Source organism: Rousettus aegyptiacus, unplaced genomic scaffold (assembly GCF_014176215.1).
Source record: "Rousettus aegyptiacus isolate mRouAeg1 unplaced genomic scaffold, mRouAeg1.p scaffold_m13_p_1, whole genome shotgun sequence".
Classification (NCBI taxonomy): domain Eukaryota; kingdom Metazoa; phylum Chordata; class Mammalia; order Chiroptera; family Pteropodidae; genus Rousettus; species Rousettus aegyptiacus.
The window spans coordinates 11,854,414-11,913,391 of NW_023416284.1; the positions used below are offsets into that span (position 1 = coordinate 11,854,414).

Sequence of the window (58,978 nt, forward strand, 5' to 3'; positions counted from 1 at the left end):
CAGCACATTTCTGGCCACTGGTCCCCACTCTGAAAACTCGCTTCCAAGAGTACGTTTGTTTCCCTGATGGCTCTAATACCTCTCTCTTTCTCCCCACCTGTTTTTCTGGGCATCCCATCCCCAGGATCTGTATTCATGCTCCTGCCTCAGCCAAGACTGAGGACCCCAGGTACTTACATAGTCAAGTTTCTTAGCAAGTTGTCAGATCCTTAAGAAACTTCTGAGCTCAGGGCCAAGGTGGGGGTGATTTACTCCCAGCTGAGGGGATTAGCAAAGGCCCTGTGAAGCCGGATAAGGCTGTGACCTGGATAACTCAGGACTCAAATCCACCTCCTACTGGAATTTTCCGGGTGGCTGCCCAGGCCCCTTTGGCAGGAGAGCCGGCCCCGGTCCCTGGGATTTTGCTGGACTTCCTGCGTTTGTGAAGGCAGCTGGGGCCTGAGCAGAGGAATGCCCGTCTGGGTGCGGGCGGCGGTTTCTTCTCACCACCTCCGGGCCTGTCTTCGCCGCTCTCTCCCATTCAAGGCCTTAAGATTCTGGAGCCCAAGAGTCTGTTGGGATCTGCAGCCCCTGGATCTCAGTGTTGGGGCTGGAGGCGGGGAGCCCGCAGAGCCAGGGGCTGCAGGCTCTGCCTGACAAGGCTGCTCACGGGAGCAGGCCGCAGGAGCAGGAGCAGGAGCTGAGGCCAAGCCAAAGAGGTCAGTGACAGGCATGGGGGCTGCATAAACTGGGGACAAACCAGCTGGAGCAGGAGAGACTGGAGAAGGTGGGGTCCGAGAGCACAGAGGGGTCCCTGGGAGGGGCAGGCAAGGCGTGGACCCCGATAAAGGAGCTATCTCGGGCTGCTGGGGTCCTTCACCCATAAGGTGGCAAACCTTGTGGGCCGTGTTGTTCTTAAGGAGGCAAGGCCACACCTGATGGGAAGATGGAGGTTACCCAGAAGATCACCTATAAAATTAGTGGCAAAGCTGGGCAGGGTTATGACTAGGATTAGAGTCAGAACTTGCATTTATGTTAATCCGAGGCCTTGCTGAAATTGCTTTTAAACTCGAACCACACAAAAACATCCATCTTTGGAAACAGGAATAGTCGATGTCTATTTAACATTCCCTGACCTTTTCCGAGTACCCACAGTGCGCCTGACACCTTGGTCTGCATGGAAAGAAACACGCGGATGGGGAGACGCCATCCCCAGTCCTTACGGGGAGACCTTCCTCCCCGCGTCCTCCATCCCCCTCTAGCCCTCCTCTCTCTCCACTCCCAGTCCCCCAACTCTGGAAGGCAGAGAGGCTTTGGGCGTAGCAAATATGGCCTTGGGAGTCAGACTGATCAGGTTAGACTCAGAGCTTTGGCACTTGCTGGCTGCATGACGTGGACGGGCCCTTTCTTCTCTGAGCCTCGGTGTCCTAATCTGCAAACAGCATATGGTAGCGGTACCTACTAGCTCATAGGAGTCCTCAAAGGATAAGCAACATAAAGCATGATGTCTGTGCTCAATCAGCACAAACTGTATCTATTAGCCATTCGACAAACATTGTTTTTTCCAAGACCCAGTCTGTGCCCTACAGTGTACCAGGTGCTGCCAGGGGTAGAGGTGAAGGAGACATTCTCAAGGATTCATAGCCTGGTTTGTTCATTTATTGATTCTGTTAGGCAGTCAATAAATATATATTAAGCCCTACACTGGGCACTGGAAAAGTCAAAATAAAAGACACAGCTCCTGTTCCCAAGTTGCTCACGGTCTGGCAGGGGAGACACTGCAGTGTAGTATGGTCGATGTTACGATAAGGGAGATCATAGAGAAGCGGAATGCATCCGGTTTGGGGCAGGCCAATGGGGTCAGAGGGCTTTTGGCAAAGGCAGACCTGACTTCCTAGTTTCCCTGACTCGCAGGTGTGCTGCTGCTCCAGGCCATTCCACTTGTTCTTCCCTCTTTCGTCTGCCTGGAACATTCTTCCTCAGGATATTCCTTCATAGCTTTGCTCAGATGTCACCTCCATAGTGAGATCTTTTCTAGTCACTCTATTTAAACTGACTGCTCCCACCATCACCCCCCAACACACACACACACGCACATGCGCACACACACATGCACACACGCATGCGTACATACACACATGCACACACATGCATGTACCCACATGCATACACACACGCACACACACGCACACGCATGCACACACATGAATACAGACACACACGCGCGCACACATGCATGTACACACATGCACACACATGCATGCACACATGCATGCACACACATGCATGCACACACATGCATGTGCACACATGCATGCGCACACATGCATGCACACACATGCACGCACATGCATGCACACCCATGCACACACACATGCATGCACACACATGCACATGCATGCACGCACGCACACACACACACACACACTCCCATCACTCTGCCCCACTTTATTTTTCTCCACAGCATTTATTACCACCTGCCAAACTGTGCATTTCGTTTACTTACTTGTCTATTTCTGTCTCTTTCCGCCAGAGCACAGGGTCCATGGGGACCAGGAGGATGGAGTTCTCATCTGTTTTGTTCATTGCTGCTCCCCCAGAACAGAGCCCAACACATAGTAGGTGCTCACTAAATAGTTGTCAAATGATGAATGTGTTGAGAAATGTGAGTAGGAGTGGATAAGAGAAAAAAGGGAATTACCGGTGAAAAGGGACTGAGGGGTGGCAGGGTTTGAGATAAAAGAGGGGGTGAGAAAGGGAAGGAGGGAAAAAGAGGGAGGGGAAGAACAGAGAGAGAGAGACAGACAGACAGACAGACACGTAGATAGATACAGACGTTGGTGTGTGTGGGAAACTGAAAAGGTTTGCATCAGGCTTTTTCCAGGAATGCCCTGGGGAGTGGGGTGGCATATGAAGCAAGGCTGGAGCGGGTGGCAGTGGGGCTGGATCATGAGGGGCCACGAGGCTTGTAGGCAGCATGTGGCATGTGCTGTCCTAGGGGTTAGGAAGATTGACCCAGAAGCAGAGGAGGAAGCCATGAATTCTGCCTGGCAGATATCGGAGAAGGCATCTCGAGAAAGGCGGCACCTCCTTCTTAGGCCTAGGGAAGGAGCTCAAATGTTATTCTCGGTGTCACAGACTTCCTCAAGGCCCGTTCTCATTTCCCCCATCGAACTCAAACATAGACTAGCCACGTATTTTACCAGCAAGGTGTGTTTATTCGGGGAGAGCAGAGAATTGCAATTCGGAACGAGCAAGCTACGGCAAAACCGTAGGCGAGTCTGGAGAACAAAGAAGAGGGCCTTGTTTTCATTAGGTTTTAGGAGGAAACTGGGGAGGGTTGTTTAGAAAGAAAGTTCGTTGGGGAAGAACAAGAATGTTGTTGCTGAGGCAGGGAGGGGTCTTCCTCCTGTTTTCTTAGATCAGAAGATGAAATTCCCATGGGATTAACGTCCTCTCTTGTCAAAACGATTCTTATCTTTCTTCCTCCTGCCGGTTACATACGCTGCACCGAGTGGTACCTGCCCGAGGTGTTACCCCTTCAGCCTCATCCGACTCCATTTATTTTCACACCCCCCAATCCTAACAGACGGTCGCTGGGTTATAAACTCTTGAGTGCAGCGGCTGATGGATTTAGCTTTGCATTTGTCATTTTGGTGCCTCACCGGAGCTCTGCCCACGGAAATCACTTGGGAAGTGTTTGCTGGGTTGGGTCGGAACTGGAGACAAGTGGGATGGCCTGGAATTGTGTCGGGATCATGAGCCTGGAACCTTGGGCACCATCTTGGATCTGGCCAGTTAAAACAATAGCTGGTTGCCTGTTCTAGGGTTTCTCCCTCAAAAAAAAAAAAAAAAAGTGACATCACAGCACAGGAAAAACAAGTAGGATTTTGCTGGATAAAAAAAGAGAGCGAAGAACATTCCAGGTGGTGGGAACGACAGAAGCAGAGACAGAGAGGCTAGGTCAGCGTATGTTTCTAGAGAGTGAACACTTTAATTAGTTTTTCAAAGATATGAAACAGGCACTGACTATCAGGTAAGTGTTTGAATCTGCACTTTTTCGTAAAAGTTTTGGCAAAAGTTGGACTCGAGCCTGCTATTGAACAATAGCCGTCACATCTGTCACAAACAGATGGAGGCCAAGATAGGACTAGCTGTGTATGTCCTTAGAGCAAGCTGTCGACAGGCTCTGGGGGTGCTGCTCCCTCTCGACTGCTTGGTTCATTCATCTAATCGTTCTTTTATTCCAAAAACAAGTATTGACCACTAAATACGTTATCAGGTTCTGTGCTAGCTGCTGGTAATACGAAGGGCAAGACTGACAAGTTTCTTGTCCTCTAGTGCAAGGAGACGTAGTCATAAACAAGTAAAGAAATAAATCAAAGAGAGTTAAAGATGATGGTAAGTACTATGAAGGGAAAAAAACAGAGCGATATGAGATTAACTAAAAAAGGAGGAGCTACCCTGGGTGGAGAATCAGGGGAGGCTTCCTGGAAGAGGTGGCATATAAGATGAGACCTGGAGCTAATACTAATGCTAAATATTAGTATTCTGGGCAGGAGTGGCAGCAAATGCCAATAGCCCTCAGTGGAAAAGTGTAGAATGTTCAGGCACAGATTAACATGACAGCACACGCCGTCACCGAATGTCAGAGCCGGGGGCACCCTGGGGCTCATCCAGTCCATATTCCACTCAATTAATGTCGCTCTTCGCAACATGCCTGAACTTGACTCCATGTGAATCAATGCTGGCGGGCTGCGAGCCAGAGGCCGGGAGCGCAGAATGCGCTAGCTCTCTCCATGCCCCCGAGCAACCAAAGGGCTCCTGATTTTTTTGTTTTTTTTGTATTCTTGGCAAAATGTACTTTTTAAAGCACTCTTACAGGCTAAAGCCTGCGCTTCGTACATAACTGCCATAGCTGACGTCATGTGTTTTGACATGTCTCTCATGCTCCCAGTCCTTTTCCTGTCCTGAGAAGTCGAGTGGGATGATGTCCCACCGCCTCGGTCCCTACCTCCCACATTACATTTCTGTTCCAAAAAGTAGTGCATAAAAAGTGCCTCCGGGGACAGGAAACTCACCGCCCCCAAGACAGCTTACTCTTTACCCAAGACACTTGGTAGCTGGCAAACAGTTTCTAGGCTTGAGCCAAAATCTGACTGCAGAGAGTGTCAGCTCCTGGTGCTAGCTTTGGGGCCACATGGGACGGCTGTGATGTCTTTTACCCTGACAGCTCTTCAGAAATTTGCGGACAGAGGCTGGGTGTCCTGAGACCCCTTCCGAACACCAGTCAGACCCCATTCCTTCCATCTGATAGGCATCCTGTGACGCACACACTCGCCCCCTTGCTCTGATTTCCAGAAACCATCTTAGTGTGGGGGCTCAGGCCCCCGGGGCACATCTCCAGATAAGGTGTTCTAGGAACTCTTGTTTTGAGCACTTCACTTGTGTGATCACCAGCAAGATGGGCACTGCTTTTGCGATGTGACTGTTTCCTGGCTTGGGGAACTCACGTTTGATTGCCAAGCTGAGTCACTCTGCCATGTGCTTGTGCATTTCAGTTGTGGGGACTTTGGGATGAGACCTCTCCGGTCTCTTCTTATTAAACTCACACCATCAGGAGAAAAGTCTAAGGTCCTTAGCCTGACACCCAAGGTTCTTCGTGACCTACACAGCTGCATCTCTTTGGCTAGCTCCTCCCACCATTGCTAATTTCTACTAAACATGTAGAGGGAGTTCACTTTTCTGAGAAATCAAGTGAGAGCATGTTCTGCCGTCCTAGTACAAAGTAGCAAACATTTATTGAGCCCTTACTACGTGCCAGCACAAGTCTAAACGCCTGCCATGTGTTGACTCAGAGCATAGGGATGAGGTGGGTAAACTGATTAACTCCATTATTCAGGTTGGTAAACCAGGGCACAGAGCAGTTAAGAAACTTGCCGAAGGTCACACAGCTAACAAGCGAGTGGTTCCAGAACCTGGGCTCAGTCGGTGGGATGCCTAGCACATCTCCTCCCAACTCTGCACTCAGTCACACTATGTTAGTGGCACGAACCTGCCCATGGTGCGAGTATTAACCCTACAGAAACTGGCGTGTGTTAAAAACCAGGGCTTCTCCACCCAGAGAGCCAATTATTAAATATTTACTAGAGTGCCACTACCGAACACCCCCAGCTACCTCTTCAATTTGTACTTCCCTGAATGAGCCATGTGCAGTTCACTAGTCTGGAGCACATTCACATGGGTGTAGTAAACACTCTCCAGAACTCTTTTCTTCCTGTAAAACTCTGTACCCTTTAAACAGTAACTCTCTATCCTCCTCTCTCCCCAGCCCTGGTTGACCACCATTCTCTTCTCTGTCTCTATAATTTTGACTACTCCAAGCATCTCATATAAGTGGAGTTTTATGAGTTATATAGTGTTTGTCTTTGTGACTGGCTTATTTTACTTAGCATATATGTCCTCAAGTTTCATCCATGTTGTAGTATATTGCAGAATTTCCTTCCTTTTTAAGGATGAATAATATTCCATTGTATGGATATGCCACATTTTGCTTATCCATTTACCCATCGATGAACACTTGGGTTGCTTCTAAGTTTTAGCTATTGTGAACAACACCACTATCAACATAGGTGTATAAATACCTCTTTGAGACTCTTCTTCCTATTTCTTGGGCGCATACCCAGAGGCAGACTTGCTGAGTCATATGATAATTTTACTTTTAATTGTTTAAGGATCCACCATACTGTTGTCCACAGCGACTCGACCATTTACATTCCCATCGACAGGGCACAAGGGCTCCAATTTCTCCAGCCCACTTAAAGATTCAGTACAGGTGCCTCCTTTTCCAGAAAGCCCTCAGTGACCTCCTCCCTGGGACGGGTGCTCCTAACATGCTTACACAGTATTTACTGAGCAACTACTCTGTACTAGACTCCGAGCTCAGCCCTTGAAACATGGGTTTGCATACGAGATGATTTCTGCTCTCAGGCACTCACTGTCCCATGACTGATGAATATGCGGAGAGGATAGGACTCAAGATTAAGTTCTATGGCAGGCTGCTAGAGAGCCCTTCAGGCAGAGAGCAACAGTGAGGCTGGTTGGGCATAAGACTAGAAAGAATGGTGAAGACTAGGACGAAGCTAAACACATATCCAGTCTGTGGGTGCAGCTACTTCTCAGCTCTGGCCAGTTGCTACTGTGTAGAAATGCAGAGCCAGGATTGCCACATCTTTTAAAAAGAAGCAGAAATTTGGATTTCCGCCTGAGATCTCCTAATGTTTATACATTAGCAACTGATTCCATTTTTTTTTTTTTAAGACACATGTGCAGGGCAAGCAAAGCATTTCCTTGGGCTGCATGTAGCCCTGGCCCAAGAGTTTATACCAAAGATCCAGTTCTGCTCATCAAGCAATTAATTATTGGGAATTATGGTAAATGACCGTAACTCAGCTTTCACTTCTTCATTTTGTATCTAAAGAAATCACGTGACACTTCTCTCAGATGTCTTGTGAAAATCCCAGTTGTTTTGCCTTGGGTCTGAACACATTTCTGTAGTGAAGTTGGGAGACAGATAGATCCGGCTTAAGATTCTGGGTCCATTTTTTACCAGCCATGTGGCCACAGAAAGTGCCAGAGTAGACAGTACATGTGATAAGTTCTGTAACATTCCAGAGACAGGCAAGCTTCTTGTGGAATGAGGAATCAGGGAAAACTTCCTGGAGGAGGAGAACTCAATGTAGACTTTCCGCCAATGAGCCCAGGCATTCCTGTTCTATGTTCCAGCTTCTTGGAGGGGGTGGGACAGGGGAAGCATCAAACCATTTGACGGCGTCTGGAGTGTTTCAGCAGCTCGGGTCTCTGGGCTAGAGAGCGTCCAGGTGTCTATGGCTGCCCGCGATGGGGCATCGGCCCTGGAATGAGCCTACCCACGGTGGACACAGCAAGGATCAGAGAACGACATGCTTATGGGACGTTTTGTCCATTCCACAGATATTTCTTGAAGACCTACCATGGGTTGTTCTAGATGCTGGGGTCAGAAATGAATCGGAGAAGAATCCTTCCCTCAGGAATCTTCCATTTTTATTAGGGGCGGGAGCGGTTGGGGTGTTCGAATTGATGATGTGTGAGTGACTGGATCCGTCACCGAAGATCAGGGAGCTGGGAGCGGCTGGTCGTAGGGAAGACAGTGAGCTTAGCTCTGGGGTAGGACACTGAGCTAGACGGTCAGGCAGGTATGCGAATGTTAATTATAGTGTTTACTTAAATATATAATTAATACAATATTAATTATAATGTGATAATTAAAATTCAAATACCTGCCCGATATTTAAATTTGATAATCATTCAAATTACATTTGAAGCATGGGCTGAAGCAGTGAGATGAGTATGAAGCTAGAGCTGGAAGGGTCATGCATTCACTCAGCAAACCTAATTGAGCACCTACTATGTGGACATAACAGCAATAATATGCATGATCCTTATGAGTCACTGAGCAAACTGTGCTGAGTTCCTCTGCCTACCTTATCTCGCTAAATTATCAAAGTTATGAAATGAAGCAGATTCTATTATGGTCCTGATTTACAAATGATAAAATTGAGAGCTGAAAAGGTAGGGCTTTCTACATGAGTAGCTGGCAGGCAGAGATGTGGGAGGCGGGCAGGGAGGCCCTTAAAACCAGGCAGGCCCAGCCCCTGCCCCTTCTCCGGGTCTGAGACAACAATACAGAGAAGGTCCCGCTGGTGAGGAAACCTGCCTTCTGGACAGTGGGTGCTGTTAGCTGTCTCGAGCCAGGAGACATAACTGGAAAGGTGGGTAGGGGATGTCCTGGGAGCCCAGGGGGCTCCTGTGCATGTGAGCTTGGAGGATCTGTCCGTCCAGTGACTCAGCCACTCCCCGGCCCCCATATTTTCATGCCTCTGTCGGGCTGTCTCCACTCTCTCTACCGCTCATTACTGCGGCCACTGTTCCACTCCAAAATTATCTCGTAGCTACTTTCATTTTCCTGTGTGGCTGCTTGATAAAAATAGCCAATCCCACATCCTTCTTCTGGGGATCTGCTTCGGGTTCCATGGATGGTCCCTTTTCTTTGCTCCTAGGGCAGCTGTTTCAACGCCTCTGCCACCTCCTCTGTGAAACTCCTTTTGTTCTCTTTCGACTCCTTCGTATGGGACCTCCTGCCACTCCCCCAAACCCACGACCCATGTCCCAAGGTGTTCTAAACTGCACAGGAAGTTTGGTCTTATTCAGGTATGATGAGGCCGACAGATCAGGAAACATGCTATTTAAAAGAGAGTTTGTTTCTCACAGTTTCCGAGAGGAGGGGCCACACCGTACCGTGCAGGGATGCACGGGATGCACCAGCGATGCTCGGGACGCAGAAGAAATGAGCGAAAGCGTAGCCCAGAGCCTTTATTGTGTTTTCCCACCAGGAAAGGCAAGGCAGGGCGGGGTCAACAGTTTGGAATTGGTTAGTATCAATAATTTCAGGCGACTCCGGGCTATAGGGGTGGCCCCTAGCTGTTTGGTCCTGGCCCCGGGGTGATTTAGGGCAGAGGAAATATTGGAGAGTTAGATTAAAAAGGTGGTTAAGTGAAGTAGTTTAGGATTGACTGGTCTATATATGAAAGGCATACTCCCAAGGGAGTCTTTTGCCGTATCTAAGAATTAGCTAGTCCTGGGAGGGGCTGTCTCTTCCTAGTTCAGCAAGGACCCCAAGATGTTCAAGCATCATAGAAAAGAAACGACATGATTAATACGCAGGGGCTGCTCAGAGTCCATTCAATCAAAGGAGTAGAGTCACCGCCTGGGCCAAATCCTTGGGCAACTCACTTCCCCTTCCTGAGCCTCGATTTCTTCCTCTGTAAAATCAACACCTGCTATTCTCTCAGTCAACAAATGACTGTCGAAGGGAGAGACACCGTGCCAGCGGGTTTAACAATACTTACCTGCCAGGATCGTTGGAGGGTTTATAGAGGCGGCGGACAGTGCCTGGCACGTTGCAGGAGCCCAGTCTGTGGTAGTTGGTGTCTTCCTCCTGTCGCCGCTCCAGGAAGCAGCTGAGAAATATTGGTGTGGACGGGGAGGGTCTAGGGCCCTTTCCCTTGACTATTTAGCGCCCTCAGAGTAGAGACTGTGGGTGGACAGAACCCTCGGGAAAGTCCTTGGAACTCAGAGGAGCTGAGATGGCACGGAGAAGCTATCCCAGGTTCCAGGAGCCCTGGGGAGTCAGTTTGTGTGTTTGGAGCCAGGCTTTGGGGAGGGGTCAGGGGCTTAGGGCAGAACACTGTCAGAAGTGACCACTGAACTTAGAGATCGGAGATGGCAGGGCACCGAAGGGGACATTCTGGCAGACCAGAGGCCAGTTGAGCCACTGTGTATGAACAAGGACTTTGGGATCCAGAGAGAAAGGGATACTGGTAATGGAGCCTCTAAGAGGCCGTCTTAAACTCAGGCACTGGCCTAAGACACAGGGAGTCTCCTCTGCCTTCTGGCTGTGTTTTTGTTTTTTGTTTTTTGGAGGAAGGAGCCTTTGAAGGCAAAGGGCTTGGGACCCACGAAAGCCATAATGAGGCCCTGAAAGCCACAGCACATAGGGTGTGCTCATGGTTCATCCCTGAGCACCTCCTCCCGGCCGGGCACTCTCCTCACTGCTGGGGGAGAGGGGCGAATCCACTGGCTTCTTCCCTTAGAACACCAGCAGAGAAGACAGCTTTGAGCAGGCCCTCGGCACCATAAGATAAAAGAAACCTGGGACTTGAAACCTTCGGTTTCCCTTCTGCCCTCCCGACCCGCACCAGGCTCTCCCCTTGTCCAGGATTCTGTTCTCCCTGACATGTCCAGGTTGTATCGACTTCTGCCCCTCAGTTGTGCCATTTAAAAAATCCGTCTATTTCTCCGGTTTCTTTTAGCCATTGTGTCAGAGGCATTTGTGGTCAGGTGCCCTTGTGGTGGGATAGTTCTCTCTCGTCTCTACTGGGAACAATACCTCTCTGCCCCCAGGGACCCTTTGGATAAACTCCTTGTTTGGCCGGGGTTGCCCGATTACTGCCCAACATGACAGGGTAGGGACTGGTGAGAAGCCAGGGGTGGGGTCTGAATGGGCCAAGGGGGCATCTCCTGATAGGGATGTCATGCGATGTGTTTTCTTTTCCAGAATCCCAGAGATGAAAGGCCTCCTGATACTGGCGTGGTTCCTGGCTTGCGGTAAGTGCTGGCCCCATGACCATGAACTTCCATGAACTTCCATGAACTTCCACCCCCTGGGAGCCAAAGGGTAGTGAAAAGGAGTTAATTTTGAATCTCGGCTCTGCACTTACTGTGTTGACATCAGCAAGAGCTTTTGTGTCTCCCAGGCTCTGCGCCCTCATTTGCGACCTAGGATAATATTTCGCTAACTGGCAGGGCTGTGGCGGGATTCTTGGAGGTGATGTATAAACTTTGTTATGTGGAGAACATACCGCTTGTATGCAGGAGGTAGATTTTTTGGTTGACGTAAAACAAAATAAAATAAAGTCAAAACAAAAACGGAATTAAAAAAACAATCCCCTTAGATAAACGTTTCATTCCATGACTCCTGGTCATGCTCCCATCCAGCCTGTCCTGGTTTTCTACACACCCTACCTGCTGCCGCCTTCCAGCTGGAGGTAACTGCACAGCATAGGGGATGGGGGAGCTCAGGTTTAGGCTCCTGAAAGGCTGTCCTGCTCTTCATGTCTCTCTCAGATCCCTGGAGATTCCAGGAGGAGCTGGAGGCAGGGAGAGAGCCGCTGTCTCACTGTGAGCCCCTGGACGAGGCACTTTTTCCAAGCCTCAGTTTCCCCATCTGTAAGATGAGGGAGCTGACTTCGATGATCTCTAAGGGAAGAGGGGATGCGTCGTCAGGAGAGACAGAAGGAGTCTGTCTGTCTGTTTCCTAGAGATGCCGTGCTAATTATACCGAATGTTTCTTGGTCAGTTACTCTGTGTCTGCCACTGTGCTCGACATTTACATTCTTTATCCTAACCCTCGCGACAACTCCAAGAGGTAGTTATTCATTTTAGGCCCCCATTTCCAGGTGAGGAAACCAAAGCTCTGAGAGATAAGTGACCTATTCAACATCATACAATGAATTAGCGGCAGAGTCAGGATTTGAACCCAGGCTTGCTCATTCTCCAAGTCCAAACTCTTAACTGCTTCTCTGTATTGCTTGCCCTCACCTTCCTTGTCCCTTTCTCACTAATGAGGAGGATAAAAAAGGGACCCTAGGGTTCCTCCAAGCCCTAGGGTGGGAGAAAGGGCAGAAGCATGCTGAGAAATTGGGCCTGTAGAAGGCACGCCTTGGTTTCACCTGGGGCTGTGGGCTGTCTTTCAGGTGTGCATACTGTGCCAGGGAGCTTACTAAACCTGATGTGGATGATCGAAGAGGTGACAGGAAAGAATGCCCTGATAAACTACGCCTTCTATGGCTGTTACTGTGGTTGGGGAGGTCACGGGACCCCCAAAGACGCTACAGATTGGTGAGTCGGTTATCATGATGGCCCTTTGTGCTCCAGGCTCTGCACCCACATTATCTCGTTTAACTCCATGTCAATTCTGGAAGATGAGTAAATGAGAAAATGAGAAAAAGAGAAAATGGAAGCACCATTTTCCAGATAAGAAAACTGAGTCTCAGAGTTTAACCGACTTGCCCAAGATACACCCAGTTACCCCTCAAATCTCAGTAGCTTAATATATCAGATGGTCTATTGCTACATGACACATCATCCCAAAATGTAGTGGTTTAAAGTAATGATGACCATTTGTTTTGCTAAGAATCTGCCATTTGAGCAGGGCTTGGTGGTTTGCCTTATTTCTACTCCACCTGGCTTGGGTGTTTTGACTGAGGCTGGATGATCTAATATCCAGATGGCTCACTCCAATAGCTGGCGAGTTGTCACCGTCTGCTGGCTGGGAGCTCAGATGAGGCTGGGGACCTCATCCCTCTCACTCAGGCCTCTCCACGTTTGCTTGCACTTCCTCACAGCACGGTGACTTGGGTTCCAAGAGCGAGTGTCCCAAGACTGCAAGGCATTTTTATGATGTAGCCTCAGAAATTTCACGGTGGTCCTGCCAGCATGCTTTTGGTAAGGCAATCGCAAAAGCTTTAAAAGGAAGATATTTTCCTTATCTTGATTGGAAAATAACAAAGCTCCAGAATATGTGAGATGGAAGAGATCTTTCTTTGGAAAATACGAACTGCTGAGTTAACAATTCTGATACTGCTAGACGTGTGTGATGGGACAAGGCGATCAATCAAGCAAGCGAACGGATGGCAGATGGTCGGAGCCGAGTTTCTCACTGCTGGAGCGGAAGTGTACCGACTGGCAGGGAAAGGACGCAAGAATGATCTATCCTCGCAGCCTTTCCTTGCCGGTCTTGGATTAGAGTTGGAGACTTCAGTATGAACTCCCGTTCAGCTTAACAGAGATACGGATGGTTACATAGAGAAATACGTATGCGCATGTGTATACACAGGGCTTCATACGGACACACGTTTCGCTTTGTCAGCCGAGAGGACTTAAAAGAAACCACGCCTCTAACAATAAGCAACACCTAGTGTGCGAATCTGGTTTCTCATACCATTCTCTAATAAAAGGAAGCAAGACTTCTTGGGGGAAGTGCCCGATGCTAGCACTAGGGCGGGAAATATGCAAGAGGAGCCTGGAGGTCCCTGTAATGCCAAAAAGTAAGAAAGCGCTCAACGAGAACCTAAATAAATAAATAAATAATAAAACAGACCCCACACTGATAGGGATATATTAAAGAGGATGGGCCCAATGACCAAAGCTGCAACAATTTGACCAAAAAAAGTAAATGTATAACCCCAGTCTTGTTATGAGAAGAAAAACAAGAGAATCCCAATAGTAAGCCATCCTACAAAATACTTACCAATACCTCTTAAAACTGTCAACGTCATCAAACACAAGGGAAGTGCCACAGAAAAGAAGAGCCTAAAGAAATATGACAATTGAATATAACGTAGTGTCCTGGACAGAATGCTGGAGTAGAAAGAGCGTGTTAGGTAAAAACTAAGGAAATCTGAATAAGCTATAAACTTTTTACAGTTAATGAATCGATAATGACATATTACTTCTTATTTTTAAAACTTTTAGTTACTATATCAGTATTGGTTTGTGAGTTATAGAATGAGGAAGGGAAGGTATGCTCTCCTGTTAATGTATCCTATTAATGATATAAGAAGTTAATAATAAGGGAAACTGGATGTGAATGAGAACATGATGTACACTCTTCTACATTTTTCTGTAAATCAAAAAAAAGATTTGAAATGTCATCTGCCACATTAACACACTGGAAGTTTAGTTTTTGCTCATTTAACAGTTCAATCAAATATGTTGACTCTGGGGCCCAGGTTCCTTGCATCTTGTGGCTCTGCCATTCCTAGGGCCTCAGAGTCCTCAGCTGGATCATCTTCATCCAGATGAGAAATGGAGAAAGTGGAGGATAATGTATAAGGTTTTTGTGGGTAGGTATGGAAGGGTTGTACATCACTTTGCCCATGCCCTGCCGGCTGGAACTTAGTCATGCGTCCATGCATACCTACAAGGGAGGCTGGGAAATGTAGTTTCATCGTGGGCCCAGGAGGAAAAAGGTCAGTGAACTGCTAGTCAGTGGCAGACAGCCCTAGTGAGAGAGCAGGGAAGTAAGTATTCAGCCATATTATTAGATTCTTTCTCTACCAGACCACACCTATGGTGTGGCCTCTGCTTAAGCGACATGTCCCTTCCCCTCAGTATCTAAGTGTCTTGCATTGACAGGTGCTGCTGGGAACATGACCGCTGCTATGGGCGGATGGAGGATAATGGCTGCAAATACTGGACTATATACAAACACAGAGTCACACGGGGCCTGGTCACCTGTGGTAAGGCTGGGGCTTCCCATGCAGGTCACTGGAAGAACCTGGGTCTCTCTGCTGGCTCAGTTCAGCTGCCCTTAGAGGTCCGCCAGCCTGTATCTTCAGGGAGGAAGAGCTGGGGGCAGGAGGGGCAGGAATATCGCAACTGTATCCAACTCCTGGGGAGCGGCTGCTACATCTTAGACGGAGTATTCACTAGGCACCAAATGCTTTGCATACTTCCTTTTACTTGCTCCCTGAAAATACCCAGTGAGTAGGTTTAGTCTTCTCATTTTACAGATGAGAAAACTGAAACTCAAAGGCTTGCCCATTACATAGCTAGCGTTGGGATTCAAGTTTGCATCCACCTGGGTCGAAAGCTGAGTGTGGGTATGGTGTCTCCTCTCCTGGAAGTGGAGTTCCCCCAGAGCAGGGCCTGTCTGTTCTCCATCAGACTGGGAACTCCCTGCGGGGAGGAGCTGTGTCTCCCTGGGCAGCCTCTTCCATCAGATTATGCATTCCGCCGGTGTAGGTGTAGACAGTGTAGATGTTGTGCCTCCCTCATCAGACTGAGAGCAGGAAGCAGGTTGGGACAGTGCTCAGCCTAGCGGCGAGTCTGATGGAGGCATGCCTTAGAGCGTACCTTCCCTTCCTCATTCTGCATTTGGCATCCTGTTTGCAGAGCGCGGGTCCCGCTGCCAGATGGGGCTCTGCAACTGTGACCGGAAGCTGGTCTACTGCCTTAAGAAAAACCTAAGGAGCTACAACAACCGCTACCGACACTTTCCCAGCTTCTGCTGCACCTAGTCACCCTTGGTGGGCTCTCCCAGACCACGACTTTACTCCATTCTCTTACAACATGGAGCTCGCCGATGCTGCTGGGCTCCCGAGAGGGGCTCCCAGGTCTCAGACCTTGTTCTTTCTCGATGGTCCAATGGGCTTGGAGGAGCCCCACGGCCACACTTCTCCCTCCAGAGAATCCCAAGAGAGTGACCCTGGTCATAGGACTTGGCAAGGTCAGGGTCCCTGGCCTCTAATTGTGAGGTCAGTTCTTCTGGTGCCCAGAGCTCACACCTGACCCCTGGCCAGCTGTCCTCGCCTCTGAAGAACTGAAGCCTTCTCCAGGAAGAAGACTTTGCTGGATGCATTTACTTTTTAGTTTCTGCAGTGAGATTATCATGACCACCCTCTAGAGAGTTTTACTCAAGGAAAAACAAAATTGACTCCATAAATCTGACACGTATAAAATAAAATTCCTTCTCACGACTAATAAAAACCAAGCAGGCATTTTCCTCTGCCATGGGGGATTTGCCTGTGCCTTTCTGCGCCCCTGGGGCACTAAACCCAAAGTTAACCATGTTCTCTCAGATAGAAGGTGCACGTTAGGAAATAGAAGGTTTTCAGGGATAAGTTTCAGGCCTTCTTTGAGGGCTCATTTCCTTAAACCTTGGGGGTCCTCCGGAGCCAAGCACTGGGTCTCTTCCTTGAGGGTCTGGGGAGAAGATGATTGACAATTATGCCAATTTGGGCCAGAGAGGGCTGCATGCAAACCCAAGCTTGGCTTCTTCAGCTGGAGGGGCCCAACCCATTTCTGAATCCCTCCAACTTTCAGTCTTTTAAAAAAAGAAACTGTAATGTTTCTTGCAATATAAATCTGGAAACCCAAAGCCACCTAGATGCTGGCACAGGAATGCTGGGATTCTGGGGTTTTACAGAACAGGACATTTCTTTTAATCGGGTTCAGGTATGGCATTTATTTTTACCAGATAACAACATTATAAACTCATCTAGCAGTTCATAAAAAAAAAAAAAAAAGGGTGTTCTAATACCAAGAGTTCAGGAAGAAAGGACATATTTCAAAACAAAGGAGAGTCCTGTCCAAGAAAAGACCTTTGGCTTCCTTACTGTGACAAGCCCCAAAATAACCACATGATAAATGGGATCTATATTTAAAAACCTCCAATGTTGAACATTTTCAAAATAAAATTTAGTTTTATGAGATTGCCTTGAATGCACTGATAGTTTAGAAAAGTCTCGTGGCTATATTTGACGGTATAACACAGAATGGGGCTCAAATGTCCAATTTGCTCATGAAACATTTTTAATCAAAGCCATTGTCCAAATCCATTTTTAAACAGATACATAGAGGAAATGGGGCGTTTCACTCCTAATGCCATTTCTCTTCAATTTTGATATTCTGGATGATGGAGAAGAGACCCAGTCCAGGCTTCTCCCTTCCCTTCTGGATCAGGTGGCAGGCGGGGTGGCATCTTGCTGGTAAGTTCTGCAGGAGGAGCTGTGGGCAGGCCCTGCTTACTGGCGTACCTCAGCTCAGAGACCCAGTTTTCAGAAGGTACAGACAGGCATTCGTGGATGAGGGGTGCTGTGATATTATGATCTGACATGGTTTTGAGCTAGAAGGGTCATTTACGTACCAGGACATTGAAGTTCAGAGAAGTTAGGAGACTTTCCCAAAGTCACACAGCACATCAACAGCAGAAGTAGGATTAGAAGTCAGATGCTGGTTCTAAATCCTGGTCTCTGGCCACTTTCCACTATCTTCAACTCCAGCCCATGGAGAGAGAAAACAAGACCTGAAGCGATTCAGGGGCTCACCCACATCAGGGTTCTCAGGAGGGTCCCCTGGATTCCAGCTCCATTTCTTCTCTTCTCTAACTGCCTCCTGGGATTCCAGAGTCTGTTCTTGGGTGCTTAGTCTGGCTGGAGTCCTGGGCTTCATCCTCAGTGGAGCGGACGCCACTGAGATCCTCCATATCTGGTGCCCTGGAGCCACCCTCACTGCCGATATCTAGCTATAATTCTCCAAATTAAAGTTTCCAATTATTCCCCCACCTTCCTCACTTGGCATCACTAAGAATTCAAACTGCCCCTTTCCGGAAGCCCAGCAAACAGACGTTGGATGATTTGATACAAACTTCAGAGAAAAATCACAAAAGGTCGCGTATGGGCGGCTTTCCTGCCTGTCGCTGTGTGGGCCACTCAGACGTCAGTTCACTGGAACACTCGATGCTGTCACCAAGGACACTCACACTGCAAACCAGGAAACGCGTTAGACTGCCCCTGCCGTCCTCATCCATCAACCCGAGATGCTCGCAGCCCGTCACCTAGAGGTCTTCTCGACTGGTCGCCCTCTGGACTCAGAAACTGGAGTCCAACCACTCATCTCTGTTTTTCTTTTATTTTTATAGAAATCCCCCATCAAATGACTGACTGCTCCCATCATTCAGCAAATATCCTCGACAACCCAACTCAGCAGGTGGTTTCGCTGATCTTTAATGAACAAAGGTGACCAAAAAGAAATGAACTCTTACCATTCAGGGGAAAGAATGTTCGCTTCTTTCCTTGAACACGAGAGCAGACCGACCGACTCTTTCCTTGACTAAACTTTAGTCAGGCTCCTCTGAGACCTTTTTTGGTTAGGTCTCGTCTTCCAGACCAAGAATCCTGTCAAGTAGGTTTAGCCAGAACCACCACCCCGGATGTCTGGTCACCCTCAATATCTCATCAAATTCTTCATCCTCCTCTCTCCCCAGGTGCTGTCTGCTCACCTGGCCTGCCTTCGGCAGGAATCCTGTTGAGTCCGTTCAGCCAGCCAGAATCCCCTCTGATCCCTGACGATTCCTCTCAGTACTTGTCCATCCACCGACCCTGGCCTTGGCTATAAACTCCCACTTTGTCCCTGCTGTGTTCAGAATTGAGCCCAGTTTTATACGAGGTCTCTTTTCTTCTATTACAATCGTTCCTATTTAGAACCTGCTTCTACTGCTTTAAGTACTGTCCAGCTCTAGTATTCCTTTGACTTCGCCCTTTTCTGGGAGATTCCTGGTCATTGTGTTAATTCTTCTGCGTCGACCATCCCAGTACACTTCAGCCGTCCCATTCCCGGTCCAGCAAGGAGCTGGGGAGAAAGCGAGATGAATAGTGTAGAAAGAAAAAAAAAAGTCTCATCTCAAAACTCACCAATCCGTCAATTCCAAAATGATAGATTCTAAGAATTGGCGAACACCTCATTTATCAAGTCTGAGAACCCCTGATTCAGAGAATCTAAAGTCGTTTTGATGGCATGTCTGAAACTCTGAGTCATCAATTCTAAACAGCTGACTTAATAAATCTGGATTGTTGCATAATCGCTTGTCCAAAAATCAAAGTGAGCCAGCTGCCAAACGCTGAGATTACCCTGGTTTCAAATAAACTTGCTGGTTGTAAACATTAAACATGTTATTATCCTCTCTAAGGATCTCCTTATCTAGAGACAGTTGTGCTATCATATTGAACATTCAGTCACAGTTCTAACGTGCTTCGGCCTGCAGACTTTTTTTCTAAGTTGAACGCCCCACACCTTTTTAATATTTTATGCTTTTCAAAGTGTTTTCAAATCCATAATCCAATATAGCCTCAAAACATCCTGTTTTACAAAGCGGGAAACTGAGAGACAGCAAAGTGTCTTGCTTAAGGTCACGTCCCAGTCAGTGGTGCCAGGATTTGAATCAGGTTCGCAGACCCTGAAGCTTGAGGCAGTCTCCCCAGCCTGAGCTGGTGCCCTGTAGCTGCATTAGAGCCCCTCATGGGAACGGGGACAATGTGAAGACTGTGACTGGAATTCCTTGAGGACCCCCACTGCCTTGCCTGGTGCCTGACACAGTGGGACAGATCCCAGTGTGGACAGCGTCCTAAGTGTGCTTCACATAATTCCACTGAATCCCCATATTAACCGATGAGGGAGGTACTATGAACTCCCCATCCCATGTGTGAAGAGACTGAGGCACAGCAAGGTAAAGGATGTCACCGTGGGAATCACAACTGGTAAGCAACACAAAACTGAGCCCACCCTCTTTGCCCAGGAAAAGTGTGTTGAATCAATGTGATTGTCCCCCTGCTTGAGATGACACCCAGGAAAGGTTTCAGTTCAGACCTTGGCCAGCCTGCCTGCTATCTCAGGAGGGGAGAGTCACCAGTCAGTGGCATCCACAGGCTGCCCCTGGCCCTCCAAGACACAGTGATAGGCATAATTGAGGTGGCTGAGGGGGCCACTTCCGCCTGGGCTGCTGGATCATGCCACAGAGCTCTGAGCATCTGGCGTGGGTGAAGACCAGCCCCGTGGAGAAGGACGATAACATCAGCCAAACGAAAGTGTTGCCTCTGCTGACACCCACTCGACAACCACAGCAATCCCAACGACAGCTGCTCTGCGCTCCGCGGGCTGCTCTCTGCCGGCCGACAGGGTGTGCGGTGCTTTCCAGAGGTCCGTTCTGCATCCCTCACAACACCTTGTGAAGACAGTATTATAACCCCCATTTTATAGGTAGAGAAACTGAGGCTCAGAGAGGTTCGATAACTTGTTCTCTCGCCAGTCTTCCACGTGGCACATTTTCTCCGTAGAGTCAAGACAAACGCGCTCTTATGCGCCTCGTTTTGCTTATTATACCATGAGCTTTTTCGCCTGGTCACGTCGGTGTCAACAGGGGAGTACAGGCCAGGGTTAGTGAGGAAACACCTTTCTTCTACCCTCTTCCATTTAGTGGATGGGGGCCTGCAAATTAAGCTAACGAAAGACAGACTCACGAGAGAAAGGACACACGATACTTGTTCATATTTGTGTGAAACTCAGAGATGTGGTTCGACTCAGGGGCTTATCTATCTCTTTAGCAAAGGAAAGAAGGTTTGGGAGTCAAGGAACAACAAATTGTGGGGAAACGACTAGGAAATATATGGGGAAACTCATGGGAGATAAGGGCTATTTTAGTAAAGTCTGTTTATGCAAACTCACCTTGGTATTGCTGCCCCATCTTTGATAGAAGAGCTGCTCTTCTCTTCCTGGTACAAGGATATCTTCCTCGAAGGGAAATTTATGTCCTACTTTTAGGCAGATAAGAGGAAGGCAGAGAACTCTTTGTATATCTGTCAATTCTCAACTGCCTTCGGCTCAAAATAATTCTTATGCCAAAGTGGCATAGTTTAGGGTCTCCTGGCTCCCAGCCTCCAACTCCTTGACCACCCTCGTCCCCAGCTGTGTTTGCATTCCCCAAGAGTGGACCCCATGCTCCTCGTCCTTGTTTTCACTGTCTCAGGACTTCCCAGAGGAGTTTGCATGGCACTGACTCACAGGGTGCCTGAGTCATTCACATCTGTTTTGCAAGCCTGCAGACTACATCATGGCGAAGGTGGTCTCCGGGTGGAGCTTGGCTGTCCTCGGCACCTCTCGAGTGCTTGCTAGTTCACCCAACTACCAATCATGTACCTCCTCTGTCTAATAGTTTTATTTTCATTGCATTTATTTTTATGGGCACCTTCTGTTTATGACACTGGTTTTTTTTTTTTTTTTTTTTGCTAGAGTGATATGTTTCCTTCTTCAATAAATTTATTTAGATTAAGAAAAGTTAAAAAAAAAAAAAAAAGTAAAGCAAAATATTAAACCAGTATCAGGAAGGTGATGTGTGAGAGGCCAGAGTTTGAGAAGCATCATCCTCACCACCTCCTGTTTGACAGATGAAGCAGTGAAGGCTGTTAGAACTGGGCTTGCATAGTGTCTGATCTAGAATGCGAGTCACCAATCTTTCAGCCCAGGGAGCTGGGCTGGCACAGAATAAACAAACCTCGGTATTAAAAGGCTGATCGGCCCTGGGATTGGCCACAGGAACAGGTTCCGCCTGCACTAGATGCCGGCATAGGGGAAGAGTGGCAACAGGGGCCAGATGACAGAGGAGGGGGGCCCTGCTCCCTTTTTGGAGCATGATCCTCCACCAGATGCATTAGAATCTGCAGCAGAGCTTGTTTAAAAGGCAGGTTTCTGGGCCTCACCCCAGACTTACAGAGTCAGACCTTCTGGGTGTGGGGCCCTAGAACATGCATTTTAAACAAGCTCCCCCAGGGGAAGTCTCAGAACCACTGCCTGAGGGGACGCCTCCTCTGGGCTGGAGAGGGTGACACCATTCGCAGGGCTCAGCATGGCTTCGCTTCCTTCCCGCGCCAGGCCTCTGCCGCTTCTCTTCTTGCTGAGTGGGTTACCTCGGGCGAGACATTTCTTTTCAGAGCCTATTTCCTCTTCTGTAAAAGAAGGTCGAAATACCCACCTGGCAGGGCCGTGAGCAATGAGGTATACATAAGAAAATGTTTGTAAGTTTCTTAGGACAGGAAAATCCAGAAAGTGGCATTTTCCCATCTCCCTCTTAGGAAGCCAAAAGCTACCCCTCCACTTCCCCCAACCCTGGCTGAATTTCTTCTTTCAGCTTGTGGGTTCCCAGAAGGGCACTTACCATGGGCTGGTGGCAGAGGGCAGGGACACTTTCTTGAGGGAGGGATTACCAGCTGAGCTTTGTATGACAGAGGCCAGTCTTGCAAAGAGCCAGGGGAAGAACTTTCCAGAAGAAGTCCCAAGGTGGGCAAGGCATGAACAGAACTTAAAGCAGAAAGAGAACAGGGGCACATCCCTGGGCTGATGTTCCCGGCTTCAAGTTTTCACAAACTGTGAACAAATTTCTTCTTTATTTTAAGTGATACAAATGAAAAACAACAGGAAACCCAGAGGATCTCGAGCTAGAGACAGCCAGTCAGGTCCTGACTCGGGGTTGTCCAGGCTGCCCCAAGGTCAGGTCAGCTCTCAGCTGATGTCACTGGCTAACAAGGGACCCCAAGTGTGCATTTTCTCTCACGGGGCACTGAGACTGGGTGAGGGGGACAGTCCCACCTGCATCTCGCAGTGCCGGGGAGGATGTGTGAAGGGAACCTGGGTATTGGGAGCAGGATCCAGCTGGAAGAACAGGCAGAACTGAGGCGCAGGTTTTGGCCTAAGAGGTCTCTGGGCTGGGCACCCACACCCTGGAAGGCAGAGTCCTAGATCCAGGTGACCTAAGGATGGGGCCAGCCAATGGTGGTGTTGCAGAAAAATCAGACCGGCGAGAAACCAAACACCACTCCGAGAGTTGGAGAATTCAGGTTTATTACACCAGTGGTCCCTGAAGAGCTGATGCTCTGAAAATCTGGGACCTGAGCTCAGGGGCAAACTTACCTTTTATGGGGCTCCTCCACGCAGTTACAGTTGGCCAGTTGGCATGGGCCAATTGGTTGATTTGTCCTCAGGCAGTTACAAAGTGTGTCAGTTGCTATGGGTTACAAGTAGTTACAAAGAGTTACAAAGCACGGGAGTTTCAGACAGGAATTTAAGCAATACATCTATTATCTAGACAGAGCAAGTCAAAGGGAGGATGCGTTTTTACTTAATTTCGAGGTCACCCTGCCCTTTGGCCTATGTGGCAAGCATATCTACAGAAGCAGAACAAAGCACCCATTATAAGGTTAGCCTTTTGAATAAGAATTCCTCTTCAGTGGGAAGGGGCTCCGTGCTGGGGGAAGTGTTCCAAGTGTGAGGGCTCTGTCTGAGCAATGTTATCGTTGTCCGTATGATTAATTTATTCACTACCCCTTTCCCACTGTCTTCCAGCCTTGTGGTACCCAACCTCACCTCCTCAACCCTGGGCATGGCTACTCCCCCCATAAGGGGCACCCAAGGTTGAGTCACCAACCATCCCAGTAAAGAGAACACCAACCCTATCACTTGTCAACAAGTGACTCATTCTCGAGTTTCAGTTTCTGCACCTGGAAGATGTGGGTGACAATATCAGTGTCTCTAGGGAGTGGGTGGGAGTCGGGGGAGTGGGCACGGCAGGTGTTTGGTACCTATTCTGCCCCTCCTCCACTTGGCCCACAAGGAGAGCTCACCGGGTTGGAGGGTCTTGCCTTACTTTGGAGACTCAGTCTTGGCTGCCCTGAGATCCCCCACTTGCCCATCCCTCCTCTTGGTACAAAGTCTCATGACTTTGCCAAACTGGGATTCATTCATTTTTTCATTCATTCATTCATACCTACTCTGTGATCTCTAGGCCCTGCACTGGGTGCCCAGCAAACAGAGGGAAGCGTTGCAGGCAGAGTCTTGCTCCTGCCCCTGCCCTTGCTTGCCCACCCAACACCAATCCTATCAACAACCCCAAGGGATGCCATTCTAACAGCCACTCACCCTCTGAGACATTGACCCTGCCCCTCTTAGGAGTAAATAAATCCTGAGGAATCTAAACTGGCCAGGCTAATCCCATTGGAGGCCACCACGTTTAAAGGCAGCCAGTCGAGAGGGGGAGACCTGCTGAGTAGTGGTGGGAGGGCTTAATAAAAGGAGATACAAAAGAGGCAGCATTTTCTCTGTTGGATGTTATCACCTTTTGGCTTGAGATCTGGGTCATGGCTGCCATGTTGGAGCCAAGAGGAGCCACCTAAAAGGCAAAGTGAGGGTGGCCAGCAAAGATCAGGAGAAAAACTGGGGGGCTGATGACATCATCAAGCCACTAAAGAGCCACCTTCTCCTTGGACTTCTTGTCACATGAGGTCATAAATGCCCTCATGACTGCAGCCCGTCGAGTTAGAATTTTCGGCTGGAAGTTTCCTGACCTATACAAATGGGATGGGGTGCCAGGGAGCAGAGTGAGATGAGTCTGGAGAGTGAGCCGAAAATGACTCTTTGGCTTTCGCTGGTTGTGGGAACTCAGAAGGCTCCTGTCCCCGTTCTGAGCCTCAGGTTGCTCAGAACTTTAAAATGAGAATAAATGCTCCTACCTGCCAACACTGATATTATCAATGGCACAGAGCCAGGAACATGGGAGCTTTGATGGACAAGCAGGGTTGCCAGCTCTTGCCTGTGTGTCTTGAATAAATGGACATCACGCATCAGGACGTAACTAAAAAAGCTTGCACAGCCATATAGAAGGGAGAGAGGAATTGGGTGGAGGGGGGAACATTGATGAACTATTTTCTCTTGATTTATCTTGGAGGCAACCAGATCTAGTCACTACATAACAATAGCAGCATAATACAGTTAACATTTAATTTAAGGAGGAATTACCACATGCTAGACACTGCGAAAAGAGCCTAATATGCATTAATCTTGTTTAATAAACTGACCTCATCTTATCTTCCTCTTGATTTCAATTGTTTGTCCCACTTAAGGAAATCAAGATTCCTCCCTCAGCTAGGGTCACATGGCTATTCAGTGGTCTAACTGGAATTTGAACTCAGCATCCATAGTTCTTAAATTCTTATTACACTGCCTCGAATGAGCCTCTGAGCTCAGGAAAACTGGTAAGCTGTTTCACATATGTGTGTCACAGGCTGGATAGTGTGGGTGACTCCAAGTGCCCCATCCCTGCTGCTAGAGACATGGCTAATTACATATGAATGACAGATTGTGGATCCTTATATGAAAAAGTTACCCATCTGTCATCCACCCATCCATCCACCCATCCATCCATCCACGCATCCATCCACCCATCCATCCATCCATCTACCCATCCACCCATCCATTCACCCATCCATCCACCCATCCATCCATCCATCCATCCATCCATCCATCCATCCATTCATCCATGGCTTTTCTCTAGAAGCCAAGCCTGAGACGAGGATTCTTGTGCAAGTGAAGGATTTATTGAGGGAGTGTTCTCAGGAGAAACCTGTAAGGGAACAAGGAAAACAGGATAGGCCAGGGGACGAAGCAAGCAGAAGGGTGGTTCCAGACGTCTACCCTCAGCCCGATCCCAGGAGGAGCTCTAGGGCATGCACTGTACCACCAAGATGGTCCTGCATAGAGGCAGGGGGTTGGCAATTATACCCTTTGTGGTATTATACTTCCTAGTCATTAGTTAGAGGTGGGTAGGGTAGGGGCTGGGAGGATAGGATCTATGGCTCCCAGCAGATGAAGGCAGAGAATGAGACAGATGTGAGCACTTGGCAGTCAGCACATGGCTTAGTTGGCAGTTAGGGGGTCTGGGTGGGGCACCAACAACATCTGCCACGACGTCCATCTACCCACTATGGGCTCGTTGGATTCATGTGTATTAGTTGAGTGCTTACTATGTGGGGGAGCAGAGGAAAGGAAGATGAGTCAGACATGGCCCCCGTCCTCCGGGAGCTCCAGTCTAGTAGGAGATCAGAGAAGACCAGGCGATGATATAACATACCTCTCAAGATAAAGCTTGGTAAATGGTAGCCCCATAAAGTGTTAGGAAGGATTTGGAGCTCAGAGGAGGGAGCGAGACCTCAGAGCCAGGGAGGAATCGGCCAAGGGAGACTTCTGCAGGAAGGAGCCCTTGGACCCTGAAGAGCCCTGGGGGAGGCTTAGCCACCTGGATCGTCCAGGCGAAACGGTTCTGCAGAAAGCCCGCCCTGAGCAAAGGCTCGGAAGCAGGAAAACAGAGGTGCCTGGAGGACACGTGGCATGGGCTTGTGGGCCTAGAGCAAGAGAAGCAGGGCCTGTCCGTGAGAGGAAATTACCGAGACCCTTCCTGGCACTGTTTTGGGCACTGGGCATGCAAATGAGTCCGAGGCAGGCATGGGCCCTGTCTGCCAGAACCTGCAAGCCAAGTGGAGACAGGGGTCTATCACCAGACAACGCAGACCCCAAACTCCTGTGAGAGGCCCTCACCTAGAGTGGTAGAGGGCCACAGGGTTTGAAGAAGAGTCATATGGACAGAAAGATCAGCCTCTCCGCCCCATAGAGAGGCTGCTCCGGCTGCGGCGTGGACCATGTATTGGAGAGACGCCGCTGGGCAGGGGAGCCCTGCGGAGTGAATGGCAGCGGCAGGGAGAACCTGCCACACCTGCTGCTTTGGCTCAAGCACCATCTCGGGGGCTCCTTCTCCTTGGCTTTTCCTAAACTCTCAATCCACTCTCAGAGAACATAGCTGCTGCCTCGGGAAGATTTAGAAGGCCCAAGGTGAGATGGGTGTTTGGGGAGAGGCTGAGACTCTCCCTCCTCCTGGGAGTGTGTTCGAGGAGTCAGGCTGGTTCAGGGGTTAGCTACTACTGGGGCAGGCGTGTCAGCAAGTATGTGGGACTTCCAATGGCCAGGGCAGGGGGTGTGGGACTTCAGGCTTCTCCTAGCACATAGGCGTCTTGCCCTTGCAGCGGGATGGCCGGAATTGACGGGTGAAACGCAGCTCCTTCTTGTAGCTGCCCAGGTGACGCTGCAGGCAGAAGGCCACCTCCTTGTCACAGGCGCACAGCTCCTGCTCACACCAGGTTCCCTTGTCAGCTGTGGGATGGAAGAGTGGGGAGCTCAGTGTCTTTCCTTTCCTGAGACAGAGTCAAGGGTGGACCTAGGGTCCCTGGAGGGAGCTTCTGAAAGCAGTGCCATTCTCGCTCAGCTTCAGAGTACCCTTCCCAGCTACTTTGATTCTAGCTGTGTGACCTTGGGCACATACCATGACCTCCCCGTGTGGCCTTGCACATTTATTTATTCATCCATCCATTCAACGAACAGTCGAGCACTATCTTGTGGCAGGCCCTGGGGAGATAAGACTGGACACAGCGGACCTCTGAGGTTCACACTCCTTGGGGATGGCGGATTTATGAGAAGCACCGAAATGAATATATTACAAACTGTGCTATATGGAAGTAAGGAACGACGCCAGGGCTACAAGATAGTGAAACGGCGAAACGAGAGCCGTTCGAGCTGAGACCGGAAGTGTTTGCTCTCCCTTTGGAAAGCCAGGGTGGAGGAGGGGGAGTATTCTAGGCGGATGGAATAGCATTCGCAAAGACTCTGAGGCAGGAGGGACCGCAGTGCTTCAGCTGCATTATCTGTAATCAAAGGGAATGATTATAAAGTGCTGCCTCAGGGGGCTGTCGTGGGAATTAAAGTAAGAAGGCGAAGCACTCAGCACATAGTAAGTGCGCAATAAGTTTTGGCTATTATTGTTGTTATTATTAGTATTAAGCTGTGATGTGACCATCTAATTCCCAGCCCTTGGACCTGCCACCTTCCTCTGTGCATGGACTCAGGGGCCAGGTGACCTGGGATCTGACCCAGGCTCTGTCATTTTCAGCTGAAACTTCTTCACTCTACTCTCGGTTTCCTGTCCATAAAATGGAGGTTATCGGGGTAGGGCTGCCTCCTGGCTGGGTTGCTATGAGAATACAAAATGATAAAGGTAGCAACAATAATATCGGTAGCCCATGTCATTTATCAAACGTGCACTCTGCAACAAGTGGCATCTGTGAGGCTCATTCTGTCTGTTCTCATTTTAGTTCTTGAATCAACTTTATGGGGTAGGATACTGTTGGCACCCTCAGTTTACAGATGAGGATACTGAGGTTCAGAGAGTTTGAGCAAATGTGTTCAAAGTTACACAGCTGGGCAGTGTTGGGTCTGGGATCTAAGCTGAGGTCCACCAGGCTTGCAGATCCTGCAGGGGCCAAAGCCCCCATTGGACCTCTCCATACTTCCACCGCCATTCCTGCCCTTGCTCCATAGCCCAGCTGTTGCCACTGGACGTATGAGAAAAACAGAGGTTGGGTAGCTCGTGCCTCATCGCACAGCATATGAAGGCAGTGAGCGCCAGAGCCCCTTTCCCCCACCCCTCACTCCAGTCCCGCGGCCCAGGCACTCACAGCACTGGATGTCCCCGTGGGAGAAGTTATAGCTGTAAAGGTCCGTGTGTATACGGCAACGGTGATGCCTCAGGTGAGCATAGCAGCAGTCATGGGCATGGCAGCACCTGGAGGGAGATGGGAGGTGGGGCAGGCAGCAGAGCGCCCGGGTCCTTAGCCGACTCGGCTCTTTGGCAGCCCCCTGCGCCAGGGGAGAACTTGAGAGCCCACCTTGGAAGAGTCAAGGCCTGCAGGGGTCTAGCCTTCTTGACTGCCTCGCTTGCGAACACTTACTGAGTGTTTCCTAGGTACCAGGTGCCAGCTTTTTAAAATGAATTTTCTCTTAACAGTCACTACCGCCCTATGACAAAGGTACTAATATTCTCCCCATATCGCAGATGAAGAAACTGAGACCCAGGGAGGTCAAGCCACTTGCCCAAGGTCACCCAGCCTGTACGTGGTGGATTAGGACAGGGACCTGGCTGGCTCTTATCTCTCCTCTGGCCGATGCTCAGGGCCGTGGTGAAGATCAGACGAGATAATGACCAGAAAAGGTGGGACTTTTTAAAAACACTGTGCACTGGCAGCAGAGAGTGTGTGTGGGTATTCTGACTAGATTAGGGATTAGGAGTGGAAGAGGGGCCTTCAGAGACTTTGGGGAACTCTCTAGAAGGGAAGCGGCAGGAAGGCTGGGGCTGTATCGGAGCTCAGCAGAGTTCCTAGCACACAATACAAAACAAATTCCCAAAATGAATGAGTGGATGGAGAGGAAAGGGGAGAGTCCGGGAGCGAAGGCAGGACCAGGCTGGCACTCATGGCCTGCCTGGGAGGGGTTACCGGTCTGTGGCATCTAGGGGTGGGCCTCTGCCCCCGAGGCCACAGTGACAGCCGTAGAACCAATAGGAGATGATGGGTGTCTTCTCAGTCATGTGTCTGACCATCTTGTTCAAGTTCTGAATCCCGCCTTGGGTTGGACACACACCTGCCAAGATGCCCAGCAACAAGGAGAGGACATGAGTCTCAGGGGAGGTCAGGTGGACCCCCAAGCCTGGCGCCTCTGCTCCACCTGAACCAAACCAGTGACCTTGGACCATGAAATGACCACAATTACCACAGCTATTAAAAATATAATAATAGTGAATGAGAGCTTACTATGGGGTCTTTTCACATAGTCATTTATTGACTCCATCCATCCCATGAGATAAGTACTATTTTTTTTTTTTTGATAAATAAACTCTTATTTTGGTGTATCCCAGGTGTCCAGAAAAGCTGCAGAGGTTGTACAGACCTCGTAGAACTTTCCTTTGCTGTCACTACCATCTTGTATAATTCCAGTATATTTATGAAAACGAAGAAACCAACATTAGTGTGTATATATATATATATATATATATATATATATATATATATATTTTTTTTTTTTTTTTTAGGAGAGGCAGCCTTTGGTTTACCTCACAGATTGCAAGGACCTTGTCAGCTTACAATCCCTTATCTTTTATTTTTTTATGCCTATGGCACCGGGTCTTCCTAGGTGGCCTCCCATCCAAGTACTAACCAGGCCCAACCCTGCTTAGCTTCCGAGATCAGATGGAATAGAGCTTGTTCAGAGTGGCATGGCTGTAGACTCAATATTAGTATAATAAATATTACTTTTACTCCCCGTTTCAGGGATGAGCAGACTGAGGCTCCAGTAACTTGCTCCAGGTCATAGTGGCTGGTAAATGGAGGAGCCAAGGTCGAAGCCCACGGCGATTTGGTTCTATTCTCGGTCCCTGGGCATCGAGGTCCCATTCTATAACAGAAAGATGCGCCCTGCCTCTCACACCCTCCCACCCCCACACCAGACTCGTGTTAAAGAGCGCGCCTGGTTCTTCTGGGAGGCGGTGCAAGTTAGAAATCGATAATTTTCATGGCTATTTTTCATGTCAGTCATAATAGTTTCTGGTTAGAATTGATCATAAGGGGAATTTATTTTATTGGGAGAGAGGAATGCGTGCGTTCCGATGAGTTAGGAGAAATGAGATTATATTAAGTCAGTGAATTCAGGAGAGTTTGGGGGGAGCAGACAAAATAAGAAGAGGACTGAAATGCACCTGTGTGCAACCTCAACAGGTGGTTCAAGGGCACAGAGGGAGCCCATAATCTCAGGGAGACGGGGCTGGGTAGGTCCCTTTGGCGATCCTAGCTATAGAGCTCCCTAACACTCAGGTAAATGACGTTATGATGAAAGCTCCTCGTGCAAACGAATTAAATAGTAAACCAGGGGCGAGCCGCACACTAGAAGGGGTTGGGTTGGGAACAGTGGGACTGCGAGGGACTCGTGCCGTGGACCAAGGGCGAGATCACCCTCGGTGGCCTTCGGCTGCGGCTGAAAGTGACAGGTGGCATGCATTACTTGAAAGCCTGTTGTGTCCCCAGTGTGTCCTCTCAGTCTGTGAGAATCCACGTTGCCATGTCTGCAGGTGGCTCTAGTTATACTGATGTTAAAGGGAAAATTTGTAAGCTTTGACTGTGCTGATGAATGATCTCAGGCCCTCTGGAATCCCGGATTCGGTGATGAGAACCCTGAAGGTAAATCTCTGCAGAGAGAGTGACATCCACCTCTTGGGCCAAGCAGGGATCTGAATTCAGAATCTTGCCTTTTCTGGAGTACCTCCATCCCTTGTTCTGCCCTAAATCTAGCCTTTTCAATTTCAGCTTAGAAATAGACACACAAACCAACTCACGCCTGAACGATGCAGCTCTCCCTTGCCAGGCAAGCCATACAAACGGCTTTGATTCGGGATGCCTTTGGGTGGTCTTATGTATTACAGTTTTATAGGGAGGTGAACCCAGCCCTGAGAAATTGAGGAGTTCAAGCTGTGGCTACGAGGGCTTTTGTGAACTGGCTTAGCTTGTCGGCAATTCCCGTCTCGGTAGCTTTCTCCATCCTTACCTGCTACCGAGGGGGGTGGAGCCCCTCCTTCCAAAGGTTCCCCACAGTGGTGAGAGGCAATGCTGCTACCACCTGGTGCGCATGTTGTATGCTAAGCTATTGCTTGCTTACTGTTACTTACACTTGCTAAGCATTGTATATGTTTTCTCATTAGAGTCCTTCTAAAAACCCTATGAAGAGGGTGCTATTGTACCCACTTTACAGATGAGGATAGAGAGAGAGGGTGGCTTGGCCAAGGTCTTACTGCCAGGAGACGGCGGGGCCAGAGTTTGAATCAGGTTCATCTGTGTATTTTCTCTCTACGCTGTATTGCCTCTTCACGTCTGAGAGATGAATTTCTGTAGCTCGATTGCAATTTTCCTAATGATTTTCACTGTAACTCTGGAGATACGTTCCTCTCAAGAACTTGGGAGTCCCAAGGTAACATACAACCCCATCTAAAAATGCATTCTTTCTAAGATCACTTATTTTGAGACGGTCAAGAAACAAAAATACCAGTTTGCAAGCAGCTGCATTTTTATATTTGACTTACTAAAGACCAAAGAGAAATTGCCCATCTCCCACCAATGGTGAACAGAACCCTCATCCCAGGTTCTGTGGAGATGATGAGCATGAATGGGTTCTAAAAATATAGAGTGCTATCCCTGTGTGAATGATCGTTATTATTCGGTCAAAGGGACAGGTGGGAGCAGGGGGAGGTGAGGAGGTCCCTTTTTGTAATTTCTGTTCCAAGTACCATAGGTATCAGCTTAGCAGTCCCCTGGATTCTGAATCTTTAGTTTCTGACCTTCACAGCAGTCCAGAAGCATGCCACACAGCTTGACCACCCAGAGATTTCTGACCAAAGCCACTGTTCTAGGGGACTGGAAGCCACTGATGGTTCCTCACCAGAGGCAGAAGGGTTGAGGGGCCTGAGGGACCAGGGCAGTGGGGATCGGAGCAGCAGCTCGGTCTAAGAAAGAGATATCGGGCCTACGCGCATCCCTCCTCCCCTTCCCAGCCGTGGGTCCTGTCCGCACTCACCAGCAAACACCACCAGCAGGTACAAGTGGAGAAGCTCCATGATCCCAGCCCAGAGCAGCAGAAGCAGCTGCTGGAAGTCCCCTTGATGCAGGCGACCCCTCATATAAGATGCACCCAACCCGGCCAAGCCTGCCCCTGCCCCTCTCAACTCCAGGTCTCGTGGAGGCCACCCATACTACTTACGTTTCCTCTTTTCTAACATGAGGGAATTTTATTTTATTTTTATTATCTTTTTAAAAAAAACTTCTTGAATGCAAAAGAAACACACTTTCAGTGCAGAAAATTTGGAAAGTATAAGCAATAAGAAGAGATTTAACATCCCCTGTTGAATGTATGAAGCACCATTAAGTGTTTGGTGTGTGTCTTTCTGGTTCTGTTGGCCTTTATATCTTCATGCTTTTTCCTATCTAAATTAGGGAAATGTTATAGATGATGCTTTGCAGTACTCTCTGAAGCCTGTCTTTTCACTTACCAATATAACTCGAACATCTTTCTGTGTCGTTAAATATTTTTCTGCAGTAACATTTTGAAAGGCAGCCTTTCATTTAATGAATCCCCTATTGATGGACATACAGGTTGTTTCCAATTTTTTACTAGTCTAGACAGTCCAGTGGTACAGTGAAAAACAAACTTGAAGACTAAGTCTCAGTTCATGTCCAGAATCGTCGCTGTGGAATCTAGTCCTAGAGTGGACTTGCTGAGTCAAAGCACATGATTTCAAAGCAACTGACATGTGTTGACGACTTACTGTGCAGAAGGTTGGCCCCAGGTCACATATGAGAATCCTAATGAGGCAAATGGTGTGGATCCAGGCTACTAGGGCTGGGGTGCTCATGGGAGGACCCCTAAAGGCACCACATAGAGATGATCTGCCACAAAGCCACCATCCATTGATCCTGGCCTTGGCTATAAACTCCCACTTTGCCACCATCAATAGTCTTTCCAGGTTTAATGGAGTGTCCATAGATGGCAGAAACTGGTTTTCTTGGATGCCCCTTAGACAGCTGTTTAAAGGCATAGTGCCCAGGCTGACCTCTTTGCTGCCAAATAATCAGTTCACCCAAAAAGTGTGCTAGCAAGCGTCACTGCTGGAAATTGTTCTCTCTCTCTCTCTCTCTCTCTCTCTCTCTCTCTCTCTCTCTCTCTCTCTCTCAACTCTCCTCCTCCTCTCTCTCTGAAATCTATTTTTCCCTTTGTTCCTAGACTCCATCACCAACTGATCACCTCATATGTGAGAAAACAATATGTACACAAAATAACCAAGCAGAAAGCAAAGTAAATGCCTCTGGCATGTTCTGTGACATGCCTCCCCCGAGTGCGCTCAATAGTTACTCTCTTATACTCTCACCAAGGTAGGGCCTTATCCTCCAAACACTCTTCTAGATTTGGGCTCTTGATGGGGCCTGTGGTTCTACTTGCCAGAGTCCCAGCTCCTCCCGATCTGGTATCTTTTAGGCAGAAGCAAAAATAGCCAGGACCATAAGCTTTTTGTTGATTCCAGAATGCTTTTCCCTAGTAGAGGAGAAGACGTGATATTGATGCTGTAAGAGAGAGCCTCAAAAACAGTTGTCCTGGGTTTCTCCAGAGGCCCCAGGGCACCTCTGGAGGGCTGGGCTTGGGATCAGAGGGACCTGGTTCAAACTCTGGCTCCTTCTCTTACCAGCTGTGGGACTCTGGGCAAATCGCTTCGCCTCCATGAGCCTTGGTTTCTGTACGTGCGGAATAGGGACAAGATAGGGACAAAAGCCCCTCTCGCCTCTGATTGCTGTGGGGTTTAGACGTCACATGTGCACAGCACACTGCACTAAGCCTCGCTCATGCAGAGAATGCCGTTACGGCGACCACAAGGCGGGCTGCATAGCATCACGTGGAGGTGAAGGGGACGAGGCGGGGAAGTCAAACCCAGCCTGCTTGGATTGGGGCTGGCATCCCCAATGCTCCAGCTGCTTCACCTGCAGCAAGGGGCTTAGCAACGTGTCTTCTGTTTTCTCACGTGTATAATGGGGCGATGACAGTACCTGTTTCGCAGGCTTCTTGTGGGGATTAAATGAGATAAGAAATTAACAGGGCTTGGTCCATAGCTAGAGATCAGTAAGTGTTGGTAGTAGTCACGCCCATCATCATCCTCACCATCTTCTTCCACACCATCATTGCTTCTCATAATTAGAATGACCAATTGTTTCTTCTGCATTGTCTAATCTGCTGTTAATCCTATCTACAGTATCTTTAATCTCAGACAGTATATTGTTTCTCTCCAGAAATTTGGTGTGGTTCTTTTTTAATATCTTCAATGTTTCTATTTAATAGGCTCAAACTTTCCACTATCTTCTTATACATGTAGAATATAGTTATAATAACTGTTTTGATGTCTGTATCTACTAATTCTATCATTTGGGCCATTTCTGGGTCTGTTTCTATTGACTGACTTTTTTCTTATTATGACTTTAAGATCACCATTGCTCATTGTTATAGAGAACACTATGATGATAAAGCTTGATCTCCTTTTAAAAGGGTGCTTTCTTTAGAGCAGATTTCCAGAAGTGAAATTGCCGGGTCAGAAGATGAGAACAGTATTTAAGCTTCTTCCTTTCTCTGAAGTCGGTAGGAATTCAGAAACCCCCAGCCTCCATCAGCAGCATATGACTGAGTACTCTCTGGATGTGGGGGTTTCTTGAGACTTGTCAGCAAATCTGTGGGTTTTTACTCTCCTGGAAACAATAGGAGACATGCCTGATGATAATGCCAGGCCACAGGACATCGAAATCTCCAGGTTATGGAGACAAAAGAGCAGGAGAAGACTTAGATGCTGGAGTGCATATTCCATTGAGAAGAGTTAGCATCCAGTGAGCCTCTACTGTGGGCCAGGCACTAGGCTGTTATCTCATTTAATTTTCACGACTACACTGTGAAGGAGATACTGCTATACCCATTTTACAGGTGAGGAAACTGGAGCTCAGAGAGAATAGAAACTTGCCCGGGGTCACACAGCAGGTACACGGCAGAGCTTGGGTTAGAACACAGGCCTGCCAGAGCCACCCTTACCATGTGCTGGGCACTGTTCTAAGTAGTCCCACATAATAAATGTACTGCCCTAATCTCCAATCCACCCATTCCTCCCTGCCAAGCTCCGTTTACCAGGGTGGTCCTCCTTCCTGGATTCCATCCATGATGAAACGGTCAGAGGGTGTTGGAGACAAAGCTCAGAATTCCTGAGGGTTTGCAGGATAAGAGGAAAGTGATGGTAGCTGGGCATCCCCAGGGGCTTCTTGCTTTATCTCTGTTAGGCCCTGGCAGGGGAAGAGGAGGGAGGGAGAGATCTGAGATTCCTCTGTGGGAGAGTAACCCACTTTTCTCCAGCTCCACCAAGGCAGAACCAAAGCAAACGGCTTAGACAACTGGATGTCTGTCTTTTGCAGAATGGATACAGGGTGGTAGAGCCACTCTGTGATAACACCTTGATGAGCCACAACTACGCACGACAGCATGGAAGAATCTCAGAAACGTAATGTTGAACGAAAAACGCTGTACAAAATGAAGAAGATAATGCTGTGCCCATTTAAAAACTGTGAGTAGAAACCGTGAGAGAGACTCCGATTATATGACCTTCCACCACAGTCAAACTAATTTGTGCTTTTACAAGTCAGGACAGAGTTTCCCCATTGAGGGGGGTAGTGACTAGATGGGGTTACTAAGAAGGCTTCAGGGGTGCAATGCTGTTCTGTTTCTCTGCATACCACACCATCATTTCAAGTGTATAATTTAATGTTTTGTGTTTTTTTATATATATATATTCAGTTAGGCAACCATCACCACAATCTAATCTTAGAATATTTTCAACATCCCCAAAAGAAGTCCTACCCATTAACAATGATTCCATAGTCCCCTGTACCACATACTCCCTCCCGTCAATCCTGGACGACAACTAATCTACTTTCTGTCTCTTCAGATTTGCCTATTATTTCATATAAGTGGAAATCATTTAGTATGTAGCTTTTTCATATAGATAAAATCATTGACACACATTTTATATAAACAAAATCATACCATATATGGCCTTCCGTGATTGACTTCTTTTATTTAACATGATGTTGTCAAGGTTCATCATGTTATAGCATGTAACAACATCTTGTTCCTTTTAGTTGTTGAATAATATTTTGTTGTATAGATATTCCATCATTTTATGTATCTATTCATCTACAGATAGATACTTTTTGGTTATTATAAATAATGCTGTTATAAACATTTGTGTGCAGATTTTTTTGTGTGTGGATACATGTTTTCATTTCTCTTGGATATATACCAAGGGTAGAATTACTGGATTATAAGGTAACTCCACATTTAACATTTTGAGGGGCTGCCAATTGTTTTCCAAGTAGCTGCACCATTTTGTATTCTGACCAGCAATGTATGAAGCGTCCAGTTTCTTTATATCATCATTAACACCAGTGATAAATTTTCTTTTTTTGTGAAGTAGTATCTCATTATGGTTTTGATTTGCATTTTCCTAATGACTAATAATGTCGAACATCTTTTCATGTGTTTATTGGCCATTTGTTTATTTTCTTTGGAGGAATGCCTAGTTGAATTCTTTGCCTATTTTCAAATTGGGTTGTTATCTTATTATTGCTGAGTTGTAAGAGTTCTTTACATATTCCGCATACAAGTCCCTTATCAGACATGATTTGCACATATTTTCTCCTATTATGTGGGTTGTCTTTTCATTTTCCTGATGGTATAATTTGCAGGGAAAGTTTTAATTTTGATCAAGTTCAGTTTATCTTTTTGGGGAGTGGGTCACTTGTGCTTTTTTTTGTAGTATCTATTGCCTAAGAAACCATTGTCTAACCTAAGATCACAAAGATTTACTCTTTCGTTATCTTCTAAGAGTTTTATAGTTTTAACCCTTACATTTAATTCTATCATCCATTTTGAGTTAACTTTTGTGTATGGTGTGAGGAAGGGGACCCACTTCATTCTTTTGCATGTGGATACATAGTCTCAGCACCATTTGTTCAAGACTTCTTTTCCTATTGGATTGTCTTGGAACCTTTGTTAAACAATAATCCATTGTGATTAATTTTTGTACATGGTAAGAGGTATGGATATAAATTATTTTTTCTTTTCTTCCTTCTTTTTCTTTTCCTTCTCTCTCTTTCTACCTTTTTCTTTTTATTTTTTCCTTCTTTTTTCCTCCTTCCTTCCTTCCTTTCTTCCTTCCTTCCTTCCCTCCTTCCTTTTCCTATTGATGGCCAATTGTTCTAGCACCATTGAAAAACTATTCTCCTCCCATTCCAGAATTGCCTTTGCTCCTTTGTCAAAAATAAAATCCCCATATTTGTGTAGGTCTAATTCTGGATCATGTGTTCTGTTCCACTGATCTATTTGTCTATCTTTACGCCAATCCACACTGCCTTGATTGTAGTGACTTCATAAGGCTTAAAATCAGGTAGTGTAAATTCTCGTTCTTCTTTTTAAAGATCCTTTTCATTTTCATATAAGTTTTAGGATCAGCTTGGCAATTTCTACAAGAAAAATCTATTTGGATTCTGATTGAGAGTGCACTGACTCTGTAGAGCAAATAGGCAGAACTGATATCTTAACAATATTTAGTCTTCTGATTCATGAACATGGTATATCCCTGAAGTTATTTTGGTCTTCCTTGATTTCTTTGAGCATTGCTTTATAGTTGTCATTGTACAAGCCTTTCATATATTTTGTAAGATTTAACCCTAAACATTTTGCATTTTTTGATATTATTGTAAATGTGTTTTTTCAATTTCAATTTCAAGTTGTTCATTGCTAGATATAAAAATACAATTTATCTCCTTGTATTTGCATCTTGTATCCTACAACCTTGCTAAACTCAGTTATTAGTTTTAAAAGCCTTTTTGTAGGTCCTACAGGATTTTTCACATGGACTATCATGTTTATGCTGATAGAGACAATCTAATTTCTTTTCTAATCTAAACGCCTTTTATTTCTTTTTTGCCTTGTTGTACTGGCTCAGATGTTAAATAGGAGTGGTGAGAATAGCTAACCTTGTCTCATTCTTAATCTTATGGGGACAAGCAACCAGCCTTTTATCAATAACCATGATGCTACCTGCAGGCTTTTTGTAGATGCCATTTTTCATGCTGAGGAAGCTCCCTTCTATCTCAGTTTGCTTGATTTGTTTTGTTTTTTAATCAGGAAGGGATGTCAGATTTTGTCGAATGTATTTTTTTTGCATTTATTAAAATAATCATATGGTTTTTCTTCTTTAGTCTGTTAATATGGTATATTACATGGACTAATTTTTAATGTAAAACCAGCCTCTCATTCCTGAGATAAATTCTACTTGGTCATGGTGTATTTCCTTTTTATGTATTGTTAGATTCTTTTCGTTAACGTTTTGTTACCAATTTTTGCATCTATGCTCATGAGTGACATTAGTCTGCAGTTTTCTTGCAATATCTTTATCTAGTTTTGGTATCAGAATAATGGTGGCTTAATTTAGTGAGTTGGGAAACATTTCCTCCACTTAAAATTTCTGAAAGAAATTGATTTTATAAGCTCAGTTGTGTTCTTACCTCAGAATGTGACTGTGTTTGGAGATAGGGCTTTAAAGGTGATTAAGTTAAAATGGGGCCATAAAAGTAAACCCTAATTTAATTTAACTGGTATCTTAATAAGAAGAGGAAATTTGGACACATTAAGAGAGAAGAATGTGCAAGCATATAGAGGAAAGACCACTTGAAGACACAGAGAGAAGGTGGCCATTTGCAAGCCAAGGGGAGAGGCTTCAAAATGAAATCAAACCTGCCAACACCTTGATCTTGGACTCTGAGCCTCCAGAATTATGAAGAAAATAAATGTCTATTGTTTAAGCCACCCAGTCTGTAGCACTTTGCTATGGCAGCCTAAGCAAACTAATACAGTCGGATTATTTCTTCCTTAAGTGTTTGGTCAAATTCAACAGTGAAGTCATCTGGACTTGGAGTTTATTTGAGAAAAAGTTTTAAACTACATATTCAGCTTTTTAAATAGATGTAAGGCTTTTTCCAGTTGAGTTAGTTTGTGTCTTTCTAGGAAATTGATCATTCCATCCAGTTGCTGGCATTGTTTTACATTCATTTTAATACAGAAAATTTCAAATAGGAGAATAAAACCATCAGTTCGCTGTTCAAAAATAACCATTATTAATGTTTCGTTGTATATCTTCCTAGATAATTTTTACACATTTGCACACAAACTCCTTCATCTTTTCCTTTTGTGTTTTTACAAAATTGCTATTACTCTTCATATCCAGGATTTCGTTTTTTGTTTTCTACATTGCCAAGTCTTTGAAAACATGATTGTAAATGGGTGGTTAATAATTTGCTTAACTAACCCTCTAAATTAATTTGCTTCTGATTTGGGGGTGATGCATCACAAAAAAAACAACACAGTCAGTATCTTTTTCATCTGTCTCTGGGAGCGACTCAGGTTGTCATCTTGGTTTATAGTTCCAGAAGTGGAATTACTGGGTTGACCAGTTTATTATTGACATCTGGTATTGAGCACCTGTGTTTGGTAGGGAGAGGGCAGGAAAAGGAAGGAGCTGACTGCCCCCCACCTCGGGGGTTGGCACTCTGCAGACGAGCCCAACCAACACAGCCAATGGCATTGCAAGATAAGAACATGACGACAGTGCTGATCAGAGGTTTGCAGGTTCCCCTGTCCCACTGTGGCCTCCTTGGCATAGATCTAAGTGTCTCCATGTTACCTGCAGATTGGAGGCTGTATCTTCAGTGTGTGGACTGTACTGAGCCTTATATTTCTTGGCTTTTTCTCTTGTGGAGTGCTGTGATATCTCATTGAGAGGTGTATGCAAAAATGAAAGTGAAAACTGAAGCCAAGCTTCGTGCAGACAAGTGAAGGCAGAGACCAGCCTTATCCCTCCGCCCCTCTCCGTTCTCAGGGAGCTCCTGGTCTGACAAGGCAGATACAACCCCTGTCCTATGGGGAACCCCTGGGCTTTGGAGGGAATGAAGTCCTCTCTTCTCCAGGTCCCCCATGTGAGTAGTGGCAAGACCCACAAACCAAAACACGTGTCGGTACCTACAAAGGAATGGATAACCAAGTGCGAATGAACACCTTCTCATGGAGAGATATACGATTGGATGAAGTGGGGCTTTTCTAGAACTTCTGGGAAAGAGAAGGGCCTGGGTCCACAGAGAGAAAGTTGGGCAGAGAGAGGGTGGGGATTGGAAGAAGAGAGGAATGACAGGTGGGATTGCTGGACGGTTGGTTTCTTCTGCCCCTTGTCAGCAAGTTTGGAGACATTAGAAGAGAAGGGTCAATGTGGAGGTGGGGGATTCTTTGGAGTTTTAATTTCCAGAAGTACTCTTCCCTCCCCGCTCCCTTCTTCCCCTTCCCACCTTCCCAGTTTACCTCGAGGCTGGGGAACGGGCCTGGGTTTGACAACAGTCAGATCCTTCACTGAGCACCTGCCCCACACCCACACAGCATGATGCCTGCCATCTGTCAGCACAATCCTCCGTTGGTGGAGCCTGATTATGTGTACTCTGCAGCTGAGGACACAGAGGTCGAGGAAGTAAACTATCCTGCCAGGGTTGCAGAACAAAGACGTGGGGGTGCTGGGGTGGGAGCGCCACCAGAGGGACTATGTCACCCTTCAGGGACTCCCAGGGCTCCAGCGCCCTCGGTTTCTCTCTTGTTCATCTTGCTCACACTCACGCTACCCCCGGACAAGAAGCACGTGGCACCGACTCCCAGGCCACCAGGCTCTCAACCAGAGGTGACTGTGCCCCCCAGGACACATTTGGCGATGTCCGGAGACATTTTTTGTTGTCACAACTTGGCGGGGAGGGGGATCCTGCTGGGTTTAGTGGTGGAAGTCAGAGATCTGCTGGACACCGCTGCACCTCACAGGCGTCAGCTGCATGACAGTAGTGCCAGGCGGGGTAGTCCCTGCTCCAGGGAGAACAGGCTCCCCTTTCCCGATGCGAGCAGGGGGCTTCCTGTCAGACGCATGTGCCCCTGCGCCTGGAGCCTTAGCCAGATGTGGGCACCGACACACTTGCAGATGTGGTAGAAGCTCTCTGCAGATTCCAGACGAAAGCTCTTCCAGATGTGGAGGGCAGCCTTAGGGGCATGCTGCAGATAGCCACTTCGACTGTTTTTCAACTCGGCCTCAAATTTCGGGCTTCTGTGTTTGTCTCTGCACTGTCGGGTTTAGGAAGAATCCTGCTAGTCAGTCGATTCAGCCAGAATCTCCATCCTCTATATCCGATCACACCCATTACCTATCTGATGGCTCCCGCATCCCCGCCCCCACCACAGGTGATGTCTGATCACCCTGGCCTGCCTTCAGTCAACATCCCCTACCCTGATGTTTCCTCTTAGTAATTTTCCATCCGCTGACCCACGCCCTGCTCCTTGTCCATAAACTCCCACTTTTCCTTGCTGTGTGAGTTCTTTGTCTCTCCCCCACTGCAAGACACCATTGTAGTGGCCCCTAAACCTACTGTGATGGCCCCGTTTGAATGAAGTCTGCCTCACTGTGCTTTCATAATCGTCACCCAATACTTTTTTCTTTAACATCTTTTTCAGATAGGAATAGAGAGGACTTTGGACTAGTGTCTTTTCAGATGTTTGGGGAGGGGACGACTCCTGGTCAGGTACATAAACACCCACTCTCTGCAGGCTGAGCACCCTCGGGGTGGGGACTTCACCAAGCAGCTGTGGGCAGGGCAGAGGCAATGGTGGTGGGAGGGAGGAGGTGGAGCCTCCTTTTTCTAGGGCATGTGTCACCTGCCTCTTGCCCAGGGGTTCGGCCCCGGCACTACCCTCCCAGTGTCGGTGGCAGTGCGAAGCTGGAGCCTGCTCCTCAGAGCCTTTGGAGCAGATCGCGGACATTCGGAGCTCTATGTCGCTGGCCCCCCAGAACCCAGAACATGGCAGGTGGGGCGCAGGCCAACCCCAAAGGGTGCAGGAGGAAGGTGCTGGGTAGACATTCCTCTAGGTGGAGGGGCCCGAGTCTCAAGGCCTCTTCTCCTGTGAGGACCTCCAGGTATGTGCTCGCTCTGCTGGGATGGAAGCCACCATGGAGGGGAGCAGGGATGGGGGTGGGGAATTGGCTCCTTCAATCCATTTCTCCAGAAAGGAGAGCTCTCAGTCTCTGAGTGATGGCTGAGAAATGCCATTGCATTTTCAGCACTAGAAGGACCTTAGGGATCATCTAATCAATCTTCTTGAGGCACCTGAGGCCCAGAGAAGCTAAGAGGTCTATCTGAGGTCACACGGCATTTTGGAAGCAGAGCCAGGACTAGAACCCAGGGACCTAGGTCTCTTGGTTCCAAGTACAAGACTCAGGCAGCAGGTTGGGTCACATGACTTTCTGGGGCAAATATGGAAGTGGGGTTGTTTCTGATCTGCAAAGTGATCAGACTCCATGAGACAGTGAGCTTCCTGTCTTGGAAGCTGATGCAGGGAGGCGACGCCCATTTACAATGGGAAGGAAGGAGTCACCCGGTGCCTCCTGGCTCCGCCCCCCTGGGGGCTTTGCTTCCAAGAGGTGCAGGGCAGGTGGGAGGCATTCAGATCTTCCTGGAGGTGCTCGTCACAGGCCTGGGGCAGCAGGAACCAGGGCCTCAATGCTCTCTAGGCCATCCCGGGACAGCATTGATGGCACCTGTAATGATAATGAGGCCCAAGAAGGAGCAGCAGGCCCAGAACTGCAGGAAGGCGGAAGGGCGGAACTCAGGGCCTGGGTTTCTTCTTCTCGCAGATCTAGCCTGGCTATGAGAACGTTCTTCACCATCGCCATCCTGGCCGGCAGCAGTGAGTAAAGGTTTTGGGGACACCCTTCCCTCTCCCCCACCCCCGGCTCTTCTCCCTTGGCCCCGGGTGCCTTGGTTCTCCATCTGCTGACCAGCGGCAAGGTCTCGGGCCTGCCTTTTGTCTCTCTGGGCCTCCAGTTGCCTGCTCGGCCCCCATCAAGCTTCACCCTCTCTCTGGGACTGTTTATTCCTCCAGCCACCTATAAACACGCCACGGGCAGTTGGCATTTACAAGCCTCAAAGGGGCAGGGCCCAGAGCTGAGCAAGCATCGTAAAATGGTGGTATTTGCTGGGCGTCTGGGCACCCCGGCAAACCCAGGTGTTTGCGTATCTAGGGATGTGTGTTTGTGTATGTGTGGGTATGTAGACAGGAGCTAATGAGTTTGTGTATAGACACACATGTGTCTATGTGTGTGCAGGTGTGTCTGAGCATATGATGATGTCTCTGTGTGTTACACACATTGGTAACGTGTAAGTGTGTGTTACGGCGGAGCGTGTATTTAAAGCGTGTATATGTATGAATGTAGGGGTGCATGTGTCTGCACATAGTGTGAGTGGAGCAGTGCTGTGTGTGCAAGTGTACAAGCAGATGATGAAACGAATCTGGGGACTTCCGACCAAACTGGTGACCCCAGGTGTATGGATTGGGGACAGCCGAGGCCCCTGGCACAAATCTGACGCCCCGCACGTCCCGACGTTCTGGGGGCAGGTGCCTCGGGTGTCAAATGGACTGAACCGCCTGCTGGCTTTCCATGCAACCTGTTTCATGTCTCCTGAACACAGGGCCTGAGGAACAGAAAGAAATACTGGAAACAAAATAAAGTTAAATATGGCCAGACATGAGAAACTGTTGGTTGTATTCAGGCAAAATGATCTGTGATTTAGAAAATTACCACTTGAGTTCAGCTCAAATCACTGGTTGGGGACAGAGCCTTCAGCCCGACTGAGCAGATTTTTGCTTCTTGCACGAGCAGGGATGTGGCCTCAGCTTCAAGCATGGATTCCACTCTGGCCGCTGCATGTGTGTGGGTGTATTTGCGATATGTGAGAATGAATGTGTGTACGAATGTGTACAAGTGTGTACAGGTGTGTGAGGTGAGTGTGGGAACCTTCGCGAGGATGAGGTGTGTCTGAGTGTGTGTATGAGGGCAATATGTGTTGTGCTCGAGTGTGTGAAGTATGTGTGGGTGAGTGTGTGGATGAGCGTGTGAGGTCGGCAAGTATGACACTTTGCCTCTGCCCCCCGGGGTAACATCTGGGTGCGAGGTGGGAGCAGGGGGCCCTTTCAGGCTGAGGGCGCAAGCAGGCCAGGACCTCGCGCGGGCAGGCCCTCCTCAAGGCTGCCTCAGATTTAGGAATTGAGGCCAAAGAGGTTGTGCAACCTGTCCACGGCCTCGCCGTGCTGATGGAGAAACCTGTTTGCAAACCCACTGTCTGACTCCCAAGCTGCTTGGCACATGCATTTTTCTCCTGCACCAAGAAGCCAGCAGAGCAGGAGGAGGCGGGGGAGAGCTAACATTCCCACAACGACCCCCGTTCCTCCCCCTCCCCCGCCAAGCCCCATTCTACACCTTTCAACAACTGTCACCGCCAGATCTCTGGGCAGCTCAGAAGACAGGCTCAGGACTACAGGACTCAGGGTCTTCTTTCTCCCTGCCCTGGACCCCAACTTGAAGACTGATATGGTTCTAAACCTGCCTCTTAAAGTCACCTGTCATTCTCCCTACTCCTTCCCCGTGTCCTCTCTTATTTGCTCCTTATTCTCTGTAATGATGAAAATCACGAAGCCGATAGACAGGACCACTCAGGTGGAGCAGGATCCTGACATCAGCTCTCTGAGGGGGGTGGCGGGCCGGGCCCAGGGTCCCCACGGGCCCCAGGAGGTGGCAGGCACCATGGAGGGAGCGAGTGCCTGGTGGGTGCTGGGACCCCGAGCTGGGTATTAGCCGGGCTGATCGCTGGAGGTCAGGATTGTTGTTCCCATTTTACAGATGGGAAAACAGAGCTCCAGGGGACTGTAGTTACGGGCCTGGGTCCGTCTGACTCCAAATTCTGTGCTCTTCCCACTAAGGCATGTTGAGGTAGTAAGTTCCCCATCACTAGGTTGTCTCAAGAAGCAAGCAATTGTGGCCTTTGGAATTCCATCCGGCCTCCAATTTTGGAAATTCTTGGCTCCTCCCTCCCCTGGCACATTCCCTCTTTCAGGCGGTGGAGCAGAATGGGGAACGTAGTAGAGAGAGTAGGGGCAGGGCGCTGAACACCCCGCTGGAGGAGCCCAGGGTGGGCGAGGCAGACAGGAGCTGCACTGCGTGCTGGTGGGATCACAGCTCTGGGGCCCAGAAACCTGGGGCCGTGTCTGGGCTCTGCCACCTCCGGTCGTACGATCTTCACTGATCTGGGCCTTAGTTTGCTCATCTGTAAAATGGGGATGGAGCGGCTCCCCTGCCTGTGCATGGGGCGGCCCCACCCAAACGAGGACCAGAGTGCCAGGCTTTGCGTTGACTCAGCAGTGAGCCACGGGCAGATGCGGAGGAAGCACAGGCCGGGAGCCCAGCAGGCAGGGGCGCTGGCGGCGGGACTCTGTTCCCGGGGCGAGCTGGCTTCCAGGTGCCAGGAACCTGATTTTGCTGGTATGTGAGATGCCGACAGAGGGAAAGGAACATGTGTGTGTGTGTGTGTGTGTGTGTGTGTGTGTGTGTGTGTGTGTCTTCATTGAACAACCAGAGCACTCGGTCATCTCTGGATTAATTCTGAGAGGGACCAGCCCCAGGACTGTGGGTGTGAGGCTGAGGGCAGAGGAGCCAAGCCACGCCAGAAGGGCCCAGGATCAAACTCCTGTGTTCAGAAAGGCACGTGGCGTTTGCAGAGCCCCTTACAGTTGCTGGGCACTTGAGCTTTCAGTGCTGGGTCAAAATTCTGTCCCTACCACTTTTCAGTGCATTCTTGGAAAAGTTACTAAGTGCTCTGGGCCTCGGTGTCCTCATCTGTAAAATGGGACAGCTACACCACAATAGCATCCTGAAGGATTGCAGTGAGCACTCCATGAGTTAATGCAGAGAAGGGGCCCAAGGACAGTGCCTGGCAGAGAGCAGTCCCCAGAGAGTGACTCGTAGTACTCTCCCAAGGCCGCAGGGCCTAATGCAGGAATGTGGGTAACGCTTGCTGCTTTGTGGATCGCTTCCTTCCTCCTGCTCTGCCCAGCTGCCCGCTGACCCCTTGACCTGGCCCTGGGGGTGGGAGGACAGCCAGTCAGGTGGGGCAGGGCGCTCAGGGCACCCCTCACTTCCCTCGCAGTCTTGGCTGTGGCCCACGGCAGCCTGTTCAACCTGAAGTCCATGGTGGAAGCCGTCACGGGGAAAAGTGCCATCCTGACCTTCGTAGGCTACGGCTGCTACTGTGGGCTGGGAGGGCGCGGCCTGCCCATGGACGAAGTGGACTGGTAGGTTCTAGAACGCCTGGGCTTCTGTCAAGACCGGGTGGGAACAGCAAAGGTCAGATCGATCTCCATCTCTAAAAGGTGGGAGAGGGCCCTTTCCCTAAAGGATGATGCTCATTTGATGAGTTAGTGACGATGAGCCTGACCTTTGACCTGTGGCCTCTCCAACCATCTTGGACACTTTTTATCGTTGGACGAAGGCACGGTCTGTGAGCCCTGCCTCCACCAGACTGGAGGCTCTAGAGGACAGGGCTGTGCGTGTTCCTCCCTTAGACTGGGAGTGGCTTATCTTGTGTTGCTATCTCCCCAAAAGCAACCAGCGCCAAGTCCGGTATCACGGGGAGCTTAATAAATGCATGTGGACTGATTGTCTTCCTTCTATCGGAGGCGATGAGGACAGCCACACTGCGTTTGCCTCCTGTCACCCACCCCCAAACCCCAATCAGTCCTTCAGAACTTCGCTCCTCCCTGGCCATCACGCACGGCCAGGTATGGGCTCTGCATGTCGTCGGTACCCTCTGACACTGACCTAACACTATCCCTCCCTCCACCCTGACCACAATGCTGAACCTCCTGACCCAGGGGAAAAGCTGGAGTCCTGGGCATAGGACAAAGAGGCAGAATCGTGGACAAAAACTTGGGGCACGGGCTGGCTCTGCCTTGCTGTGTGACCTCAGGCAAGTAACCGGCCCTCTCTGGGCCCCAGTTTGAAGGTCCGACCCGCGAGGAAATGAAACGGATGATCAGTGTCTCTGTAGGTAGGAGATGTGCCACGCCTGGCTCTGGGCTCCCTCTCCTCTCCCCGGCCCTAGGTGCTGCCATGCCCACGACTGCTGCTACCAGAAGCTGTTTGACCAGGGCTGTCGTCCCTACGTGGACAACTATGAATACACCCTCGACGGCAATGCTACAATTGCTTGCAGTGAGTCCCTTCCCCGACACCCCTCCCGCCCCAGGAGAAGGGCACGAACTGCCGGGCCCCCCAGCCTGTGCTGGGGCCCTGGGCAGGGTTCCCAGATGAAATATGGAACACTCAATTAACTTCAAATTTCAGATAAACAACAAAAAAATGTTTTCATATAACTATAACCAAAATGTTGTATGAGGCATACTAATACTAAAATTTAAATATCAACCTACTATCAATTGGTATTAGTATAGAATTAATAATTAGCATAAGTATGTCCTATGCAATGTTTGCGCGACATAGTCATTACTAAAAGTATTTATTGTTTGTCTGAAATTCAAATTAACCAGGTCTCTCTTTTTTTGTTGTTTGTTTGTTTGTTTGTTTGTTAAATCTAACAACTCCCTGATAGATCTCCAAGCCTGAATTGGCTCCCTGGGTGGCTAGTCCTGGAGATGCTTAAGCTTTGGAGAACTTAGGGAGTGATTCTGATTCAGTGGATCTGGGTGTGGCCTAGATCGTCAGGTGATTGTGAGTCTTTGTGACACTCTGGCCCCGGAGCTGGGAGACCTGGGTTGAAACTCAGGTTCTGCCAGCATCTCTTTGCTGCGTAACCCTGGGCAGGGTCTTTCCCTACCTGGCCTCAGTCTCCTCACAGGTACCTGGAAGGGTTTAAATCAGAGTGGACCCATTCCCTTCCAGTTCTATCATTGGGCCACATTGGAAAGTGGCTCCGTCCCGGGATCCAGTATTTCCGGGATTCAAGCTATTGGAGCCAGGCTTGGCAGAGTTCCCTCCCTTGCTGCGGAATCTCCCCGCCATTCCCCAGCTGAAGGGTTCAGCATCCAAGCTAAAGCCCAGGTGTCTCTGCCCTGCCTCCCTCCCATCATGCGCCACCCCGGCCCCCGCCGGGGCAGTAGGTGCCCCCTGGCCCTGTACTGTGGGCGGTCATGCCTCCTTTGTCTCCTGTCTTAAATGCGACCCCAGCTTTGCAAAGAAACCCAAGTCTGCTCTTTGGGAAGGAGTCTGGAGGGAACCCGGCACATCGGGGGCCCTTGGGAGCTCAGAGCTCTGTGGTCCTCATTCTCTGCTGCTCAAACATGGGGTGGAAGGGCTGGCTCTAGAGAGGGGGTGTGCCCTCATTAAAACCCCAGCAGTGGTTTCCAGGGTGGCTTCTGGGGATTCCTGAGGGTGTGGGGTCGGCTGTTGCACAGAGGTGATGGGGGTGGTGTCCTTGAGTCCAGCTCGCTCTTTAAGGTATGTTACAGCGAGAAAGAGGCTTATCTTTAACTGCTCGACGTGTTAGCTTTCTGGGAAGAGTTTCATTTAAGAGAAAGACTTCTGCTGATGGAAAATTTGAAATGTTTGCAAACCATTGGCTAGTGGGTGTTTCTCAGAGGGTGTTCCCTGAGTCTGCATCACCTAGGTACTTGTTAGAAATGCAGATTATCAGGCCCTGCCCTGACCCACTGAATCTGAAGCTCTAGGGGCGGGGTGGAGCAGTCTGTTTTAACGAGCCCTCCAACTGATTCCAGTGCACACTTACGCTTGAGAATTATAGGGTAAATGATTTCTGGAGGCCAATATTAATAACACAGCAACAACAACAGTAGAAGTTACCATGTATTAAGCGTTGCTCCGTGGGAGGCACTGAGCTGAGCTCTTAACGAGTGTTTTTCTCACTCGACCCCTCCAGGGAGGGTGTTCTGTGATGCGGTGATTGAAGCGAGGAGGCCTGGGATGGCAGAAAGTAACCTGCCTGGGGGCGGGGTGGGCGAGGAGGGGAGGCGAGCTCTTGAGTTTCTGTCCCAGCTCTGCCTTGGTTTGCTGGGCGACTTAGGTAAACGCTACCCCTTTTATGGACCTCAGTTTTGCCAACGATGCAATGACATGTTGCACTTGAGTGGCTCCGGATTTTAGCATGGACCAGAGCCGCGTTGAGGGTTGTCGACACAGGCTGCTGGGCCCGGCCCGGAGCTGCTGGGGTGAGCCCGCTTGCGCTGCCGGTGCTGCCGTCCCTGCGGCCGCGATCCGAGGACCCCGGACCCTCAGGCTCACGTGCTTCCCTCCACAGGAGATCTCAACGAGACCGAGTGTGACAGGCAGACCTGTGAGTGTGACAAGAGTATAGTTCTGTGCTTACAGAACCAGACCTACAACGAGGAGCACCGCAACTACCTCAACATCTACTGCCAGGGCACCACGCCCAACTGCAGCATCTACAAGCAACCTCAGAAGAAGGAGGCCTGCAGGCCTGTCTCCCAGGCGCCCCCTATACCTCCCTAGCACCCCCTGGGGCCTGACAGAGAAGAGGGGTGGAGGTTCCAGCTTTGAGGACCAGACACATGCAGCAGGTGGAGGTGGGGGCAGATCGGGAGCCCACAGGCTGCACTGCCACCTCCTCCCTGGAGCCCTCCAGCCAGGCTGGTCCCCAGAGGCTCCTCCAGCCCAGCACTGGGGCATGGCCGCATCCTATCGCTGGTCGTGGACTTGGCAGGGAACATGTGGCCTGATGGGGTCTCTCCTGAGCATGGAAAGCAAGGCCTGAGAAAGAGGCGCCAGGCCCCCAGGTCCTCGACAAATGGGGCCCAGCCCTTCAGCCTCTCTCCCTGCTCCTCCCCTCATGCAGCAGCCAGGCCAGTGGGTGGAAAGACCCCAGATTCCACTCTCCCTTGGCTGGAAGAGGCGGGTCAGAAGCTCTCTCAATGGGGAAGAGGCCGAGGGCTGAGGGAAGCGAAGGCAGGAGGGACTGTAGTCCAGTGGTCAGACAGTGTTGACTACTTGGTTAAGCATTTATTGTCAAGTGTCAAACTCCAGAATGCTCGACCTTCATCCCATCCTTTTTGTTGAACAACTGAGGCCCCGAGAGGGAAAGTAACTTGTCCAAAGTCACACAGGTTTTAAGTCTTGGACTAGGATCTGAGCCCTCCTTACACCTTCTTCACGACTCAGGCATCTGGGGGCAGGGAGATGAGGGGCAGATTCCAGTAGGGCACCAGATCCTGGGTCCTAAAACTGGCCCTTTTTCTAACTTAGGCCTTTCCCTGTTATGGGCATCGGTTTTCCCCATGTGCAGAGTGATGAGAACTGCTGTTTCAGATGCTCCCCAAAGCCATGTGGTTTCTTGGGGACATCTAGGGATGATCTCTGGGGAATGGGAGGCTGGGCAGATGGGGCACTGCCCCCCCCCACCCCAACTCAATCTTCAGTTGAGCAGCCCTGCTTTTCCTGTAGTCTATATTGAGCTTCACATAAAATACTGGAAGAAAAGAGATTCTTGAGTGACTTTTTTTTAAGTTTGCAAACTCCTGGACAAGATTGTCCATTGGTCCATTCACTCAGTGGACCTATACCGACGGTCTCCTATGGACCGGGCATGACTCTGGGCTCTGGGTCAGACACCACTAATGAGACACAGCCTCGACCTGCAGGAAGCCCACAGCCTGGCAGGAAGAGGACACGTGTGCATCGATAACCTTGACTCAAGGTGCCAAGGGGTGTCATGGTGAGCATGGAGGGCGAAACCCCAGGTGTGTCCATGGCAGTCCTGGAAAAGACTCCAAGAGGACAAGGGGCAGAACGGGGATGGTGTATGAGGCCTCTGGAGGTGAAGAGGAGGAGTGGGGTTCACAGTTTTTGAGGAACGAGCTCCTTAGTTCTGCAGTCTGGTGGGGGGGGGGCAGCGGGGGATGTCCCCCCTTCTTCCAAGGTAGTGAGGCCTTTTATACTAAGGCTCGAGGAAAGGGCTGCCTTGCTTCACACTGGTCTGGGGGGCTGCCATTGACCAGAATCCTCTTCTTGACCCTCTAAGACTTTTTCTCTACCAGACATCAGCCTTTGGGCTTCCTTGTCCACCTCGGCATTACTCAGTTTGAGCAAGAATCCTGCCATCTCAGTTTAGTGAGAATCCCCACCCACCATCTGGCCAGATTCCACATCCGCCACCATCCGCAGGTGATATCTGATCGCGTGACCTCCTTTTAGCAAGAATCCTGTTAGGTCAGCTCAGCAAGAGTTATCTCACCCTCTTAGCAATTTTCCATCCACTGACCCCTGGCCCTGCTCCTTAGCTATAAATCCCTACTTAAGAAAAACGAAAATTTGTAATCGTTGGATTCAGAATTGAGCTCCATTCTACACTGGCCCCTGCTGCAACAGTTCTTGAATAAAATCTGTTTTTACCGCTTAAACTATCGTCCAGCATCCGGTTTTCTGACAGTGTAGTGTCGTGACTTGGATGGGCTCTGATTCGTCATTGGACCCTGGACCTCTCACGCAGAAAGCCTTAGTCTTCACCTCCTGACTGATGGATCAGGGTCCATCAGTGAGCCCCTCCCAAGCCAGCGCTCTGGGTAACTGTTGGCCAGGACAGGCTTTGATTCCTAAGGTCCTGAGTGTACTCTCAAAGCTGGGTTAGTCCCAGGCTGCTTTGTCTGAAAGGTGTCTACTGGGATGGGAGTCTTCCTTTCAAGCGAAGCTTCACTCCATGACCCTCTAGGCTGGAAAGTTTTTCCTGGCTCTTTGCAAAGCTTCTCTGTTCTCTCTGTTTAACCTTGCTCCTCCCAAGGGAATTTCTCCGTCTACTGGAACCACCTTTCTCAAATCATTACTGAATTTGGAACTTTGCTGGGGAAATTTGAGATGTCCCCAAACTGGCTAACACCTCTGAGACCTCTCCCTTCCCATCTCCCCCTCTCACCACCTCGGTCCTCCCTTCGGTTCCCTTGAATTCACTGATAGGACCCCTTTCAAGTCCCTGTCCCCTCCCTCCCTCCGTCCACCCTACCAGGCCTTTCCCTGTCTCCTACAGTCCCCCAACAAACTACAGGCACTTGAACTTCAGGCTCCTCCCTCCCCATCAAGGGCTCTCTAGGGACACAGGGACTCTGGAAAGCAACTACAAGAAGCCAAAAAGAAAAACATCCATTGGAAACCAACTGGATATTCTATCCACTCAGGTGGGCTTTGGGGACATCCATAGGGCTGCTTGATGTCCCCTCAGTCTCTTGCCTAAAATGTAGTCCACAGCCTTCTTAAGATGAGGTATGAGGGCAACAAAAATCTCAAGTCTCCTCCACAAATATTGGTACAAAACTTTAGCCCTCATGTTCAATAAGTAATCTCAACTTGTCCCATCTGCCAGAAAAGTAATTCAGATAAAAAATATAAAATAGAGCAGAGATGAGATCCAACTATTTTACATAAATCAGTGACTTCGTATCACTGTTTTACTGATTTACAGCTCAAATTTTAGAACTAAACCTGTAAGACCTCTATTTGCATCCATCAGTATGCATATCTATATAAGTATGTATGTATGTGATGTATATGTGATATTTTTCTATTGAAGAGAAAATTTGGGGAATTTCATTAAAAACTCAGCTTTCTCCTTCTGTAAATATGCTTGCCTTCTGCAAATAAGCTACTGCATGCAAGGGCTCCTGCAAAAGCTCCCTTGCTCTTGGCTCAACTTGCAAATGTAGCTCTTTGTGACTTTGCTCCACTAATGTAACTGTCTGTACCCTAGCAGCTCCACCTCAGGTAGCACTTTGTACCCTGACAATTCCTGCTTCCTATAACAATTTGTAACCCTCAATGTCCTTAACAACTCCTGCCCTTACACTCCTGTTGTTTGTAACGGTTTGAGTTCAAATTGACCAATCAGCTTGTGTAAAAACTCTGTATATAAGCAATGTTGCAACTGCACTCCCTTCCCAGATCTTCAGAGCATTAGCTGGTGTGGGACCATGCATAATAAATTTGAATTCTCCCTCTCTCTGAGATACTGCTTGGTTTTTCATTGGTCTGGATTTTGGAGCTTTGGGAATATTTTTCCACAACACTATGAAAGATGGTATTAACAGATGCATTTATGAAATTCCTTAAAGGACTTTCATTCAAAATGGCTTGGGGATGAGTAAGAACTTATATTAAGCATTTCTAAAATACTCAGAAATATAGAAACTAACCCAAATACTTCTTAAGCCCATGTTCAAAGATCTGAGCAAATATTTGATAAATAAGACCAGTTTAATATTACTGGTTTAACAAAAACAGCTATGTCTTCTGAGTTATCAACATGAAAGTATAATATGAGTATATATTTTATTCTACTGGGGTTTCCTAGCTAACTAGGATAATGTCACACCTACTAGATGTTTATGATTAAAAATTATAAATTCAACCTAAGAACTAATGCAAAGTAAAGAAGCAGTAAAAATGAATTGCTTGATACTCACTACTTCATGTACATCAAGCACAGCAGTAAAACAGAAAACCCACATCTTTAACTTTTTAGGTTTTGCTTTTATGATACTTGCCTAACATGTGTGGGCTGTAAAAATATCAGGGAAATACCTTGAGATGATGGCTAGCTTTGTATAATGTTATAAGGTGTCTGTCTAAAAACAGTTTCCAAAATCTTTTTAGCAACTTGTAACCTTAGAGTTTACATGGCAGACAGTTAACAATTGTCTATTTCTTTGTTTTTACTAAAAATTAAGATTATTAAGAGTTAAGAATAAAAACACTAAGAATAAAAAGGATGAAGAAAAAAACTATGTAAAATATGTAAGAACATAGGATATATTTTTGCTAAGAAAAAGTCTTAAGTTAGATGTTTTGAGGTTGTTTAAAAGTTTGTTCCAGAAAGAGAAAGAGGAAAATGAAAGTCAAAAAGATCTTTTGAGTGGATATAGAAAGTTGTAAGGTGTTTATAGAAAATGAATTTTGTGTGTAGTCAAGCTGGTTAAGATTAAATTGATTTATTCATAAAGTTTTAATAAATGAAGATAATAGTGTATTAGTGCAAAACTAGAATTTAGTTTTCTCTCTGTTAAAACAACAAAGTTTTCCTGGATTATTTGTCTGCTCTTTTATAAGAGATTGTAAAAGATTTGTCTTTACTTTTTGAGTAAACTGCTTAGAAAACAAAGATTTTTGTATTTTATCAGAATAATTGCCTGTGCTTATATTAACTGTGCCATTGAACTTTTTCAGAGAGTTCAGATTTCTTACTTTTAAAAAAGCTAACGATTTTTGTTTTGTTTTGTTTTTACACTTTTGACAATTTTGCCTTCCCAAAACCAAATCCTAAATGAAATCTGAAGCTTGAACTGACCTCAAACTGGCCCTTTCCAAAAGGCCCTGGAAAATCTCAAAGGATTTATTCTTTCACCTTGAAAAAGAGAAATGCTATAAATAGTTTGGTTTATTTGACATGTTGAATTGCATGACAAGCATCGTCAAATAAAAAGAGATGTTTTAACTTTTCCTAAGTTATATTCGTACGGGTAAATATTTTTAATTAATATAAATATTTTAGAAATTATATAAAGTTCATAGCAATTGGTCAGTGTTCCCAAGGTCCATAAAACATCCTGGTATAATGTTATCATTCATGATTCCAGTTATTATCTGAATATATCATGTGTCACAGAGACATCCACATTTCTTTGTCAATTGTATTATAATACGTTCTCATCAGATCTTTAACCAAGGCCAGTTTAAGCCTTTTGTCATTTATAGATAGCTATCATTATCCTCCCATGCTTTTTTGAATGCTCATGCCATCAGCTAGTGGCCAAAATACTTTATCTTCATCAGAAAAGACTATTTTGGTGACTCGTGGAAAGGGATGGGACAGGTACTCCAGGGAAACAGGCTTCTGATGACATTGAATAACTCTGAGATCATACCACTGGACTAAATAAGGATTTCCAGAACTAGTAGCGAAGCTGATGGTTTCATAAAGCTGCTACCCCAAGTTCAAGGAGAACAAGAATTAATGACATGGGACTGATTTAACCGGTAAAGGATGATTATGGCTTTCCTTTGGAACATTGCTGGTTATTTAATGTTTTGTTTTCTGGATTCAAGGAATGCCTTTCCCTTTTATCTTAAGCTATCAATAACTCATGACAATTTAGTAGATTATACTTTTGTAAATGAAATTGAAACATTTATCTTTCTCTCTGCTTGATCTCTCCAGCATTTGGAAACTCTTATTGCGTATTCTTATTTTCATGGCAATACAATTATTTGCATATGTTCAGTAAAAATGTTCTCCTTATAACATAATTGGAAACATCATTCATATTTCCGAGGCTTGACAGGCATGTCATATTTGAGAATGACGTACATAGAACAATTTAAGAAACTCTAGTTGACTTTATAGAGCTAATATTTACAAACCTGTCCTGGAAAAAACATCGTGGTACCTGTAAAGATGAGTGAAAACATTCCATTACTGGCAAACCCAGAAAACAGGCTATCCTGGCAGGCTCGAGAGGAGGAGAATTCATCCAAATCTATGTAGGTATTGCAAGAAAAATCTGGTGGTGAGTTCTTGGCTTCACTTCCTAGTCTTGAAAGGGTTTTGAAAGTCTAGTCTGATATTCCTTAAAGGTTCCAGCAAGGCAAACTCAAAAAGGCCTGTGTGTTCAATTGCCATTCTTGCTGTCTTTATGTGAATAATCACATCAAATCGAGTTAGACTAGACTTACTTTGTACAGAGTGATTAGAAGGAGGGGAGGGTTCCTGTCGAGAGAAATAGTACACCCTCATGAGTTATTAAATTATAGTCATGATTGTTGTCTTGGAGTTCTATCTCGTCCCTGGGCTAAATTCCATTTTCTGCTACCCACTTGTAAACTGGACTAGATCCTGCCACCTTATACATTTTGTCAGCTCTTCCAGTTTCCTTCCAGATCTGATTGGTTACAACTCTTCGAACTAACGTTTCTAATTTTCCTCCCATCCTCCCGACTTGGAGTCACGGAGTACTGAAACTCGACTGCCTGGGTCCTTATCGGGTCCATCTAGAAAAGCCCCATGAGCCGAAGCTGGATGCGTCACAATGCAACTTTGACCCTGGTGACTGCGCCATCACCAAAGGCATTCAAACAATAAACCTGGAAATCCCATGGATCACCACTGTTGTCCTCACTTCATCTCTAAAGAGGCTTCGAGCTCAACATCTAGAAATCTCAGTTGGCCGCCCTCTGGGCTCGGAAACTGGGTTTAGTCCGTTCCAACCATTAGTCTTTGTTTTTCTTTTATTTCTATAGAAAGTCCCCTTAATTTAAATGCTGATGTCTCACAACATCTGGCCAACATCCTCTATTACCAAGTTTCGACAGGTGGGTCCACTGGTCGCTAATAAACAAAGGTGACCAAACGAGAGATGAACTCATGTCATTCAGAGGAAAGAATGTCTCTTCTTTTTTTGAAAGAGAAGAGGGACTGGCAAAGGCTCTCTTTGACCAAACTTTAGTCAGGCCCCTCTGAGACTTCTTCTCAACTCGGCCTCCACCTTTGGGCTTCTGTGTCCATGTTCGTATAGCTGGTTTTAGCAAGAACTCTGCTGTGGCAGTTTAATGAGAATCCTTACCCACCTTCTATATCTGATCAAATTCCTCAGCTTCTGCATCCTCCAGGTGATATCCGATCACGTGGCCTGCCTTCAGCAAGAATCCCGTTAGGTCAGGTTGGCAAGAATTCTCTTATCCTCTTAGTCTCTTAGTAACTTTCCGTACACTGATCCCTGACCCCTGTTCCTTAGCGATGAATTCCCACTTTTCTGAGGTCTCTTCCCCCCCCCCCCCACTGCAATAGATCTTGAATAAAATCAGTTTTTACCACATTACCTTCTGTCCAGCTTTGTCTCTGCCACACCCACCATCTCTGCCCAGACCTAAATCGGCCTTCTCCATTCTCTGGGAATCCCTGTCCCTCCCCGCCAGTCTTCAGAGCCCTCCAGGGAGCGGGTGCTAACTCGTCTCTAGAACTTGGGCGACACCTAGTGGTGATGATAGGTCACCACCGACGTGGTGCTCCATACCTCCTGCCCCTCTGCTTCGGGTCCCAAAGCGAGAGCCCCGCCCCAGACTGGCGGTGCCCAGGAGAGCACAAGGAGAAGACCAGGGTCTCCAGCCTCCACCCTTCTATCATTGCCGCCGACACCGCCTCTCACAAAGAGCAGCCTGGGTGCAACCTTGGCTCCGCCTGCCACTCACGGGCCACGTGGCCTTGGGCATGTCACGTCACCCCTGTGTCTTGGTTTTCCCCTTCTGTAAAATATGGATAATAACAAAAAACACATCATGGTGTTTGAGGATGAAATGAGGCTACAAGTGAGAGTGCTCCCGGTGACTGGTGACGCTGGCGACCGGTGCCCTCGGCCGCTTGTCGGGCCAAACGAAGGTCCCCAGGGCCAGACTGGCTGTCGGTAGGAGGAAGGAGGAGCTGATGGGACATTCATGGGGGACATTCTCCCCCAAATGGAAACCCGGCAGACGCCGAGCTGTGGTTTAGCAAGAAAACCTGGCTCCTTGCCAGATGTGAGGGGTGGGAGGGGGAAAGGGTGAGGGAGAAGAGGAGGAAGGTTCTGTGGGCACCTATCCGAAGGTTCCTGCCTTGCCCTGGTTTCAACTGGGCCTGGGAGCCACCCCTCCCTCAGGCTCAGGACTGACTACGATGGCAGAGGGGTGGCCCTTTCTTCCTCGGGGGTTGGCACGGCAACGCTGGCTGTCAGCTTTCCCAGGTGTGGCTTTCTAACAAGCTGCCGACACCACCAACTGTAACGGACAAAGCTGGGCATCAGGGGGCAGAGAACCCAGTTCTCTTCATTCTCCCTTCTGGATGTGATTCGGCTCCCTGGTGAGCTCAGTTATGCCTGGCCTGTCCCAGAAGCTGCCAGCCCGTGGACTCGGTGACCCAGAAACCCAGTCACCTCGGTGCTCACCACACCCCAGCCTGCTGCTCCCGCTAGGGTGCTCAGCCGCACTCCCCGTATCTGCTGATCCCTGTGCCTTTCACAGTTTTATAGACACTGCAGAAGTGAGAATGAGGGACAGCGACTCCGCCTGCCGCAGCCGACACACACTCAGCGAACAGTCATCCTGAAGCAGCGACAGCCTCTCTCCGGCGGGACGCCGAATCCGCAGCAGGCCCTCGGCCGCGGGTATGCTTGCCGCCCCACCTTCCTGATCGCCCGACAGTCCCGACCAGACATCAAGAAACTGATCAAAACGTAGAGAAAGCCGTCGCAAAAACACATCTACATTCCAAGTCTGTCCCTTTTGAGGCAGGGCGCTCGCTCCAACAACAGTGCCGAAGGGAACAGTGGTGACGGGAATGGATATTACTGTGTGACAGGCACCGCGTCCCTACGACCACCACGCACATCCTCCCTATGTCACTCGGCTCGCGCCACGGTCTCGGTCAGCCCCTTGTGCCCTCGGGCCCGCTGGGGTTAAAGGAGGTTGAGCTGCCCGAGCTCACGCAGGAGGAAAGTGACGGGTTGCTCAGAACGTTGGACCCTGCTGCTTCCGGACAAAAAGCCTTGTCTGGTGGGTAGACAGACAATGAACTATGACTATGAGGGGAAGTATAGCACCTCGCATGGCAGGCGAGAAAGGGAAGGACAGGACGAAGGAGAAGTGACATGCCGGTGGGTGGGCATCAGCCTCGTTTATTAGGAAGGTGAGTTTCCAGCAAAGACGTGAAGGAGGAGAGGGTGAGCCATGTGGGAAGCGCCATCCGGGCAGAGGGGACGGCCAGGCAGTGTCCTC

At 48.2% G+C, this 58,978-nt stretch overlaps 3 protein-coding genes and 1 pseudogene across 5 annotated transcripts; 2 read left to right on the plus strand and 2 right to left on the minus strand.

Annotated features, from left to right (window-relative positions):
- Positions 1-434: 434 nt before the first annotated feature.
- PLA2G5 (phospholipase A2 group V) lies at positions 435-16,864 on the plus strand. Of its 3 annotated transcripts, XM_036229448.1 has the most exons (5): positions 435-698; positions 11,135-11,184; positions 12,333-12,477; positions 14,776-14,879; positions 15,535-16,864. In XM_036229448.1, the coding sequence occupies exons 2-5, from the start codon at positions 11,145-11,147 to the stop codon at positions 15,657-15,659; spliced, it is 414 nt and encodes a 137-aa protein (XP_036085341.1). In that variant the 5' UTR covers positions 435-698; positions 11,135-11,144; the 3' UTR covers positions 15,660-16,864. The 3 variants fall into 3 exon arrangements, with proteins under 3 accessions (XP_036085341.1, XP_036085336.1, XP_015983909.1); XM_036229443.1 differs by lacking the exon at positions 15,535-16,864 and having other exon boundaries at positions 14,776-15,509; XM_016128423.2 differs by lacking the exons at positions 435-698; positions 11,135-11,184 and having other exon boundaries at positions 12,235-12,477.
- Positions 16,865-26,652: 9,788 nt separating this feature from the next.
- On the minus strand, positions 26,653-32,334 carry PLA2G2D (phospholipase A2 group IID). The gene is made up of 4 exons (XM_016128243.2): positions 32,239-32,334; positions 29,118-29,262; positions 28,302-28,408; positions 26,653-26,943 (listed from the first exon to the last, which is right to left on the minus strand). Exons 1-4 carry the CDS (start codon positions 32,276-32,278, stop codon positions 26,789-26,791), a joined length of 447 nt encoding a protein of 148 aa, XP_015983729.2. The 5' UTR covers positions 32,279-32,334; the 3' UTR covers positions 26,653-26,788.
- LOC118606858 lies at positions 29,787-29,905 on the minus strand (annotated as a pseudogene).
- A 9,749-nt stretch (positions 32,335-42,083) lies between the features above and the next one.
- On the plus strand, positions 42,084-50,649 carry PLA2G2F (phospholipase A2 group IIF). Its single transcript, XM_016128255.2, has 5 exons — positions 42,084-42,292; positions 43,010-43,062; positions 46,356-46,500; positions 47,310-47,419; positions 49,479-50,649. Exons 1-5 carry the CDS (start codon positions 42,177-42,179, stop codon positions 49,688-49,690), a joined length of 636 nt encoding a protein of 211 aa, XP_015983741.2. The 5' UTR covers positions 42,084-42,176; the 3' UTR covers positions 49,691-50,649.
- The last annotated feature ends 8,329 nt before the right edge of the window (positions 50,650-58,978 follow it).

Coding starts and splice junctions, on each gene's coding strand:
- PLA2G5 (XM_036229443.1), top strand. CDS start 11,145: ATGAAAGGCCTCCTGATACTGGCGTGGTTCCTGGCTTGCG. Junction 11,185..12,332: donor GGCGTGGTTCCTGGCTTGCG/GTAAGTGCTGGC, acceptor GCTGTCTTTCAG/GTGTGCATACTGTGCCAGGG. Junction 12,478..14,775: donor CCCAAAGACGCTACAGATTG/GTGAGTCGGTTA, acceptor TTGCATTGACAG/GTGCTGCTGGGAACATGACC.
- PLA2G2D (XM_016128243.2), bottom strand. CDS start 32,278: ATGGAGCTTCTCCACTTGTACCTGCTGGTGGTGTTTGCTG. Junction 28,409..29,117: donor CCCCTAGATGCCACAGACCG/GTAACCCCTCCC, acceptor ATCTCCCTCCAG/GTGCTGCCATGCCCATGACT. Junction 26,944..28,301: donor CCACGGGGACATCCAGTGCT/GTGAGTGCCTGG, acceptor TCCATCCCACAG/CTGACAAGGGAACCTGGTGT.
- PLA2G2F (XM_016128255.2), top strand. CDS start 42,177: ATGGCAGGTGGGGCGCAGGCCAACCCCAAAGGGTGCAGGAGGAAGGTG. Junction 42,293..43,009: donor TCTCCTGTGAGGACCTCCAG/GTATGTGCTCGC, acceptor TTCTTCTCGCAG/ATCTAGCCTGGCTATGAGAA. Junction 47,420..49,478: donor CAATGCTACAATTGCTTGCA/GTGAGTCCCTTC, acceptor TTCCCTCCACAG/GAGATCTCAACGAGACCGAG.